Below are 72,089 nucleotides of genomic sequence, written 5' to 3' on the forward strand. Positions count from 1 at the left end.
TCTGTTCCTTTTTTGTGTTGGTCTTCACCTTTATATTAGCATGTTGTTCCTAATAAAATCAGTTGCGAGTTAGCGCCCGTGTTGTGCACCTTCTTTTTTCTCTGTCCTCGTCCGTCAGTGCGGTACTTAAATCATGATGAGTCCTGAACCTTGTGGCCTTTACTTCCTTCCCTCTCTTTTTGTCTTCACCCAATCGGAATTGATTGCTGTGGAAGTGCTTGGTGAAGGGATGAAACACGCGCGCGTTAGATTTATATCTTTCACTTGACGACTTACTGTTACTTGCATGAAAACTTGTAATATCTGGTAAAATTTTAACCTCTGCGTTAATGGCGCATAGCAACTCTTCGTTACATCAAAGGCTGCCGAGTTGAGTAAAACGTGTCTGAAATGAGAGCTTGAAACAAAGGCCCCATATCTCACCAGCGATGAAGAGCAATAGTTCAGTCTATTGCCAATGCACTGCAAAAGAGAAAAAAATGATCTCATAACTTGCGAGTTTTCCTTTGCAGTCAACGATGACATCAAGAGAATAGTCCAAAATGCAGCCTGCACGTGTATTGCAAGAAATATGGATGAAGTCCAGGGTTCGACGGAAACCCGTCTGGTCGGGAAAATTCATGGTGGGAATGGCAAGCACCGACCAAGAAATATGGATCCAAAGAAAGTTTATTCACAATTAACAATAGCTTCTTCTGTCCTAGCCACTTGTATGCGTTATAATTATTTATGAACTACAATAAACACTAAAAGAAGCTGAAGCCTTTAATATCGCATGGATATTTTGAAAGTTCTAGCTGTCGTGGTCGTATTTAGAAACAATGCGATGTGTCTATCTGTTCACAATATTGCCACGGCTGACGTCCATTTGCAGACTATTAAGAGAAAGCGGGAAATACGACGCTTACTTGCAGACAAGGTGCTGACTGGTCATCAATATGAGCGAAACGTTCATGAAACAAATGCGCTAAATATTGACTGGGCAATAGAGAAGAATCTCCACGAAAGTTAAACACATGTGATCATTCTTTTGTTTGAGGAAAAAATAGCGTGAATGTTTATCTGTTTATACAAAACCGGCTTGCCAGTCGCTTTTTAACAATATGCTGTGATAGTCTGAGTTTGCTGATGCTTTCTGAGTGGCTTGACCCTTCATTAAAAAGCTGTAATGGCCACTATTTTGCTTATGGATGTTATGTCAAGTTGTTTCTATTGTGAGCCTGCTTTATGTATTTTCGGTCTCTTTCTTTTTGTTCTATTTGTTTCCTTCATGACAGACTATTTTTGTTCCAAAGGCTGTTTCGATAACTGATGCTGTCTCTCCTAATCGAACAGCTGCATTCCGTGTACTTGCATTTCCTTTTTATTTTTCTTAGAAGATAAATGATTTAGCATTGTTTATGCTATCACTGATAACTCACAAATATATCAGTCGATTTTAAGAGCTTGAAACAAGCACGAATGAGAGATTACGGTAGCAGCTCGTCGTCTGCTTTATTGTCTAGCTTCGGCAAGTTCGTTGCAACAATAACTACAGGAAAAAATCACAATGATGAACAAAGTATTCGTCAATATGTAAGAACCTACCCGTCGCCTACCCCTAGAGAGTTGTATCGCTGAGTAAGAGCACAGTGAAATTTTAGAGCCTAATTGATGCGCGTGATGCCGCTGACTTGTTTACACTGCCTTGTTTACAAAATAAAATTGTCGATGTACATATATTGCGAAGTATCGAGAGACAGGGGTTCATTTAGCCGTCGCTACTTAAGCAGGAACACCGGTCACGACCTTCGTAAAACCCACATAGTTGGGGAAAGAACACGCACAAACTATGGAATGCAAGCAATAGACTTCCAAATTATGAAATTATGTAATGAGCACCCTGCAATAATTGAACTGGCACGATCGTGCACCAACTCTAAAAATTTCAAAATGAAAATTCGGGCCCTCTTCAACGCTTACGATAAATGCACTTTCTGCACGGTAGGGTGAGCTACAGTCTCTCATACTATTTGTTTGTGTATATTTTTGTGTATGTATATATGTTTTTTGTGTGCGTATTGGCATGATTTCCACTGATGCTACAATGATTTCTTTTGTTCCTTTTTTTATTTGTATGTATATATTTTTGTGTATGTATATATGTTTATGTGTGCGCATTGCAATGACTTCTATTGTTTCTATTGCTACTGTTACGCCCAGCGCGAGCAGGACCACGTCAGGGGCTAACCACCTCCTTTTGTCCTGACCGCGGGCAATGCTTTTGTATTGTTCGAAAAATCAATCAATAAATAAAAATAATAAGCACGCGCATGACATACGGCAGTGGTGAGCAATTCGCAGCAGCGGATATTTAACGTACGCAAATTTCGTGCCACGTTATAGTCACATATAAGAACCATTATATATGCGTGCCTGTAATACAGGGGACTTCAGACGCAAGAGTCGCGACCTATATTCAAGGCCCAGCTTCTGCATGAAGAATTTCTATCAGGCTACCGATGGTTGAAAAGGCGCCGAAAAAGAAGCTAAAAAGACATACTCCTCCTATGTCCAGAGTGTCATTCAAGGTGATGTTCGCGCACCCAGCTGCAAAATAATAAAAAAAACCGCTTGTTATGCTTGGCGTCACAACTCGTCGTTGTGACTTAATACTGGTGCGTGCGTATGTGTGGGTGCGCGCGTCCGTGCGCGTGTGTGAATATGTTATTTTCGTCACCGCAGTGCCATGGTAGGCGCATGGTCAAGCAAACATTTCGAGCATTTGCTAAATGATTCTACTCACTTTTTCACATTCAAATATTATAGATGTTTGAGCTCCTCGCTCAGTGACCTCATTACTGAGGTATATGATGTGGGCAGTACTGTAGGCGTCATGTTGTATAATAAACTCAGGAGTAATTCGTAGGTCTGTAATGACAAGTTTAAAAATGAAACCAGCAATACTCTCTGGAGGTTACCTAAACCACTAGGCATTGTTTCCGATTTTGTATTAGAGGTTCCTTTACAACTGCTAGTTTCTTTCACGACATTACACAGTGCACTTACATTAAGAACTACAATATTTGAAATGAAACGTCTACCATACTTACAAATGGAAGCTCCAGACGGTGTTGCTGTTAGTACCCCGCAAAGAATAGTCAGGCACAGCGCTGCCATAGCATAAAATTTCTAACCTGTATCGAAGCAGCTAGATCTTCAGCGATCAGGCAAGTCCTGATATGCTGCGTCTTGTATAATATATACGTGTACGTCAAGCAAACATACAGGGAACAATGTTTCCCTTGAGCGAGTGGTGGTGGTTGTATTGCTGTGAAGAGAGGAATGGTAATCCTCGTCTTCAGGCCAGCATCACCCATATATTTTTTTTCTTTCCGGTTCGAGTTTGCACGGCATAGAGCAAGCGCGCAAGGTAACAGTCAGCACGAACAGTATGCCGGGGATATACGTTCTGACATTAACTTGATAAGTGTTTCGTCGTGTCCGTTGAGGGCATGACCCTTTGCGCAATTCCAACGCTCTGCTACCGGAGCAGCTGGCTGAAAGTAGAATGGAAGAAGTGCGAAAGCAAAGCTGGCATAATATATTGTAACGAAAGCCCACGATACATGAAATGTCGGCGTCTGCTGAACCACAATCATATTTCAGACCTACGCTGGCCTGTATGATGATATGTAACGCGCACCTTCGGCTGTCGTGTAGTCTGTTTTCTAACAGCTGAAATGTCGCACTCTATGTGAATCACCCTCCTATCCGGGTTACACGCTAATGTAACTGAACATCATCGTCTCAACTTTCTGAACGTGACGGGCTTTTAGTTGAAATTTATGGTACTGTACCGTCAACTGTGTGTATCCGGGTTTGAGCATGGAGCCGCAAACTGGCGACTCGCTGTTAACTGTTGCGTGCTTGCTTCCCACGTCGATGAACTACGGAAAGGTTCTGAGTACACAGTCCCCAACATTTTCCTCGCGCGGCCGGTATAATGAGAGGTGTGAGATGGTGCAACATAGAAAGGACGACGATTGGGTAACAAACTCAAGCGGAAAGTCTTTAACCAAAACTGGAGAAAATACGTCGTCATATAAGCATGCTGAAATCGGTCGAGTCGCATTGGGCGCCTTTGGAGAGCATGCGTGCAGTAATTCCTGTACCAATTGCTTTTCCCCATAAGAGTCGGACTTTTTTCCCGCCACACGGAATCCTGACGACTTGTCGTTGGCGTTAATAGTGGTGGGAAGACGGGCACGGCAGTCTTTGCCTAACAGAAAAAGATGCTTCGATGAAACTACAAAAACACAAAGAAAAGTTCCTGCAGATGCGACGCAGGGTTGCTAAGTTTGCCTATTTGCGTCAATCTGGCTAGTTGTTGAGGTCGGCCGCGGCAGAAAAAGCGCCTTGGCTGCTTGTTTAGTTCTTGGCTACTTTCTTGTTCTTTCGATTTTAACCAAGTGATCAATATCTGGTGACATTGCAGCCGCTGCTGTTCGCGTAGCGATGTCAAAACCAGGCGGCGAAGGCGTGTTTTCAGATCTAAAAATTGAGTTTGGCGCTTGCATTACGCAAAGGTAAATAATTTTGGATACGTAGCGGGTACTCGGGGAAAACTGTTGTATGGTTGCTCAATCTGCAGACCGCTTATATTGCTGAATGCGACTTTAAACCATAATTGGATGCGAACAGGTGAATGGAAATCGCTCCACATCCAGGGTGCTCTGCATTCATTGATATTAGAAACATTGACATTAGACACAAAACATTGACATTAGATCCGCCGAACTAACTGCTTGTCCTTTTTAGTGTGAACTGTAACTGAGGAATATAAACTGCTTGCACTTCATTATCACTCAAAAAAATATTGCGAATATGACTACAATTTATGCTTCAAGCCCCGCAAGTGTGATTTTGAGCATACTCATGCCGCACTTATTTTTACCATAGCCACATGATTGCTACTTGTAGCCATTTCAAGAAAAGTCTCGCAAGACAAGTTAAGCGTATCATTTTTGCAACAGCGCAAGAAACTTCGTCATCCTGCACCAAATGATTGCTCAAGTCAAGAATTTAGGCTTCCATCTCAGCAGTTCTGATTGTGAAAGGTTAAGGCTATATTTTTTTATATTTTCATCATAATGCTTTTGTATTCATTCATTTAAATAAAGAAGAAAAGTCACAGTTTCGCCGCAACGGCGAAGCAGTGAATGCGATAACAACAAATTCGAATGTCACAGAGAGAACGGCAAGAAGCTCGATACTTGCAACGCGCTGCTCAAGCACAAGGAAGGACACTCGAAAAGAGCGCACAAGTACACACAGGACGAGCGCAAATTGTGTTACTTCGTGTTTGAGCAGCGCGCTACAACCAACGGCCTTAGACTTTTTTCTTTAAATGCCTGACCACACGTACGCGTTGCAGCGTGTAAACTGCGGAGCGTGGAGTGAACCTTCGAGATGATACTGCACACACTGAAGCACCTTCGAGCCCTGCGTGCCATTAGCGTTAAATGGTGTATATAAATAGCTCGCCGTTGTTATTCTAAACAGAAGTTGGCGCGTGGTTGAGTTGTTTAAAGCAGCGCGCTGCGGAACGAGGGGTTGCAGGTTTGAATCCCGGTGGTGCGCTTCGGATTTTGTTCTTCTGATTTATTTTCATTTGCGGCTTTTATTTATATATACATACATATACATATTTGGGACATGATGGCAACAGCGTCGGCGACGGCAAAACCAGCTGAGAGTGTCCCGATAATTTCTATCGCGATAAAATGTCACGGTCGTTCTCACACACGCGTGGCTAAATTTGGCTACTTTTGCTACCCTTTGTTAAAGTTGGCCACTTTGTGTCTAGTTTTGCTCATTTTTGGCTATTCTTATCTCTTCCACCTCGCAATCCTGATCCCACGCATTGTGAGAATCGAATACTTGTAAAAGAACAAGAGGGCAAGTTGGGCTAGTTGGTAGACGTTCATGCTTAAAAATTAGTTGGAAGAGCATCGAAGACGCGGACGTAAACCAGTCTGCGAGTAGCTGCTATGCTGTACTTTGAGCCAAGTATTCGAGGTGCAGCGACGCCTTTGTGTAATTTGAGTAGTTGTGTGCATACCGTGGGCTTACCAGGCATGTTGACTACAATGGTGTGCAAAGGGTAGCCGACACTGACGTTACAGCACAGACATCACTTTTATCGAAAGAAAGTATAGGCAACGTTCGTTGGCGTATTGCTGCAGGGACGAGCAACGCTAGATCATAAGCTTGTTGAGTCATAGGAGTGCGTATATAAACTTTATTACCCTTTTAAAAAGCGGATATACCACACTGCAACCACACTTGATGGTAGGCAGTTGTTGGTGTAAAACATTTATTCATGATCTGGGTACAGCGTGCTTGCTGACTAAGGATTGCTGCAACATGTTTCACTGTCACCTGCTACGTTAAAATCGCCAAATATAAGAAACGGTACTTCTTCCTCATGTTTAATCCGCGTAAGGAGTCATATAAAATCACCACCCAAACACTCCGCAAATAGTGTTACCAAATCTGAAACGTGCGGCTCCGGTGTTTATCGCTGGGTTAATGCCGACGACTCAGTAAACTCTTTCTCACTTATTGGTTGTGCCTGTCCAGAAATCTTAATTGCTGTTTGCGGTCCGTGTGTTCCCTTCTTCATTTTTAGTGGACCAATATTAAGTAGTGGGATTTGCCCAATTTCTGTAGCACATACGCGTCCGCAGTTTTCTGCGCACGTAGGACGGACGAATTTTGGTTTCGCCTAGCCATACGCAGCTTCGCTCTAAAAGCTTTCCATTGATCCTTTTCGCTGTCCTGGGTTGATATAGATTGTGATTCATACGTGGTTCATGCCCGCACACAATGGGCTGTAGTACGCGGTTATGCACCAAACGCGACTGTGGGAAAGAGTTTCATGATGTACACGACAGGCCTGGCATGTTATTAAATGCGAAGCATTTCTTAGCGAGCATAGATAGATAGATAGATAGATAGATAGATAGATAGATAGATAGATAGATAGATAGATAGATAGATAGATAGATAGATAGATAGATAGATAGATAGATAGATAGATAGATAGATAGATAGATAGATAGATAGATAGATAGATAGATAGATAGATAGATAGATAGATAGATAGATAGATAGATAGATAGATAGATAGATAGATAGATAGATAGATAGATAGATAGATAGATAGATAGATAGATAGATAGATAGATAGATAGATAGATAGATAGATAGAAACGGTCGAAATGCCCTTATATTCACCGCAAAGAAATGCTTTGTATTTAAATATATATTCGGCATGGTTTACCTCCTACAGTACTTACAATATACTACAACAGGCTTCTATTTCTCATTTGCTTCGGTCTGCCACATTTCGTAATTATAAGCTCCTGCATTCTTTTGCAAATTTTTACAAGGTTTGATTCATGGTGGACACCGTGCGACGCAGTCCTAGTGTTGGGACAAAGCGCAGGTCGAAGTTTCAGCGAGTACCTATATTAAATAGGCAACAAACGTCGTTGCGTTCTCTTTACTTCAAGCGGTTACATACGACAGAGAATAACGCAACGCATAGAGAAATCAAGGCATAAGTGTGGGCGTGAATTCACTTCCTCTAGAGCGTACGTTGATCACTGTCGCCCAATGTACCACTCCGATAGGTGGCGCCATTTGAGGACAGGACAACAAGCAGGAAGAAGGGAGGGCAGAAACGAAGAAATAAAAGCATGAGTTATGCAAGGTGTCAATAAGTATCACCAGACTTATGTATCTCATTCAATGCACGTGCGAAACTGAGGAAAGGTATGGTCAATTATAGTTACTCCAGGACTAGCTATATATCCCGCAGTGTTCCTCGTGGAGTCGTGCAGCAAGAACATGCGTCTCGTTTTTACGATGTTATAGATCCATGTTATAAACTGGATCTATAAGATATTTAGAAAGGCTAACAAAAGCATATATATGTATATGTAATGGCGCGTATATGTAATGCAAGAGCAGAAGTTTGGGGCATTCATTTTTCTTGTACTATTGCACATGTGGTCAGCGCGAACATATATAATTGACAGACTAATTCATACTCCTTTCGATAGATTTAAACTTGGACTTCCACCGTCTACCATCAGTAACGAGAATGCAAGCAGTGGGCAAAAAGAGCTCGTATGAAAATGCAGTGCGAGGAACTTTCTTACAGCCCTGTAACTTGGCAAACTCGAATAACTGGCAAAGACTAAACGCAGGAAAATATATTAGATCACCTGAACACATCATTGTAAAAACTACGCATACAAACTCAATTGTTCAACGGAGTAATCATTACGGGTTGCAACGGCTGGACAAAATACAGTCTAGACGATCCCAATACAGCTCGTGCGTCCGCTTTCGCGCACTACAGTGAGCCGCACGTGGCGGGATTTCCACGGCAGCCTCCCATCTGCGCTGCGCCGTAGTTGCCGGAACTCGGTGGCTACGGCGTCGAACAACGTGTCTTCAGAGCCACATTCTTGCGACGCTCGGAAAGCATCCAAACCGAGTTGCTTCAGTGCAACGCCTAGCAACTGGTTGGCCGCGACGAACAGCATCTGCGGAAGAAAAAGTGGCCGCAGTTGCGGTTGCTAAGCGCCGCAGTAACGATAAAACTATTCACGCAGTTTTTTAGTCAGTATGCTGAATTTGAGTACGGCAGTATATAGACAGACGGTTGGGCTGGTTGGTGTTGCTATATAACAAAGTCTAATTAGCGAAATAAAGATGAACAGAAAAAGGTGTCCTTTGTGTGTCGGTCTTCATTTACGCTAACTTGACTTCGTTATATTGCTGAATTTGAACGACCTGTTACCTAGGGAATAGCAGTGCACACTTCGAGTGTGAACAAGAAGCCAACAGATAATATTCAGCGGCAGAGTACCGTGACCCAGCGCTATCACCCACAACAGCCTATAAATCTTCAGACTTTGAACAAACGGCTTTCGATCGTGTGATATTCTCCTCGCAAGTATTTTTAAAGATAAGCTTTTGTTGTGATCCTGCACAGGTTTTCCTAACCGTGGCGACAAAAGCCCAGCAAGGTTTCGCAGCTGCTTTGCTGCGTTTTGCTCGGAAAAGTTGCAGCAGTTGAGGTTCCTCCCGTTTCCTCCTTCTCTCTAACGCAAGTAACTTCCAGGTACTCACTTCCAATATTCCGCTTACTTCCAGTTACTTCCCCTATAGCGTAGGTAAGAAATGCCTAGGAGACAAGTTCGGTCAGAAACGATCACGAGGTCGAAAAGACCCACAGAGGTACGTCTCGTCGTACGCCTCTGAGCGTTCGGTGAAAGACAAATGTGCGAAGGCACTTTGCTGCAGGTTCATTCCAACATGGTGCGTCGGATCTCCTGTATTCTTTTGCGCAGTTAATCCGGAAGCTAGAGTAGAAGAACACCTGCACATGTGTTACTGCGCCAAGTTTTGTGGCAACGTACTGCAACAGCGCACGCTGTTTCTTAGAAGGGATATTAAGCGAAGCGTATTTTTATTTTCACGTCTGCTCCTGATACATGCGCAGACGTGAAAATTAACTGCCATTTAACACTTTGGAATGTATTTGGTTTAATTTTGCAAGTGAATAATTAGCTTATGATGCCTACTTTCCCGCTTAAGTTTGCTACCGCTGTCCAGAATGTGGGACATTTTTTTTTTTTTCAGGGGCGATCTTGCAGCATATTTGCCCGCGCTTAGCCTCGGTTTATATAGCAGCATAACTTCACGCATAACTCTAGCAGCTCCATATACCATAAGCTCAATGGTGTGCATTAGCAATCAGCGAAAATAAGAAATCGAATTTTGAAGTGTAAGGTTCCAAGCAGTAACACTTGATATTAGTGGCACCACAGCGAGCTACACAACGTTTCTACAAGGAGTAAACGTTGACCATATCGGTTTGTTCATATGGTCTTTACGCCGCTCAAGAGCCTCTTTGTTACAGTTAAGGTAGTTGAGCGCGCCAATTATTCGGTATGCGCAATGGCTTTAGCGTAATACCGGGTTAGAAGACGACGGAAGTGACACCATGAGACGCTTCGTGTAATATACATGAAAACGGGCCTATAAGGTAATGACCTTATAGGACAGTTTTCATGTATGATCAATGTTCTTCTTTAAAATGCTAACATTTGAAAAAAAGCAGAGCATTCGCAATTATGCCACCGCTGATAGTTTGCACAAACTGTGAGTTAGAATACATTTTATTATCGCAATATAAGTTATTAGTTAGACCGGCTGATTTCTGTACCGCCAGACGACGACACAAATACGGGCGGTCATGTTTACGAGCGACCGAGTTGGTGCGGTTTACCGGGTTAAGGTACCGGTAACGCAGTAAATCTCAAACGCTAGGAACTTTGGGATCAATTATAGCCATTTAATTATACGGACAGTTAAGGTGGGTTCGCATGATCGACGCAATCGTGTTTTTGGGCTGTTGGCGCCACGCGCGTGACGCGCACATGGATAATTGGAAGGATTCCGGAAACCTACACTGGCAGTTAGTTGCAAAAAACTACGAATATATATGCACACGTCCCATCGCGTTCCACCCTACGGGCTCTGTTAGAGCAACGGCAGCACTCCGGCTTCCATAGTTGGCGTGAGAGTCGCACTTGCGCACGGTTGGGGCAAGGACCTTGTCAAGCTGCTAGATAGCAGCTTTTTGTTCTTGTCCATGTGTTCGTTATGTTGTTTACGCTGTAATGAATGCCAAATAAACTGATTGATTGATTGATTGATTGATTGATTGATTGATTGATTGATTGATTGATTGATTGATTGATTGATTGATTGATTGATTGATTGATTGATTGATTGATTGATTGATATTTCTGCCGTGTGCTATATACAGTAGGAATGTCACAGAACACACAGTGGTTTCATGCACACATCCATGAAAACATTAAGTTCAAATCCATACATTTAGCTTAGAGCCTACTCTCCCAAAACATGGTTGCCTGCAAAGCGCAATATATTAAATGTATCTCGAGCAATTTAAACATAGCGAACATTATTTTATGTATCGAGGCTCGAAGACGGTTCTACGGGTTTCTGAGGGGGGGCATGAGAACTCGCCTTGCAACGAATGCTTTCTCTCGTTTCCAGCACCATTAATCTTCGTTCTTTAGAATTCATGAAGCAATAATCGTCTTCTTGCCAGGCTTTCATCCACGATGTGTCGTTTAACGATTGGCACACCTGCGACAAGCGTGCATATTTCAAAATATGTCGAAAGATGCAGCCATGCTTCAATTCTTCTAGTACGCCTTATAGCCTGTGCTTAACAAGGAGCTACTGGTATAAACAACTCAAAACAGCTCAAAGCGTTAGGCGCAGTTAGACGAGATAAATAAGATCATAAAAATAATATAGAAAATAAGATATGATTATCCGGCGCGCCATAGTAGGCGGTGACTGTAATATTTTTGACAACCTGGTGTTCCTGAGGGTGCACCTAAACCTAAATTATTGCTTCCGGCCAAATTGAAAAATAGGCCCGATAGCCGGGAATCTAACTCGTGCCGTCGTGTTTAGCAGCGGAACCCTACGGCCGCTCGACAACAACGGTCGGTGCATATATTATCGCCGAAAGCACTGGCTATGTGAGTGTGATAAGAACCACCACAGTAAACGAATAGTCATATCTACACAGCTCACAACGCGCGATGTTTTGTCGCGGATGGCTATTATCGCGCTCATATATCAACGTTCACAGCATATGACAAAGTAACTTCTGCTACCTGGAGTGCCAGATATGTAACTTTCTCGCTTCATAGTAAACGCAGCGCTTTAATTGGCACAGCTGGTACAAAAAATATTGTGAATGTATACTGAAGGAAGCACTGGTACCTCGAAGAATGCCCTGACACCTGGTGAAGAGTGGTACTGAGTCGGCGCGGCGAGTCCCCTGCAGCCGATTCCTGCGGAGACGCTGGCAGCGTTGGGCAGCGGATCTCGCAGCTCGAACTCTCGCGACATGAATGGCATCACGGGCACCAGCCGAGACAACGTGCCCGTGCTGGCGTACAACATTCCGAGAGTGCTGTTCTGCAGGAATCGCCGGGTAGAATAATCTTATGACGTCAAGCTCTCCCGTTAAAGAATGCGTCGCGCGGACCGCATGCGACGTCAATGATGCGCTCTTGCGTATTTCACTCTAGCAGTGTAACGGTAGACCACGTAAATCCCTACTTTCAAGGACATGATATGGATGAGTGTCGTTGGGTGGTCCTATCATATAGATGGAGCGAAAATAGTAGCGACGGAGCAGTAACGCCTGTTAGTGTACATGGTGTAATATATTAAATAAAAGGCAACGCGAATCTTATTGCAAACACATCATATATTACTGCACTTGTTCCAGTAGCGTGTTATATAAGTACGCTGGGGAGGTGGTAGCACAGAGAAATAGAGAAAAGTGCTTGCAAAACTCGCACAATAACTTATGAGGAAGAAGAGCAAATATATATACAAGGGCACTGATTTGGACAAGATATAAACATGAATATGGGCTAATGGATGAAGGATGAATCTGTATGTCGGTAAATTCTTCACTGAATCGTGGTTTTTAGTCTAATATGAGCCTTCTTCCTCACTTTGTAGCAGCAACTGTTTGTTTAAATGTCCCGCTTTGTGATGTGTGCACAGCGAATTATGCGAAGTTGGTTCAAGTGGAGCCCAACAAGGATGGGCAAAGCCTTCTTCTCTAGATACTGCAGGCTTCACATAACTATAACTGTATTTCTCAGAAAGAGTAGCTGCGTAGAACACATACGGCTGATTTGCGCAGTGGCATTGCAGAACATTCTCACCCAGGAACTGTTTCCGTAAAGTGGAGAGTGGGCCGATGTAACATGGTCATTTCGTACGAGGTCTTGTGTGTTCAGCACCAAAAAGTCGACGGCACTGCGTGAAATAAAAGGGGTGTCAAGATGTCCTCGTAGTTGCGTGCATGCTTCTCAAACGTCGTTGCCGTGAAGGATACAGGTAAATCGATTACATTTCATTGGTTTCCGAAAAACTCGTGTTAGTGGTTTTAATGAAAGATACCACGCGCCGTTCGCGTTCTGGGCAGATTATTTATTGCTGTGTTATAAGTAGGTCGAAAAACACAGTACAGCATAGCTGAATGTCTAGCTCATGCACCAGAAGTCGCAGACGTGCGCGCGGTTTCCTCTAGAATAGCGTAGCACTTTCTGGCTGCGAAATGCAGATGACTGAAGTAGATCAAAGTACCCATCTTGCACCCCCATTGCCCTCTCTTGTACGCCTTTAGTTACCTGAGCGAGCTTCTATACTCTCGAGGCTAGGATATGCGCATAGGATGTAGCCTAATCTGAACATCAGATGTGTACGTGGCTGCAACATAAACTATGGTGTACGGAATAGCCCATACAGGAAGGACATTCTTTTCCATCATACGGTTTTCTCGTTTATAATAGAGGATGTAGACAAAGATGACAACTTGCTCTTAAAAAAAATTAATTATCGAATGCGCGCGCGCATTATTCGCTGTGGAAGGAAACGTATAGTTCCGCTCGCCTTTGTCACTTAGAATGGCTATATGGGTGGCCGAGGGGATGCTTAAGAAATTAGGCACTGTAAGAAAACTCGAACATTGTTGAACATTGACGAAAACTCAAAATATAATAAGGGAAGATGTCGAGAACGTTGACATTACGTTTGTAGCCATCAACAGCCGCTAAGACGACCCGAACGCTTTTTTACGCACAATACATTCGTTTTTATTGTGTGGATTTCATCCATGTACGTATTCAGTTTCCTAATTCTTCCTTTAAAGATCTCTTATGCTACATTTTTCATGACAGTAAGAATGTCAGGCAGGGCTAATGCTGAACATGATATTGTTTGAAGTAGCCAGCCAATCGAAAAAAAAAACACCCATGCGAACGAGAACATTTGTGAATGCAATCCTTGATTCTTTCCCGTTATTATCTCGCAAAAGCAACTTTCTGTAGTTAATTGCCGCCTCGGGCACATAGATGCTTTCTAAAGACCATGTGCGATTTGTAGGCGCACTAGATCACTGGGAGGTGGAGAAGGAAATAACTTCATTCAAAGCAGACTGAGAAGCCTGCGCCATCTACCGAAGAATTTGCGAAGTAATCACCCATCGTAATCATCTTGTGACCCTCTTCAGGTTCTTATAGCTTGTGAGCCGTAATTCTAACAGTCTCTTGTGTGTTTCCTATTGATCGAAGACATATATCAAGACCGAAGAAACGGTACATAGACGAAGGAGATCGAGAAGAATTTTTATCTTGCTCCTCGGCACTTTTACAAGGCCTCCGAGATTTCTGTTTCGAGCCCGCGTTTGCCATCTCCGGGTCCGAACGCATCTGCCTATTGTTCATCTCGCTGGTCAATAGATGGCGAAAGTAGCATAGTCTGTTGAGCAGCGTTTTCGAAATGCCAAGATTTTTCAACGACAAGTAATGCTCATCGGGTTCGCTGTTTTAAACAATAAATATCCACCTGATATGCAGAATATCCGAGCATTGGAATAAAAGAGAAATGCTATGCAAAGGCGGAACATGGCCGATCCTTCACAAGGCCTGAAAAGAATAGAAAGCGGCGGGCCGCAACCTGTACCGATTCTTTATATGAAAGAAGCATAAGAGTACGCAAGGTTCCCCATCCGGGGGGGGGGGGGGGGGGAGGTGAAGGGCATCGCAGGCCATCCCTCCCTCCCGTGCGCACGTCTGTGGAATGGAGAATAATGTGTTCTTTTTTTTTCGTTTTAGATACCTCCTTGGTCCACTGACAGGCCAAGATGTGTTATGCTGATTTCCTTACATGGTAATATGTCGCTAGCATCGTTGTATAGCGGCGCTGTTCCACTGAAATTCGCTACAGCGGAACTGAACATCTGCGAGTTCTCACAACCTCGAATACAATACTATATGGAGTAAGTAGCCTTGACGGCTGGGCGACCTTGTACGGGCTACTTTTCTACCAATGCCGCGCACTTCGATAGGAGATATTACTTACGTGGGCTGCTGCTGGAATGAAAATCGTGGAAAACCCCTCACGGTGTAATCCTGGTGTGTTTGCGCTTATATTTTAGTTGATGTCATAGGTGGCACGCACTGTTTTATTGCCAATCATAATCATCGTTTTTCGTTTGTTTGCTATTATGTCGATTCAGCACGCTTGCATGCCAGACATATTTCAGATAGTCAGGTTTTCTGCGTTTCTTTTCTTTTTTGTAGTAAGTGTAAATGCGAGGTAATCTCTGACAGACGTAGTCATCATAAACACATTTCTGTGACTTCTCATCTGCGTCGAGGCTTTCGGCCTAAACGACGAATCCGGACTTTTTCTACATAATGTAGCAGCAGAGTTACGACAGAACAAGCCTTCAGAATTTCGTAACTTTTTTCCGCGGTATGGCTTTTCTACACAGCCAGTGCAGCTTTTCATTTCACGAGAAGCGACGCAAGCGTCCACGAAAAATGCCCCTTAATGTAATTATGGCCGTATAGAATGTCAATTCTAATTCGATATGAAGCCTTGGTCTATATAAGAAGATTTTTATGAAAGCGTTAATGTAGTTTCCATTGCTTTTTTATAAGCAATGTCCGCGCAGTGCGTGAACTGTTCAATTATAGGTTGTGTTATATATGTAGTAACTAATAAGCAAACGAACGTCCACTTGACATGGCGGTCAGTATACGGTTCACTGTATAGGCAACCACTGTTTCATTACACGTGCATACAGCAAAGAATCTCAACATGAGTACTTAGTGTGAATATTTCTCAGCATCTAAATTTTGTATCTCCTGCTTTATCACTCACCTGTGTAGCTGCCGCAAGTCCACCTGATTTACAAAACTGGGCGTCGTGTAGACGTTGGCGCTCAAAATCCACAGTTCCGTTGCCAGCGCCATCTGCATTGACACAGCCTGTAACACCATGGAAGTTTCTTTCACGTATGTCGCATGCTAAGATATACAGGGTGTTCTGAAGGGGCCCTGCAACACTTTTCATGTAGCCATGGTATGGCTTCATGAAAGGAACTTATTGCCTCACGAATCGAACTCCGGAAAAAAAAATTGTAGAATCCGTCCTGTACGAGCGGGGTTGCAAAGATTTGTCGTTCGCTGTAATTGCTTTGTCTCTCCTCTCGCCCCGACGAAAGCGCTGGAAGCTAAGAAGAGGGGGATGGCATGGCGGAAGAAGGTACGTCACGCGCGCCTCCTGATGTTGAGCACATTTTCTTTCTTTTTTCTTCGAACGCGTGGCGTATTTCAGTACGATCGCGAGCGCGCGTGCGGTCGAGTGGCGGCCTCTCGTGGCGGCCCCAGTAACTACCGAGCGCGCCATGTTCAAATCAGCCCGTGGCGCGGAAACTGCCTGTGACGCCGTAAGCATCATTTTTTTGTTGAGAGAAGAGGAAGCGCTTTTTACCTGACTGCGAATTTATTGTAAATCCCAGGCCGCGTGCTGCGCTATAATGTTTGGCTCGCGTGTTTTCGGGCGCCTGGACAACCGATCCGCATCATTTGCTGACAATGCTGAAAAAGTGTTTCAGGGCCCCTTTAGAAATGTGTCCGAAAATCCTTAAAAATTATGGAAGTGCGATATTTGCTCGCTACGTTAGGCCAATACTTAATAGGTGGCGGCGGGCATCTTCAGATGACCGGAGACATTAACTATACAGCAGTAAATATACAAATTTTCATAATTACCTTTTTACCAAATGGAGATACACGGTCGGGTCAAATGGGAAGTTTGAAGTGGTTTCTGTGAATACCGCACTGCCGCTTTCAGATTTCCGAAAAGCGGCCGCTGCTAATTATTGCGAAGTGATGAAATCAGAGACGTTTTACCGGCGAAACCAAAACCGGGACACCAAAGAGCATGAAGCGCTACACCGTTTCGAGACGCCCAGAATGACGACACTGTTTCCCTCGAATAGCGGGTTTTTTATGCATTTCTTAATTTACGTGCGCCATGCTGTTTATCATGGCAAGCGCAGCTCCCAAACTTATGAAGCAGCGTATATTAATGGTTGATAACGGCGCTCGCTCATCCCAACCACGCAATGCGTGGGAAACAACGCAGTGTTTCCGGGCGTCTCCGAAGGCCTGGCACATGCGTTCTTCGGTACTCCGGTTTTTGTTGCGCCGGTGAAACCGCTCTGATTTCATTACTGCGTAAAAAGTACCAGCGGCCGCTTTTCGGAAATCTCAAAGTGCCAACGGCCGCATTCAGAGGAAGCACTTTAATCTCCCATTTGACCTAACCGCCTCTCTCCATTGGGTAAAAAGGTAATTATTTTAATTTCTGTAACTGCTGTATTTAGGGTTTCTATTATTCTGAAGATGTCCGCCGCCACATATAAAATATTGGCTGAGATAGCGGGCAAATATTGACTTCCTTAATTTCTGGGTATTTTCGGACACATTTCTTGAAAGTGCCTGTGCATTTGTACCTACTGAGTCGGCTATGGAATTCGATGTTAAGAGACAGAGGTCGCAATTTGATTTCAGACCGCATCTATATCATTTTTCTCACGCCGAATAGAAAACTGCTAATTTTCTGAGCATTGGATGTACTTTAAGTTATGCCTCCCACAGGTCAAGAGCTGCCTTCGCACACTGAACCCAAGGCAATTGTATTGGAAACGTTATATTCTCGCGTATTCTTGAAATGCGCAATTCACTTCAGAAATCACCAGATGGTACGTGGCGTGAATTTTAGATCAGCTGTATCATTCTACAAGCCTGTAAACATTTACGGAAAGCCTTTATTTTCTTTTAAGTTAGCATCTTCTCCGAGAATCAGCATCAAGTTCAATCGATGCTCTACGAGCCGTTCAGTATGACGCCGGCAGGTTTTTCACCTGACACTAAAGTAGCAACCACAGCAGTGACGACACGACATTATGTCCTGAATTGGTACCTGAGTTCTTAATATGGAATTCTCGCAAATTCGTTTGCTAGCTGTATAATTTTGATCGTAGTGCCATAATTTTCAACAACAATTTTTCAATGACGCTTTTGTGAATACATTCAATTTTTCCCTTCAAATTTTGAGCCTTTATGGCAAATCCAATGATTTCAGCAAATGGTTACTATTTATAGATCAACGTATCCGCAGCCACAGCCTAGAACGCAGTAAAATTTAGTGTAATGTTAACAAACGCGGAGATGTATGATTTCACACCTAAATTACTAACTGTACACATTCCCTCCACCTTATTTTGCTTGATTGCAAGTTTATTTTAGATATATCTTTTAAACAAGTTCAGCAACAGCTTAAAAAAACATTTTGGAGTTGTGTGGCGTACATAATGTTTGTTCGTTATTTATTACTACATGTATATATACATATCATTATACACGTTAGTTGATACGTGTAATACATTTCAGTATTGAACGCCAGCCAAATGAAGAAAGCTTTGTAGAATTGAGAACCAAGTAGAGAGGAATATTTTGTGCAGAGTAATAACTACAGCACTGCTACAAAGCAATATCACTCCGGCAGGTAAATGTTGTGGATTGTGGCTGCCGGATGATTTAAGCATTAATAATAATAACGCTATTTGTTGCTGTTTAACCTCCTAAAACCTCGATATGGTGATGAAAGCTGGCGTAGTGGAGAACTCCGGAAATTTCGACCACCTGGGGTTGTTTAACATGCACCTAAATTAAGAACACGGGCTTCAAGCATTGTCTCCTCCATCGAAAATGCGGCCGGCGCGGCTTGGCCGCGATTTGCGGGTCAGCAGTCGAGCACCATAACCACAAGACCTTCGTGGTGTGTGAGTTGATCTGTCCGAGTCAAAACAACACTTGATTAGAAGGTTGTTTAAACGCAACCCATTCTTACTGAATGTCTCGTATTGCTAAAGGAAAGGAGATGACTCTTAAGGGCTGCTAGTTCCCATTCGTATTGTTAAAGGAAGGGTGCCCCGCATAACATGTCAATAACGGTGTAAAATTTCACGCGGTTTACTTACCTGGACCAGAGCGTCAAACCCACGGGCAGCTGTGTCTTCGGGCATGTCGAGTTCCACACCATCGAAGCTGTGCTTTATCGCCCACTCGACCACAGTTTTGGCGAATTCTAGGGGACTTGAAGACGCCCCGGCGACGTCTTGCACCATCACGGATACTAACACGGGTAGACCAGGCCGCCTCAGGATCAGAAAATTTGCGAGCGAATCTGCATGCAGTCAAGCAGGAAAGGCATACATATGGACGTGGTTCTCGCGTAAACATGAAGCCCCAGTCACGCGAGTTGCACTGGTTGTTTCAGTATAACGTAGAATCCCGAGCAAGCCCCCCCCCCCCCCCCCACCTCCTTACGGTGAAAGATAATCGGACAAGATTTAGAGGGCGTGCCCTTGCCTGGTCACGGATCAAATTTCAAGATGGCTTGGACATTGGCGCATATGTCAAATCTCCCGAAAAGGGGAAGGGGGCGCTTGCTCGTGATTTTACGGTATATAAAGTGTGGTTGAAGTTGGCATGTTTGTATCAATGGGCAGATTTGTACGTGCTGAAAATGACGAATGAGTTCGCATTCACGTTGAAGTATATTTTGGTATCTGTATGCTGGTAGGACGGTCCAGTGCGATACCCCTGGTGTGTGTTAGTCGGCCTTACGAGCACATGTTGCTTCCAGTGTTTCATTGATGAAACACTGGAATTTCTTGGGACACATTTGAACGGTATCGATGCATGTACGTGAAACGTGTGCTGTCAGTTGCATCTATTTTTATTTATTTTACCGTTATTCTCAATATCAAAGCTCGTGCGATATAAGCTTTCCTCATATTTTCCACCGCTCCTACACCGCCAATGTTTTCGCAAATATGATTTCTCAATGAGCGGATGTTCTGAGTAATGGGCATGGGTATTTAAAGCACAACCTAGCTGGCCTTACGAGCGTCGACCGTGTACCTGCGACGTATCCAGGAAGCACGATGCCGCGGTAGCCGTACTCGACGCCCACAAAGACCGCGTGTGTGCACTTGTCGGTGTGAAAGTGCTGCGGCAGGTCGTAGACCCAGGCGCCGCGCGTAGTAGCGTTCGACCACGCCGGGTCGTAGTAGCAGCTCATCACGGGCCCAGGCACCGAACCTCGTGGGCGACGGAGCATGAAGACTGTTGTCATGCGTGAGGGTATGTGGTTTACGTGAGAATGATCTAATCACCTGCACCTAGGTTTTACTCTCATTTAGCGCCATATCTTACACGTAACGTGCAAGTTCACAGCTGTCTGAAAGCTCCGATGTATTAACTAGTTCGCCCGTGCACAAAAGTAGTGAGAGGTGTCTTAGAGGCAGGAAGGCATGATTTCATATTTCTCTTATGACATATCCACTGAGATACACATTGAGCTCCACGAACCATTCCTAGGTCGTTGACACCAAAATACACTGAACAAAAAAACAGTTCAAATGAAAGCGAAGTTGGGTAATACTAGAACTCCCTTGTCTTCGTGCAAGCAGATCTCGCCAAAACGCGTGATTCGCTCGGAGTGCGCGAAAACGCGCATTCCGAAGCATCGAAACACTTTCAAATTGACGACTTCGCCATCCAGCTGTGATCGTAGGCTCGATATTTGAGAGCCTACTACGCATGGAAGTATGCGTTGGAAGCTTCGATCCTATGTGATAACAGCGTTAATTCAGAAACTGTAATATTCGCTCTTTTAATTCACCCTGCGTGAGCGGAGAAGCTTAAGCGACTAGTATACCGGATGTATCTCTATACATGCCCCCGGCTGGTGCTGGAAAAACTGGATTGGTGAGTATAGATATAGGTGGCCTGTTTCACTTGCCGACTGCTGTCGGTAGCACGTGCGAAAGACAGCGTTTTGCAGCCAAAACGGTAGGTGTAGCTGTAGCAATGTTGGTACACATCCTGACTTCAGCGTACAGGTAGGCAATCGAGCTGCACCGCTGCATATATAGGTATAACTTTGTTTAAGACAGAATCGTGGTTTTATTAGGCGGGCTGTCAGACACATATCTAATTTGATGATGAAGTTAGATATTTGAAGGTCCCAGATGCCTGTCGGAATCACTTCAGAACTCTATAATAAATTTAAAACTGTACGTTAAACGCGACTTTTTTTCGCGATTCAGTTAGGAAGCCCGATGAAAATGCATTCCTTACCTTTGGCTGAGCGCTCTGACGCATCATCTGCAGAAAACGAATCGCGAAAAGCTTATTTGTGATGTGGACATGACTGGTAAATTACTGACTACGCGACATCTAGATCGTGATGGGGCCTCATTCAACAACTGTGGAGAGAAATGGGTCATTCATGACGCATTTAGTGCTGAGTTATGCAAACGACTTTTGGCTAAGTCACTGCTAGAACAGGATATAAAATGCGTTTGTGGAAATCGACTGGGCACTCTCAGTTTCAGCCTCGTCACTGGCGCATACACTTTGCTTGAGAACTTGATCACCCGTATAGCTTGGACGCCTTGCATGCGAATCTATAGTGTTTATCGAACCAGTTCATCTGAACTTGGTTTCGTACTTACGCAAATCAAGTAGTCCTGGACAAGATAAATTTCGATAAAATTATTTATCCGATGGCATTGTTGCGCTGGGGAACGAGACATCAAGCAGTGATAGGAATACATGCTTATGAAGCCCTCCTAAAACTCACCAAGAAAAGCAACAAGGAAAAGCTACGGTAGCATTTATGTTGTTATGAATGTCATTGTTGCTGCGAAAGTAATCACAAATAGATTTGCGGGTGCGGGAGTGGAAAGCTACGCCTGGCCAAACTCTCGAGGACCCAGTCAGTCACATTAAGAATGCTGCAAACGGGTACTTACCCGTCGCCTTTAGTGTACAGCAAATTTATTGACAGCATAAAGCCGCACTGCCCTCATTGCGATGAGAGACGATGCACGTTAGCCCACATGCTCTGGCAATGAACGGCGCTGCGCGATTGCTAGAATCTCAGCACAGAGGACGCCTGGAGGACGGCAATCACCAGCTCGGACCGGGAGGTCCAAATCCGGGCTGTCCAGAGGGCCCGCAATTTGGCGGAGGGGCTCGCTCTTCCTGTCCCCACGTGGGCGCGGCCCGCAGCCGACCCTCCCTCTTGAGGGGAATCGGCTCCTCAGGACAATTTATAAATAAAGTTCATTGACTGACTGACTGATCACAAATAGATTGTTGAACTAACAAGCGCATAACTTGTTTATTTAATTATTGTGGCTTTTAGTGTTAATGTTGTCGTGCCCATGAGAGAAATCGGCGGACTGTGTAAAATACATACATGTACTACATATTCACAGTGCCCACATGTTGAAAAATGACATCAAAAGTTTTAGAATAATGACTGGTATGCGCCATTTCTCGAGATAAAGGCGTCATGTCACCACGAATCTGTCCTCTAAAAGCAATACGGGATCTGATGTAAGTGCTCGAGTTGAAATTACGCCGACATGACACGAACTACAGAGGGCGGAAACGGAAGTATGTGCATTGCTTAGCCCTGAATTGTCGCGTTTTAGTCCGCGAGCACTGTACGCTTTTAGGCGTTCTTTACATCAGCAATTACAATATCTACGACACATCGTGTCCTTGCTGTGGTAGTAAGTGAGCTAAGGAAAGTTTTATTTCAGTGCCTCCCGATGCGAGGCGTGGAATGAGGTTTGATTCATTGCCACGTGTGATTGACGTCATCATCGCGAGATAATGAGAGTCACACATGGCAAGCATATGTGGCGCAAGGACGTCTCGCAGTATAGTCTAGATATTGCAGTCCCGTCATGTGTCCAGCCATTCGTCGGGGGATCGTAGTCCAGCCCTCTTATTTACCGCATGAGATCGCGCTCTTTCCAGAAACTTTTGGCTTCGCGTCAAGAAAAAGCACTTGCTCACCACTCTGCAGACGTGGGTTTGATTCCTGAAAATCTTTGCTTTTATTTTTTACTCATGTGGGCGGAGTTGTTAATTTCAAGGGACACGGCCAGCCAAGGCAAAATGGGTAGTGGTATATCAAAGGGAATGTTCTCGCATTTATACACTCAAGAGAAAATGTCTCCCAGCAGTGTCTTCCTGAGCCTTTTATACCGACGCACTGTAACGGGACAATATGTTGAGGCTGTTGACGAAAACACCTGAGAAAATATGTACCAGGGGCTATCCTTAGCTAGTCTACAAAATCCTCTGACCAATAGGAATCGCATACCAGACGAAAGTTGAGAATACCGTCAGTAACATGGGTCATTGAAAGATGAAAACGGACATGAGTGTAAGAGATAAAAAACTGTAAGCTGGAACCGAGTGTAAGCCTGGCAATGCGCACTATATGTCAGTTGACGGAATGAAATTGGCTTGAGGCAAGTTATGCGAAATCGCGTTGCTTTCCTGCATCCGCTGTTTTTAAGTGCGAAGAAATCGGTAGCAACACAACAGTCTAATAATCTGCAAATTCAGGTTAAACAGCAGCAGCCGGCAGCAGCCAGCCGAGGTTAGCGAAACCTGGGGAGGTTCACAAAGAAAGTTTCGCCTTAAAATTGTGACATAGCTGTTTATTCCCTGTCATCAGCAGTACCCGTACAACCGATGGCTTGTTTGTATAGGCGAAGGAATGAAAATTTGCACACAGGGATTCAGGCATAGTGGATGTACTTACCTCCATGACCAAAGACGAAGTAAGCAACTGAGCAGAGGAGAATGAACAGTGCCAGAGCAGTGGCGACGAAACAGGCGAATGACCATTCATTCTGTACTTGATACGCCCTGCACATACACAACGCAGCTAAATCAATACGCCCTCTTACGTCTCTTAAATCGCAGTTCATATGTATTAAAAATTCTGTCCATTGGCTCAAATACAAAGGTGTTGGACAGAAAGGGTGGGTTGGGGGTGGGAGAGTTCAAAATAATGTCTCGTTTATCTTTATTGCAAAGCAGTCTATGGGATCATCAATTCAGCGTCAAGCGTAGTCCCGTGATCTCTGAACATGTTATTCAAGTTTTCTCAGGTTTTCCGAAGTGCTTTTCAGAACTTTCTTTTTCTACAAATTGAGAGAAGTAGTGGTCGCAAAGTATAGATCCTATAATGTCTATATACAAGCGGGAAGCTATTAGGACGAATACCATAATTAAGTGATGGTAATGAGTGTCCGTCTCCAATCAGCGTATACGTCCACTGTGTACTCACCGGTTAACACAATCAACTCAATAAATCAGACCTATCTATGCGTACTTTGTAGGGCGTTAGCAAGGTACGTTTGCTGAGTTGGCCTCGCATTTAGCAAAGCTGCAAACAAGGCTATATCGTTTACGTGCATTCGTGTCAGTTCTTCGCTAAGTCGACACTGAAAGTAGGTACCCAACACCAATGAAGAGAAATAACCGAGGACGATTGCGCTCATCATCCTCGTCATTTGTATTCCATACTGCCGTGTACTTACGTTCAGTGTTTACTCAGCGCAAAGCTAATGTGAATCAGCCTCTCACCATTAAAGCGTATCTCCGTATTGCTCGGCCTCCTCGAAGAGCAATACGTCGTAAAATACGTGAAACTGCTCAATTCAGCGCTGAATGCAGATATGCTTTATTTCGTATTCTTCCAAGATATGATATAAATCATGAAAAAAAAACATCACTTGATTGGCATACGTGTTGGCCCCATACCTGTCGACAATTTCCTGGATAGGTGATGAGGCTGGAGCGCCAGAATGCAATGGTGACTGGATCCTTGCCTCGCTGGAAGACGTAGCATCGCCACTGTTGTCAAAAAGAACACAAAATTTGTGCACTCGTGTTTAAACCAATGTTGTCTGCGGCCAGATGAGAAATATGTTTTGTCTGATTTCAATGTAAAAAGGAACCCACTACGCTAGCGTCACGTACACAAGCAGCCGAACTCTGCATATTTGAGAAGCAGTAAATGTCGTCAACTATTTTCGGAACGCATTCCTTCGGCTTGCCTGAAGATAGCCGCAATAAAGTTTTAATACGCGGCTCTATTTCGCAGTTCTGGCTTTGTTTATTTTGACGGTAAGTATATAAGTGTGCTATATCACAAGGCGCCGCAGTAAACAGACTTCGCACATCCTCAGAATAAATTTTAGCTAAGCGACACACAGCAAGGTTCTGTAACAGGCCAAAAGAACGTGGCTTTACAGATAATTCAACTGAATTACAAGAATATCCTGTTCACCTCACCTTCTACTCGACGTTGTATGCATTGAGTAGGGCAGCTTTCTTCTTCGTCGTTTTCTTCTCAAGATTGCAGTCAACAGTGGCACGCTCTTGCCGATGATGTTCTCAAGAAACATATAGCTCATTCAGCCATGCGACAGTGGGCGATTATTTTATAAATAACTCAAAAGTAGAGCCATAAGCGAACTTTTAACTCCGACAACAGGCAATTCGTATGGAAACGGGAAATATTCTAACCTGATAAGACTATAAGGAACAAAAAATAATATTCGACACAGAAAAAAGAAAAAAAGGCATGGAAATGTACCGGGGATGTTTTAGAATCTCCAAAATCCTGGATGATGGATAAAAGAAACATGCCGCTGAATAAACGATCCGAGGCTCCACGTGAGAGGAAAACCGTCGTCATCAAGTATAGTACGTTTACTTATTAAAAGCAGGTAAATAATAAAAAAATATGTACCTTTAGCGCAGCCGCTATCGCATGCAAGGAGCACTGGCTATTTGTCCCTAGGGCAACCTTGGTACGCGCGCATTCTAACCTAATGAATTTTTTCGACGAGCCAGTCGGCCGTGGTTTCGTTGTGCGGTGGGATGATGGTGGTGGCTTGGTTGTTTCTAAGCAAAATTTTGCCGGTAACTTTCGATAACTGGTCGTGCGCAGTCTGTTCTAGTGATACACGAAATATGGTTAGCTTGCATTAAACTTCTTTGAAACTCTATAATTAACAAATAATGGAGAATTCAAACTTACTAGATATGGCCGTGAATTCTATGGCAATAATCACTACTGTGAACGAATATGTGAAGTAATATAAGAAAAACTCTAGACGAAAAAAAGAATTATAGCGCAGACAATGCCAGTTGGCATCACCTACCTTCGTTTGGCTATTATCCCTTATAATAGCACCATGCAAAATGTTATGCGTTAAATATTTAGCTGAATACACTGAAGCCAAAATATTCCACACATTGTTTAAATTGTTCGTTCGCGCCTCTGGAGCCTTTTATTATCGATTTAAGAAAACAAAAAGAGCTGCGTAGTATGATTTCATTCTAAATAGCCATTTGAAAGAGTCGGCTGACGCTTACGTTTAGTAACAGGAATATATGAACCACATGATGCGTTTTACGGGTCCCACAACAATGTCCCCGGCCGAAGTCTATGTCTGCTTCTTTTCATGCATACAATTACAAACTGTTGCAGGGACGGCTGTTTAGGCTCTCGCATGAACGCCGACGTAAGAGACGCAACAACACTGCGCTCTTTGGGAAGAGAGTGCGCATAAATTTTACGTGAAAGAAGCGTCTAGGGCCGATGAATCCAGCAAGAGTCGTCGATAGTTGTCGACCAAGAAGGTTGCCGGGGACCGGAGCACAGATAAGGTGTTGCACAAAAATGGTCAAGAACGTGGGTTCGATTCCCGTGTCGCCATCCGCGTTTTGACGGGGCCCAAACGGGACAACAGCCTCTATACTTAAGATTAAAGAAACGTTAAAGAACTCCACATGGTAAAAAAATTCCCGAATTTCTTAACTACGGCGTGCCTGGTAATCATATCATGGCTTTGGCAGGTACAATTCAGTTCAAGGCAATGCAGAGGTGTGTTGCTTGCTTGGTTATTATGTTTAAGGGATCTCACTGAGCAGAAAGAAAACATATTCTACGCACACAATCACTGGAAGTCACACTCATCCTACGGTAGCTGCGTGGCTTTTCGTTACGACAAACACAACGGTGCTGTGTTCTGCAGCTGATTAGGAGGCATAGCTAAGCGCCACAGGAGAGAGAGTAGGAGGCTCAAAGAAGAGATAGAACAGATAGGAGATTTCAATCAACGTTCGAAGACCAATCAACGAAGGCCGCGGTCGCCTCACTGTCCACCCAGGCGTATGCGGCAACTATTGTAGTGTCGTAGAGAAGACGAAGAAGAAGAACCACTGGGTAGGGCTCTGGCTTATCACAACAACAACAACATCCCAATATGTTATATGCAAAAGTGGCATGTTTATGTAAGAGGAAGGTGACAAATAACAAAATATAACCAGGGGAGGGTTTTTAATTGCTGTCTTTTATTGTCGGGGTTATGGGGCATGAAGACCAGCTGACGTATGCGTTACCCTGTGCCAGGGCGCTACGCGTCTTCTCACTCGCTTGACATGCTTCACTTCTCGTTGGACACCTCACCATATACCGACCATCTTGTGAAATATCAGTGAAGCCTCATCAGAGAGTTCGAACCCTGACATGAATTTTGAAAATGAAATTTTTTTACTTTCCCTCTCTCTCAACAGTGTTGTGAGGTAGAAGCACCTGCGTGCGTGCCATTGACCGTTGTGAACTCCCCTAAGGCGTCTATTGCAGTTACAACTGCAAAGTATCTAAAAGGATCTGTAAAACAATACGTACACCTTCGTAGCTGTGGAGTTTGTTATGTGGCTGATGCTGAAAATGATGAGGATGAATTATAGTTGAGCTCTCGGCAATGGGTCGGCAGCTTTCAAACACCCACTCGCTACGAAATTCACATGGCGCGACACCAGGAGCAAATCTAAGCCTCTTCCATGCAATGTTACATCTGTTAATGCGACTCCTTGCTCGACGTGACTCTATAGGGTCTCTTTCAGAAGCAGTTTCAAGCTCTACTGTGGCTGTGTGGTAAAAGGCGCGACTGCCACGAAGAATGCTCAGGTTTGATTCCCGCTCAAGCCCCGGTTTTAATTCCTTGCATCCATCGAGACTTCTCGCTCACAGACAACGTTACCGACGCCGACACCGCATTTTCTGCGACACTGTCTCTTTATCGCGTTAGAACATCCCGCATGCGCTGTTCGCAGAATCTTGGGATGCAGACGAACTTCCGACAAGTGGTAGCAAGGCGTGTGTGCGGAGCTACTTAATGACAACCGCGACCAAGCATTCAAACCTAAGTGACGTAAGCTTGCCTTCCCCTATCTTCTCGCCAAGCGTCCCGCACGGAAGTACGTCTTCTTAAGAAGACAGTGCTGCATCTGTGCATTTTCTTCCTTGTGGTGTGTCCTTCGTCCGCGAACTTCTTAATCTGCCCACCTCGCGCGCTAGCCTTCACTTGAATCTAGTTGTTGCTCTTTGTGAGCCATGGTTATCTTGGTTTCGCGGTACATCCCCTGCCCATGTACATTTCTTCTTGATTTCGACAGATATGTCCTTAAAATCTTAGTCATTGGCACTGAGGTTGATGCACTCTAAAGCTACGCAACGCCCATCGCGCCATAGTAGAGACAAGACAAGGTAGATAATAACCACCTATACAACCAGTCCTGGGCATTTTGCACGCACAGCGCAATAGAATGTTTTGTAGGAGTCATTTGCCAGCATCGTTGAGTCCTGAGGATTTTACCTTACAGCACGCCTATAAAAAGGAATGCAAGTTGTGTGGAACGCAATTTCGAACCATCGCTGTTTGTAAGTACAGCGCGATTCTAGATATAGAAATTCAATGATAACAGTGATGACGTTACTGCGGAAGCAAATTTCTTACGCATATTACACCTTTATAAAGGTAGCTACAGAAAGCGTAAAGGTAAAAGCTGCTAAATGGTACATTCACAATTCGTTCGGATGATTATCTTGGTCCATACTCACAGATTGTTAAGATCGTATCATTAAAAAAGCAACTCACGATACCTTACATACTTGCTCGAAAAAAGTGCCGGCAAATTAGGAGAACGTTCTTTTTGTTTTTATTTGGCAAATTAAGTTACTTGCGCTATGGCTATGTAAAACGTGAATCTTAAAATTCAAGAAATAGAAAACTATTGGACGGCTGTTATTGCGGAGACCGTAGGTTTGAATAATCAGGTTGCGTTCACTTAATGCAGTGCCTTAACAGCCTTCATAAAAATGGCAAATCAAAAGATAGGGTACAAACCGCGCCTTGCCACAATCTCATAGAAACAGCACCGATAGGCTTATCGAAAGACAACTCAAAATGAATTATGTCGGCGACCACTGTACAAAACACGAATATTAAGCGTAATCGAATCGTTCGCTCTAATACCAATGTATATGTTTCTATAAGCGGCTCAACAGGAACTGAAATTGACACAAATTTCTTATACTGCAGCATTAATAAAGATGCAGCAGCTATTTTTCTCCAGTAAAAATAAAATAATTGCAGTTGTTGAACTAGCAAAGCAAGAATATGGTGCTCGCAGAAGGGCTGGTTAGTCGTGTTCAATCTGGTCCAGCGTACGGCCTTCAGTTTCAGGGATCAGGTATATAGCTGTCGTGGCGACGGCTGCCACTGTCAGGCTTAACGCCAGCAGCGGTCCCTTCTGCTGGAAAGCGGTGAGCACGTCGATGTCGAAGTACAGCAGCAGGAACGCCAAGAGCCAGCGCGACGACCACACGATGGAGGAGCCCAGCAAGCGAATCCTCGAAGGCATGAGCTCGCCGGTCAGCAACGTCGGCAGGTGGCATACGCCCGTCGAGTACGCCACCACGAGCATTACGATCGAGATCGCGGCCCCCCAGCTCGTCTTGCCAGATTGTTCAGTCACGGACCAGTGGCTGCACGAGTTACAAAGTGGGAATCATTTTCACCTACGTTACTGGGTTACACGGTCTGGACTGTCGCATATGAGCTTTTCGCAAACGATAACATGTAGTGGCAAGCTAATAGTGACTATAATTTCTTGATTTCATTTCATATCTGCCAGAATTTATTCTATATTTATCTGGCCCACTGAAATTAAGTCTCGTTGGATTCTCTATAAGTTTTTTTTTACTTGACGGAAACGCATAAAACCTCGGCACTTCTGCATTTTTATGTTGAAGGCGTTCTTGAATAGGAGAGTGAGAATCTCTACCGTGCAATAATTGTTTTTTAGGCAAACGAATACATGGGTTTTCCTGTAGCAATGTTGCGGCGCTGCAGGGAAACGTCCAAGTAAAATAAATCAATTTAGGCATTTACAAGAGAAGCGTTGAAGTTTTCTTGTGGCAGTTAGAGAATTTGCCAACGTAGTGACACTCCTTCAATGTTATTCTGTTCAGAAGATGTGAGCCCTCACTCACATGTCATCTGGTAGAGATGCTATCAATGTCTGTCTCTGCATATGGCGTTATCACAACCCCGCATGTTCAGAAGGTATTTATAATTATGGCACATCCGGTTTGTCCTCCTCAAGCACTCTAGAGCACTCTGGCGACGTAGCAGACCTTAGGTTTTTTTTTTTCAGAGCACTAAGTTCGAGCTCCGAACAACGAGACACGCCCTCACTTTCGCCCTCGGGGCGTCATCGGGATCTGGTGTTAAGTGGTTTGTGCAGCTTCCGTCGTTGGCGTGGTGAAGAAGTCGGCTGCACATACTGCATCAGTTCACCGACACCTGTGTGTCTTGTTTGTTTGCAACAGACGTTTTGCCAAAAATGGCTTTGTCGGCCACCAATTGACTGCTCGTGAGACTCGGTCACGCTTTCTCAGGATCGCACGGAAAATGAGCTCTGCATCATTATCAATCCTAGTCGGAGCTTGGTAGCGATAACCGAATGTACCACTAAGATAGTGCAAGTTTTAGACAAAAGCCACGGTAATCTCTTGCATATCGATGAAGTCAGGCTCACGTGAAAGTTAGGTGGTCCAGCGGCCGGAAAATGAAAAGAGTAACTGCAACCAGGAAGGCCGACGTTCCGAGCTGAGTGCGACGATTTACGAGGTGCGTTAGGGTTGCGGCCAAGGTGGCGCAGGCGAGGTGAGAGAAAACCAGCACAAAGGCCAGGAACTGCGGCGATACTTCAACCACCACGTTGCTCATCACTTGAACAGCGCGCAGCAGACACATTTGGGCGCCTGAGATGTTCTGAAGGAGGTACAGCAATAGGCATGTCGACATCACTCTGTCGATGAGAAAGAAATAGGAGACACAGAATCAGAGAAATATGACTGGCTAAGTGTGGATTCCTATTGGTGCAGCGTTGGCGTATTTGAAAATCTCGTAAAACGCTGCAGTACGAATATAACACCATTAAGGCGGTGATGGTTGTGTCATTTATCGTCTACGCGCTCTGATATTACCCGTTGTGAAATAAGCATTATGCAAGGTGGCATCGCAATGTGCATTTTTCAACGCGCTTAAAATGTGCAATTAATATCGTTAGAGGAACGCACACACGTCTTGTCCAATGTAGTTTCACATTGAGAAGCGCCATGGAGTAACAAGTGAACATTGACATATCATCGAGCGTCAAAACCTATAAAAGCTTCGTAAATTCTGATATATATGGCGTTGGTAAACGCCTCAAATGGCGCTTGGTTATGGCGACTAAAAAAAGAGGAAACTTCATCATGTTAAGCAGCCGAGTGCTCTCGATACCTCTCATGGGCCATGGTGGGGAAAAATACTAAGATATAATTAATGATACGTGCGTCTAGTCGATACAGCGCTCTTATTCGAATTGCAACAATGCGGAACCCGCTCTTGATCCCAGCCTGAGAAAGCGCTTCTGAGCCGAAGGTGCAACCAATCGCTAGAGCAATCAGAGAACGGAAAAGGGATTACGTCAACGTACATTCTGCAGCAAAACGAACAAGGTACTAAAAAAGTTGGCAGTTGGGTGAGTTGGTAGTGAGTCATCGTTCCCTGCAAAACACTAGACATGGAAGAAGAGCAGACTGAAGCGACACAAGCAGAAACTCACAACTGGCTTATCTGAACCAGTTGTGACTTAAGTGTCGTTCTTGGTTCTAATGAACCGGTTCCGAATTTGCGCTCGTGTCGTTTCAGTCTCCTCTTCGTCCGTGTGTAGTGTTGCGCTGTGAACGTCGAGCTAGGTACGTAGGCGCCAAAGAATCCCCCCGTGTAGCCGAGCGGCTCGCGTCACAACAACAAAGGAAGCAACAGAAGCAACATGACCGGAGCTCAGCGAGATCACCATCACTACCCGAGGTCAAAGGCGTAAGGGCCTCAAAGCGCTGGTACCTGTAGCGCGGTGCGTTAAAAAAAAATGAGCGGAATACATTCAGAGCACTCGATTTCGACCAGCCGAAGGACCATACCATGGCACATGCAGAGGTTCTCTACCTTGTGTTACTGGGCCACAGGCGGCTGGAAGTGGCGGCTGGCTTCTGCTCCTCAGCTGCTTTTCCCTTGTGGTCGCGGAAATCGGGTGGAGGGTCGACACCGTACAGACGCATCAAGGCCGTGTCGGCGTCCAGTGAAAGGTGCTTGGACATCAGCCACCGGGGATTCTCGATCACATAGCGCTGCAAAGCCAGCATGGGTACCGAGGCCATCGCGCAACCGACCGCCTGCTGCTGCCACGCGAAGCCTGCCATGGCGTACGCACACAGCATGCCCGCACTTGTCGCCACCTACATGCCGCGAAACGTCGTAAGTACTCTCAGAGCAGATTGTTTGATAAGTTTCATAGCGTATTTTCTAACTTTATATGTAGGGGACAGCAGCTCTTGAGATGGTGTTCATTCAATATTCGTGTTTAATGGCCGAATGGCATTAAAAGCGATTCATTCCGAATCCGTTTTCATGGCTGCACTTGTGTGTCATTGGAACAATATATTATCCTGGTTGTATTTCGTTTTGAACACATCGCAAAAGTGTAATTTCCCGAGCACGATGTTACTTCCGCACTGAAAACTTTGTTTAAATGTGGACACTTTATTTTGCATCCACTCTACTGGTAGGACGCGAATTTCGACGGTTCTAGGTTCACATCCCACCAGCGGGAATGATGATGTTTCAATATTTTTCGTCCACTTTAATTCATTCCGATTTACGTCGTAATTAGTACACTACAGTTAAATACAACAACTAATGTCCCATATGTTTTCAGTGGCCTAATTGTCTGTTGGATTCAATTTATTGTATCCACTCTGAGTAACACAGCGCGTAATACTCGTCCTAGACAATATTTGGGCAGTTTGTCACTTTATAAAGTGATTGGTCAACACTGCGTTCTAGTGCTTCTCAACAAAGTAGGAACCCTGTTGAAACATTATAAATTATGCTAATGGCAAGGAGAAAAGCCCTCTACAGGAGGTGGGAGGGAGAAAAAATCGTGCGTTGGCTACATCGCCAAAGGGCAGTCTCACCTATCAAAAATAAAAAGTGCCTCACGAGTGGCCGATGATTTATTTATCATCTTCGCAAAAAGAGCTCATCAACCTGCACGCAACTGCAAAATCTGACTGTTTAATCCTAGGAACACCATGCAAAGTAATTCAGTATTAGTACGCGGCTCAAAGGGTAGACATTCACCTAGAGTTGGCTCATTACAGGTGGCATAAGAACAGTGCGAAAAACCGTACATGTGTTGCTGTTCTCTCTCATCTGAATTTCGCCCTGTTCTTGGAACCTTTGGAAAATATGTCTACGATATAGAATGGAGGATTGCACCATCTATTATTATGGTGGATCACGGTGCTGGATATGGTGGCATATGGTGCATGCTGTAGGATGCTGGCGTATGAGGCACGCTGGAGAATAACGGAGTGCAAAACGGCTCTACCGTGTCAGACCATTTGTGCCTACCTGCCACATGTAAATATGAGTATAAAAAAAAAAACAAGCTGTACACATAAAACGTGCCACCGTTAGATCCCCTGCACAGTACTTTACCACTACGCCACGCCGAAACACGTTTGGCCCTCTGTAAAATGGCTAGTCAACACAAGCACATCGTTCGGCTTCAGTTTCGCATGTCCCATACTCAAGACAGACGCGATCTTCACGTCCTACTAAAATTTGCATATTTATGAAACACAGAATGCTGCCGCCAATGAATGGCATGCCGGTAAGGGCAAGAGCGCTCACTTTCTTTGACAATTCATAACTTAACTAAAAAAAAAACATCCCATGTGAACCGAGGAGCAGATGCAGTTTACCGGCTCTTACCATCTAGTTTAATAGCCATTCTTTGTTCTTTCAAAAGATCGGCATGATCAAAGTCTTTATGTTTACTCTAACCACTTTCGTTAAATACGCGCCTGCAATTGAATGACTATTACGTTCTTTTCTGGCGTAACCGACGCTACACATCGCAGTTGCGCCAGTGCACTGGTTTGTAGCTTTATCGATAGCTGCAACTACATAACAGCCTATTCACTATTATTTGCACCACATCCACTATTATTTCCATCTTATGGACCAACGACACCGGCATCCAACAGCCCAGAATTTTCTATAGGGTGCGCGTAATGGTGAGCAGGGTATCATGTCACTGCCTTCCATCATAGGTGATACTGCATTTACTTTTTCTTTTTTGGTTTGGTAGCTCAGGATAAAATGCGGTATACGTTACTGTATAAAACTAAATTAGTCGTCGTGGCATAAAATCTTTGAAGCAAGATCTTTTTACCCTTTAATATACACTTTCGTAGTGCAGTGGGCCACCGTAATATGCAGATGCTGCGATAAGACAACGCACGAAAAAACTGAAGCTCGCAAAATAGACTAGGAGCTTCGTGCGTCAATACATCGCCTATTGTGTTTTCAGATAAAAAAAACACATGAGTATCAATCTCTAAATGAAGGACGAGCCATCGTTCTGGACGATAGACACGTGGTGAGGCGCCAGGTTTTTTTGTGCGCGTGTCAAATTCTTCTCTTTTATTTTTGTCATGCATAACTGTAATGTATATAAGACTGATATTCATAGTGCCTGGGCATAAATAGGCAAGCTACGCGCACCTGTCTGTTCTGGTTGTTTTTTGCGCAGTGTGCATGGCGCTCTGAGAATGGACAATGCACCCTTAACAAGCCTACCGGCAAACGTAACTAAACTTGGCAATACTTAAATTTTTTTTGTCCATCTCTTGAGTCTCTCTCATATTTTTGTTATGAAACAAACCTCAACGAGTCCTCCGTAGAGCGTTCTCTTGGCTGGAGGAGCGACGTCGGTGACGTAAAGGCAGACGCAGTTGGTGATGACGCCCACGCAGATGCCGATCGCCACCCGGCTGACGACCATCATGCTGACCTTGTTGGCCAACATCAAAGACACCCAGAAGCTAGTTAGGCCGCCCGAACACAGCAACAGGGTCCTTCGGTGGCCCGCAAGGTGCAGCAGAATGCCTTCATTGCCGACAAGTACAGACAAACCAACAAGAAAAAAGTAATATAGTCGCGCCACAAATCGCTGGGCAGATGATGCACAACACGTAAAAGGCAGACATTTTCCTAGAGCTGTGTGCAGGCTATTTGCGTTTCTAGAAAAGGAAAGTCAGGCAGAAAACGTATATCCATAATTGGCAAAGTATGTACGCATAGCGTTGGATACATTAAAGACATGTTAACTGCCAGTGCATAGCTCTTCGTTACACCATAGCGGCAAGCATATGATGCTGAATACTGCACTAGATACTAGTTTAACGCTTTCGGGTCTTCGAGGCCATGGGTGAATGTTAGATTCAGGGAACCTCCTGCCCTTCAGTAGGCCTTAGATCCATATTACAAGCACCCGCTGGATGTCGGGTTGGTCTGTTAGTGGAACACGAATCGCCTCACTACGACGCGATTCAACGTAACTGTCGCACCTACATCGGCGGGCGTCCACTCCTGCGATAGCGCATATACGAACGTTATAAAACGCATACAGTACCGCAACACCTCGCACCGTAACAACTGATCCTCTAAGTCAGGGGTCTCGAACACGCGGCCCGCCGGCCTCATGCAGCATGCGGACCTCTCCCTAGCGGCTGCTGCCCGCATATGACTGACCTTCAATCCCAATATACATTTTCCTAATTTCTTTAGCAGTATTGTGTATGAGCTACACACACGTGACTGTCTCAAGCAGATTTGCGTGTGGCCACCCGATGCAGCCACCATGTGTAACATAACCGTGGGAACAAAACCTCTTAGTTCGAATAAGCCGGTCCTGATTTCAGACATGCTGGAGATCAGGATCCATAAGAGTCTCCAAACGTGACAGGGAGTCCCCTTCAGAAATGACCTCATCCATGAAGTATCAGAAATGCCCTTTCAAATGGCAACGTTAGCCGACATTTCTTTCAAACATCTACATTGTGTTTCACGCTTAGCGTCAGGATATGTCGCCATCACTATATGGTGAACCAGCATAACGCTAGCGCCATTGCGCATTCAGGAAGACCGGACACGATGTAAATATACGCTAGCGCGTTATACCGGGCACGATATAACTATAATGCTAGAACTTGCATACCTGAGATAAGGGCGCCGACGCTGGCACCCAGGAAGAGGCTGTCGGGGATCCAGCGGTTGTCGGGTGGCTCGGATGGTGCGTCGCGCCGGAAGCGTCGCTCGATGGAAGGCATGGCGGCTGAGCCGTAACCTAGCGCCATGCCTGCGGCCAGTGCGCCTGAGCAAGCCATCAGCAAGGCACGCACATGGTGACCACAGGCCTGAAGCTGTCCACTTGGCTGAACGGTGTAGCGCCCTTCTGCCGGATGCTTCAGCTTTCGCAGCGCATGCATGGCCGTGTTGAAAGGTGGCGACGACAGCACATCCATGGAATGGCTCATCTGAACAGACCCCAGCGCGTGCTGCCGTGGCACCAGCGAGGTGCGACTCGTATTCGATGGCCTGCAATTAAGCAACAAAAAAACAAACAAATCGTTATCTATTTTTATGTTTCCTCGAAATCTACACTAACAATGCATTCTTCCGGAAGTTATGTGCGCTAACTTCCTGATGATACGATAATTATTGTAGCAGAAAAATAAAGATCAAAGCATATAGGCGTGTTTACCGTGCGGGAAGTAGGGTCCTGGCTCTCCCACTTTGAGGAAGTCTGGGAGGCTTACTGCGGCCGCAAGATGAATAACTTTCTACTCAAAGTATCGATAGCCTAAAAAAGAAGGTCCCTTAGAGACAATAGAGTACAGAATCCTGCAGCTGCAGCGTCCTCCAAGGCATACTTCATGCCACGCAAGCAACACAGATCGTATGGAAGACCTTTTTGCGTTCAGATGGGAAGTCTATGAGATCATAATCTGAGAGATTGCTCTCATGAAAGTGACAAATTCAGTAAGCACTTACCCATTTGATTTCTAAGGCAGTCCAGTTTTAGCAAACAGCGCCTTGAAATTCTCCATCTCTCTTCCGCGTGCACTTCTTAAGAGCGCGAGACTGCTTGATGATTGCGATGAGGATCACCGATAATGGCGCATACCCACGACGCTGAATGCTGAAAAGGATGCTGGTAGAAAAATATAAAGGAGGCGATGGAGATTTCGCGTAAAAATCAGAAATAAAAGACAAAGCTTTTTTAGAAACTAACTCATAATATTATTCACTCGCTTTAACGATTTTCTCATAACATGGTTCGCACAATCCACATGAATGTCTGCGAATGCTGGACGTCAATCAGAAAGAAACAACTGTAACATCAGGCACGTAGGCAAGGGGGGGGGGGAGGCAGGGGGGCACGTGCCCCCCTAAGTTCGTCCAGCCTTCTATATTCCTGGGTAGCTTTTTTTTGTCTTTTAACCAAGGAAAGACTTTCTTTCGAACAATGAGGCCTTGGGACCCCCCCCCCCCTTCCCCCGAAAAAAAAATAAATCCTGGCTACGCGCCTGTGTAACATAGGCCATTACCTTTAGAAATTCGGCAAGCACATGTTATTACCGACGTAAATACTCACGAGGGGTGTCGATCACATGAAATACTTTTTGGAGAAGAGTAAAGCTGTGCAATTACCGTCAGATCGGCATCACCATGTCGTAATCGGCAATTTATCGTTCTCCTAGTTGCCTCTGTCCGTACTACACAAAGTAATATCAACTACTTTGATAGTTTCACGTCTCAGAAGAATGACATTATTCTTATATGATATATGAAGATATGAGTTAATTGATACCGAAATAATTTCGCGCACTTGGGATTACTTAACCTGCACATGAAGTGCATGCCCGTAATGTGGCCGCCGTTGCCAGGAATCAATCTGGCAGCCTCGTGCGTTGGAGCGCAAAGCGATGACTTCTGTACGCCATCACGGCAGGTGCTGTGCTAACAACATGGGGAAAGCCACGTTTATTACGGAAACTTCACAACACGGGTAAAGACCGCGCAAAGAGCAATGGGACGAAATTGACGATGGTAGTTAAAACGAACGAAGTAAGGCTGTCGCGTTACGACAGTGTGATGACGACGTCTGTGTGACTCGGTGACATGGGAAGATGGTGTCGATGAATCTTGACTGACGGAGACAGTATATGTCGACGACAATGGGACGACTAGGACGTGGTCACCATGATGCTATGGCCATACGCACGATGGCGACTGTTTGACGACGACTCGTTGATGCCTACTGAATGGCGTTGACCTAATTGTGACGAGGGTGTCATGCTATGAGGACAACGTGATGTTTATATCGAATGAACGAATTCGTATGTTACGACGGCGACTTAGTACGGTCGATGGCTTGATTATGAAGATGGCTATATGGCGTTCGCATGACCGTGCCGGTGATATGACGACAACGGATCGATGGTGAGGGCACCATGACGACGGAACATTCGGATAAAAATCACAGCGCAGAAATGGAATTGAGACGGTGTAGACAAGGATGGCATGAGAGTAGACGCATAACATAAGTTCAATTAATGCGTTGAAATGGCAGCTACAGAGTGGCGGCAAAAGCACGGTTGATGAGGAATGAAAATACCCGATAGCACACGGGCCATACAGCACTACGGACCTCTTACCGAATGTGGAATAGGGTTGCAATAACTGAAGGTAGTTTTATCAAATGTGAAGCATTTCTTAGCGAACCAGAGGCACTTGGATCTTATCTGTACTCCTACGTTTTTGTGCTCTCATGGTGGCTTCGTGAACTATGTATATAACAAACCTGGCACATGACATGGTATAATGTACCACGGACATGAATAACAGGTCAGTAAATGAATATGTTGACAAGCATGTCATCTAGTCATGAAATGTATGACAAGCTGGCATCGCGAAGTCATGTTGGTAGTTAGTTAGACGGTGGAAACGAATGTAGTACGTGCGTTACTCTGCCCTAAATTGTCGCTTATCAATCCTTGAACACTTTGCTGTATTTAGCCGCATAATAGCAGCTCGGGTTGGTCAACTGTGTGCTAATGTTATGCAATCGTGCGTAATCTTGCCTAAGTTTCTTGTGTGGGATAATGCTTGCTAGTAGTGGCTAACGGTGGGCTCGCTCCAGATAACGTTGACTGACTCTCAGTTTGTTGTGCTGGTGATCGTTAAGGTCGGCTTACTGTTGGATTGCAGTCGACGTTATTGGCTGACTGTCATTTAGCAAATATCCACTGACGTCCAGTGGCTACTCTTGGTTGAGTGATGGCAAGTGCTGAATAATGCTTCCTGGTCGTTGTATATGAACTTATGCCTTTAAAAGACGGTGTTGCTTTTTAAGCATATTTCAGTAAAAACTACTCGGACACGCTTGAATAACCGTTCAAAGAAATGTTGAGGTGCACAGAATGTTCCAGTACGGGGCGCTGTTTTATGGGGCCTAAAGCGAAGGGACTTGTTGCCCGGATGATGACGATTATTTGCTAAAGACTGCGGCTTAGCTTCTTCGTAAAGTGTCAATCCTGTCTAGGCTCCAAATTATCGTCATTCTTATTGCGTTCGTAAACATAGCTTGTATTCGGAGCATTGGTGAATGCATGTTGCTTTTTTCCGTTTGGTGCAGCGACCTGATTCGTAAATTTTATAGTTCATTTCAACAATAACCGTTTACAACGGAAACCCTTTTACATTATCGCGCAGATTCGACTGGCTAATGGGAATTATTTTCATGGAAAAGCTGAAGGTTCGCAAAAGGTAAGCTTGTTTTGCTAGGTTTAAGCTTCACATACAATTGGTGTCAGCTGGTACTGCTTCTTGGGAAAGCCGCGGCTACAGCGCTTATTAATGGTGCCTAATGAAGGAGATATGATGTCCCAGTTGGGTAAATAAACGATGGACAGTCTTAAAAAATGAAGCCGAAGGCTGGTATAAGAGCCATGCTTGAAAATTTCCACTCTTAATTTCGTCGGTATAAATCACACACGCACACACACAAAAAGATAAAAATGAATCGGAGTCTACACACGACACTGTTTCCAGTGGTGGCCTCTTTGTGCACCTGCGCACACGTCTGTCTCATACGACGTTGAGGAACTGGCGGACCAAAGGGAAGCATGGATGCAGGTCTACTGTGGCGTACCGTTTTTATAGTAAACCTTGCCCTTAAAGCAGGGGTATGCGGTAAATTCGAATTGTGCGGGAAAAGTCCAGGTAAGCGCAACTTCTTTCTTCGAAGAAAATTCTTTCTCTGACTATTAACACGTCATAGTTACGAAGGAGAAAGCGCAGCGCAGAACATTTTTAATGCAGACAACTCATTCCTACAATAGAATATTTCGCTGTCTTGTTTCTCTAATGGATAAAATAATAATTACTTTGCAGTGACCTTAGGTACTTCAGCTATCAGTTGTCCAAGCATTAAATAAGCGATATTTTTCTAGATTACGTTCAGGTTTAGGAGGCCAAGGATGAGCAAGGAATGCATAGTGTATATGTCTTGTTTTCTTTTTAAAGAAATATGTAATCGCTGAAGTAAAGCACGAAAAGTGAAGTACAAATTGGCATAAGGGATATCATACCTCACGCCTTCGCGTTACGCAGGCGATGCTTTTATAAATGGAGTTGCTACAGTACCTTCCTCCCATCTACTTTGTTGGGTATAAAGGTGTGCTAGATAGAGTAATTAAGACAGATCTAGCGCCACAACTTACAGACATAGCGGTGTGAATGTGGCGCATCTTGTGTGCTGCAGGTGTCACGCGGCGACTGGTAAATATAACTGGTCAATAATCCCCTGTGTGCCGCCTAACAGATTCCCGGAGTTGGCCAATATCCACATCTTGCGGTGAATGAGATGGGAGGAAAACAGAAAGACCAATTTTTGTTAGGTACATTCACAACCAACCTACATAACATGAGCAGCGGCCAAAAAACAAGATAAATTGTGTGCCTTTATTGTACTTCATGTGAAGGTAGTACGAGGATCGATCCTCAGGCCTCCTGCAGATAAACCGGCAACACCGAGGCAGTCGACACCGGCCTAGTGCAACTACACTCGCATACAACTTTATCAGCCTGCGACATTTCCTCCTCAAACGAGGATTCATACAAGCATGCATCAATGGGTGCACAATCTAGACTGATATCGTGAGCCCTGGCGGCCGGTGACCATGACTTCGGAGAACATAGCCGAATGCATGGAACACAACTATTTGTATTACGCGCGGAGGCAACACGGCAGCCGCGCTTCGGTCATCTGGGCGGGGCCCTCTCCGGACTTCGTAAATTGTATCCGACTATAGTGCAGCATATTGCTTTTTTAGCGCAAAAAACGACACCACAAGAAAGAAGACGGAACACAGCGCTGTGTTCCGTCTTCTTTCTTGTGGTGTCGTTTTTTTTGCGCTAAAAAAGCAATATGGATTCTCACCAACTAGCCCGCCAACGCATTCTGTTGAACTATATAGTGCAGCACACGGCGCAGAGGCGGCATGGCGCAGGCCAGTGTGGTATGAAAGGCCAAGTTGTGAACGTGTCCATCAACGTTCAAATCACTGTGCAGTCTACCGCGACACATCGATGACGACACCGCCATCGAGGTTAGGAGTAGACTTCACTGCAACGCACAATTATGAGAAGCAAGCCTACGAAGACCAAGCTCACTCCCATCCCTTAAATTACGCTTCACTTATAAAGACAAATGCACCGCTGGGAAACAATTTTTCTAGAGGCAATACAAGCAGCCTCTGTGAAAATATACCTCGTGAATACCTGGCGGCCAATTTGGCAGGCGCCAGTGTCCGCGTTTAGCATATGCAACCACATTACATGTGGAGCTGCCTTCGTCGAGGCAGCGTTGGCTCCAATTGCTTCCTTGACGAAGACGAGTCCAATTTTCGAAACGTTGGCCTCAGCGACACTCCCCGTTCAACGATTTTTCATCATATTAGGAAAGATAGTCATGCAAGTTCCATATTCGGTGAATAGAAGGATATGACGACCGAAGGATCAGGATGCCTGTTTGCAGCTGAGCGTCCGAGAGTATCACGTCTATGTCATAAACAAAATTGAAGCAGAATAGATTTTCAGCTTGATATATACCTGATTTCTCACCTTCAGCAGTACGTTGCACAGCAAAGGAAATAATCACGCTCGTACTCTACAATCTTTAAGCAGACTAGAGTATTGCGAGAGCAAAGCCGTTGACGTAACTACTGGAGTCCACGCGTGCTACTTCTAATGTAAATTTCCAAGTGAAATTTTTAACACGAAGTGTTTTAGGCCGGCGTCCACCAGTACATCCGTTACAGATATGATGTTGATAAATGGACGCCAATGGTGAGAAAGAAAAAAAAACATGAAAAAGATCCGGCGCTGCGAATCGAACCCACATCGCTGCGGCCGCGACGGTAAGCGCCCGATTGCTAAACAAATAAGCTACCTTGGCAGAGGTTCGACACTTCACGAAACGCGCTCATAGCTTTCACAAATTATTTTTCTTGCACGGTGCTCTCTGTTGGCAGTGTAGGTGGCGGGGCAGGAGCGGAGCGCGCTGGCGGCGCCGCCGTCTGTGAAGAGATGAAAAGAAGTTATGCACGATCGACACTTACTAGCGCTTACTCCGATTCTTCGATGTGGGCGACAAATCAAGGACGAGGGAAAGAAGACACACACACTGGCGCTTGTCGTCCTTGTCTTTTCCGCGCCCACATCGAAGAACCATGACAGACCAACAAGCCCGCATCGCTAGCCCTCGTCGCTTACTACGAGATTGCGCGTGATATCGGAGGTCATGGTTAAAGCGTCTCGATACCAGCTAGGGACACTGGCCGCGCTGGCATCGCCGAGGCACCCGTAGACGCTGTTACGTTCTTTGCCTTTCGCTTCGTGTTAGCGTGCGCCGGCTCATCGGAGTAGTGCAGCTTTCACATGCACCCACGGAATTCCTCCGCCGCCGACTACTTCGATTGCTAGAGCAGCGACTAATAAAACTGCTGCAATACGCGTTGCAGAAAGGACACGAATTTTTGACAGGGCGAATGTCGTGCCTTGGTGGAGCGAGACAGAGGCCAGCGGGACAAACGCGTTTGCGGCTCAAGCTACGAACTTTATGAATGAGGCGTCAACATGGGTGCATCCACATCAAACGGTGCTATAGCTGCCGAACACGAATAGACATTGTACAACCTCTCATATCGCTAAACAATAACCACTACTCTGGGAAGACACGTTTCACTTTCTTGTTATACCGATTGCTATGACGGAGGGATCAGCCATGTCTTTTTTACCAGGTATCCTGACGGGCATCGAAAGGCGCTGCTCTTGCCAGCAAATATATCCAAAAGTGCGGGAAAAGCATTATCTTGAACTATCCGTGGACCACGCCCAAGATGATAAAGGTGCGCTTGAACGTCTATTTTTTAACAAATCCACAGAACGCCATGGTAACAGCTGCTCTGACTTTTTTTCCATAGAATAGATAAAATTAGGTATTTCATGGGAATGTATCGAAAAGAAGCGATAAATGCAGAATTGGTTTATATACATATGGGTTTCCTTGAGAACATCTCGTTTCATTGGTTCCAAAGAGGTCGTTGCACGAAATTGGTTCGAACGGCGGTTCGAACCAACTGTAAACGTTGCAGTTGATTCGCTTTATACACATTTTGCTTTCAGTAGCATTTAAAGGGCGTTCTTCTTTTTGCATCTTTTGCCCGTTTGAAGGTGAACATCCTACCGCATCTATTTCATCCATTTTCGTGGTTTGAGGTTCTAATACCTCCACTCATAGAAAACGCGCCGATGCATATAGTATAGAGCAGGATGATTCCGCTTCGGGGCGCATTCTTTCTCAGATGAGGCGAGCGACATACTAAGTATGCCAAGCTTTATAAGACTCAATGCGGTTTCACCTACGATGCCGCTAGAAATGTCTCGGCTAATGACCCTGTTCTCAACACAAAATACAGTAGCTTAGGCTACGAACACTTGCCTACATATGTCACTGCAAGAAATGAACGAAGTAAGGGGACTAGATGAAGAACCCGTTTTTCTACGTGCAGACGACAGATATGAGACCAAGGAAATATAAGGGGCGGTTATTTGTATGTTTAATTTTAGTGTTTTAAATATCTGATTCAATTTAAAGGATTTCAAGCAAACAAAAAAAATTCGAGTAGCTTGCACTATTAATGCAAGACTGGAGCAAACAGCGTAGTTGGCGGCCTTGCTCGTTCCTCTTCATTTTTCTCGTTTTTAGGGGCGAAACTTCTTAAGGCGGCACCCTTCGTCCCTCGTAATCGTCGTCATCGTAGTAGTCCGTAACAAGTCTTACGCCTTGACCTCCAAGGTGGTGCCGGTGGGAGATTTCTCCTGTGCTTTTTGAACAATAAAAATTCGCAGCGTGCGCGTTAACTAAAAGCCGAATTCTTCTGTCTCTCATTCCCCCTAGCAGCCAGTCATGTTCCAGTAGGAAACGTTAGTAGAAGTAGAAGTGTAAGTGTTAGCTAAAGCCGACTTCTTCTGTCTCTCATTCCCATTAGCAGCCTTGTTTACCTCCAAGGTAATGCCTGGTGAGATTTCTCCTGTGCGTGATTAAACAATAAAATTTTGTCAAAACGCCGTTGATTGATGAATAAACCAACGAAAGACCGCAGATGTTTTGTAAAAGCAGAACGAAAGAACGCCAGATGTTTTTCTTAAAGTGTAGTAGTAGTAGTTGTATGTATCCACCTCGCCCGATCGTCAACGGGCGTGGACCGGCAACGGCGCGAGGACCCTGCCGTACGAGAGTTAAATCACACTAACCCCCGTATTCAGAAACGCTCCTCGACTTCTTGCCACCCAGCCTTGGACAGCGCGTTCGAAACGCGTTTGCGCTGCCTTCGCACAGCCTAAACGCAGCGCGTTCCAAACGCGTTCAAGGCGGTGGCAAGTCAAGTTCAAGTGAAGGAGCGTTTCTGAATACGGGTGTAAAAGACATACTTTGCGGGCGATACACTCTAGTGAGCTTTCAACTTTTCGTCTTAATTTACATGATAAAGAAATTATTTCTACGAAACGCAAGGCACACCTTGAGCAATATATTTGTTTGGGACGCTAAATGGAACCATGAGCGATGCGAAGCCGGAGCACTTGCACGATCGCGTTCCGTTGGCTTTCGTTCTCGCGTCGTGGAACGCGCGTCCTGTCTTCCCTCTAGCCTTGCCTTAATTCGCACAGGGCGAGCGGGGAATGCGGTCGCTCTTGGCGCTCTTTCGCTCGGGAGCGGACTTCTTCCTTGCATTTCACCGATCACAAGTGATAATGAAGGGACCACGTAAACCAACAGTACATAAAAGTTTGATGTTTAATGTATACACGATGTTTCACACTCTTTATATTATGTACTGGGCGCATTTCACGGAAGAGTTTCACGGTTTACAGATGATTCCCTCCGTAGCTTCACCCTCATCATCATTCACCCCGTGGATATGCTGTGATTTTTTTCTTCCCCGCTTTGTCTCTTTCTGTCTGTTCTTTTTAATCTCTTTTTAGTCTTTTTTTTCGGTCTATTTGTTTCTTTCTCTCTCTACATATATATATATATTATATATATATAAACCATAGATATATATATATACTATATATATATATCTATATATATAGATATATATAAGATATATATATATGCTTGTCGCTATTTCCGCTCTTTCTGTCTCTTTTTTTCTTTCTCTCTTTCTCTCCCTCTTTTTTTCTTAGTCCTTTCTCTCTCTCATATATATTATATATATTATATATAATATATATATCTAATAATACTTCTTTATTTCCATCAACGATGGAGGAGACTGCGGCTAAAAGTTGCTTGAAACAAGCAACTTGACAGAGGCCCCAGCCACCTCTACAATGCAGGCAGCGATAGCACAGTTTCACAAAAGAAAAGAAAATCATATAGAACACAATATTCAGAATACAATATATCCAAAAAATTTTACAATTTCTTACAAAACAAAAAAAAAACAGCCACAACAGCAAAAAGAATGAAGAAAGCAATATTTTTCTCCTACTTACTATGTGAGCATGGATTGATGAAATGTTCGCGCAGTGTTCGTGCAGAAGTTATCTGCAAATCAATTTGTAATTTATGTGAAATTTTAAAAGGGTTGGTAGCGTGTATGATATTCGCTGCATAGAATAATTGCCCGCGGAGTGACCACCTTCCACTGTTCTATGTGACGAGTGCCATGATGTTTTTAGCAAGATTAGATAACTCATGGAAAATCTTTAAGTTTTCCTTTATTTCTCGTTTAAACGCTAGACTTAACTTATAATTGTAAAGGTTAAACACACGGATGATATTCCTTTCAAAAATAATCTGAGGTATGGGAATTATAGGGTACATTGAAAAGTGCTCGTAGAAACTTTTTCTGCAGTATATGAAGTCTTTCAAGATTGGTATATGTGGTCGTACCCCATACCAAAAAACAATAATAAAGGAAGAAAAAAGAGTGCATTGTAAACAAGAAGCTTTATTTTAAAGGTAAGATAAATCTGTGACGCGCCATCATACCGACCACACGAGATAACTTCCCTAAAACCGATTCGATGTGTACATCCCAAATCATATTTTGTGTGAAGGTAACGCCCAGTATTTTTACACTACTTACTATTTCGATTGTTTCATGTGCATAAAGGAGTGTGATGTGATCGCAGCTTATCTGCTTAGATTTCGGTCTGAAAATCACGGCGTTTGTCTTTTTTGTATTAATTTGCAGAACGTTTGCTGCTGACCATTCTTGGAGAGCCTTCAGGGCAGTGTTGGCGTTGCTCTGAAGGCTACCAAGTTCAGGTGACGAAAAAAATAGACTTGCGTCGTCAGCGTACATGACGTATTTCGCATCACTGTAGTATTTACCAGGTCATTTATGTAAACTATAAAAAGAAATGGGCCGAGAATACTGCCTCGAGGAACGCCTCTACTGATAGTTTTAAGTCTGAACGGCAATTTTCATTCTGAACGTATTGATAGCGATGATCAAGGTAAGACTTCAGGAGGTTTAAGCAGTGCCCGCGAATACCGTAAGTTTCAAGTTTTTCAAGTAATATGGAATGATGGATGCAATCAAATGCTTTAGTGAAATCAATGTAAAGGCCAAGCACAAGATTCTTGCTTTCAAATTGTGATAAAATGAATTCTTTTTGTTGTAGTAAGGCTAACTCAGTAGACAGGCGTTTCCTACTGACGTAGGAAACGCCTGTCTATATATATATATATATATATATATTATATATATATATATATACATAACAATCAAGTGCTAACAAAGGACCCGGAAGTAAAAGTTGAAAAAAAAATCAAGCACGTAGGAAAAATTGTTCAGTAAGGACTGACGTTTCGGCCGCGGGACCGGCCTTCGTCGGAGTGACTCCGACGAAGGCCGGTCCCGCGGCCGAAACGTCAGTCCTTTACTGAACAATTTTTCCTACGTGCTTGATTTTTTTCAACTATATATATATATATAATATAATATATATATATATATATTATATATTTATAATATATATATATATATATATATATATATATATAATATTATTCCTCTTCTGCCGGCTTATGTTTTTTTCTTTCTCTCTCCTTCTGTTTCATTGAAGGGTGGAAACTTGGGCATGTTGGTAGTACATAAGGAATGTAAGAACAGCGCAACCGACAAAGGCTGGCGAAGATAACACACAAAGCGCTGTCTGTGTGTGATTGTTAAAGGATAGCTATGTGTATGTTATCTTCGCTGGTCCTTGTATGTTAAGGCGAAAGCCTTAGATGCCTCTTCCAACGCGAAAATTGACCGTCGGCGTCCCGTGTTTGCTGCGTCGGGGACGAGTGATGCAAAAAAATCCTCACGTGATTACGTCATCACGACGTCACAAATCGTCACAATTTGCGACGTCATTATGGGCATCAATACGTCACTGTGACTTCTCGTGACGTAACCTTGCATGATTGCTATCACGTGACGTCATACCTTGATCGAAGGTCGTAGGACAACTAGGTATCCGCAGACGTTAGGAAGTCTACAGACAAACTAAAGCTCTCTACTGCCGGGATCGTATTTCGTAGTGGACGGATAACTGGTTCGAAGCTCCGACGGGCGTACGTGGGATTGGCATGCCTTGAGAACGCAGCGTTGGCCGATTTAAATACTAGTCAGTAAAGCGTACATCACGTCTCTTACATGTTACACATAACACGGTTACAGATCGCCAATGTTGTGATTTCACTGCTTCCTTCGTCACTTCTCAACCTCCTACTTTACAAATGATTGGAGGGAAATTTTTTAGTACGTCTAAGCTGCGGATGCTCCAAGCCTCACGAAAAACGCGCCTCAGTTGTACCATGACGACAAGAACAAAATCAGAGCTACCGGGGCGATTCGCGAAGTGAATCGAGCTTTTATGACTGATTTTTACATTCCTCCAGCTCTTTCTGTCGCCGCACTAGATAATCATCGTTTGATGATCGAGGAAACAAGCACGCACCGCTCAACACAGCAGAAGAAGCAGCAACGCTGACAACATGGCAGAAGCTGGCCAGTGACGTCAGTAGCTCTCGTGGTCGCCTTATAGTATTTGTTAATGAGTAGGCCGATTCGTCACGGGGCCACCGAGTGCTCTTCGAAATCAAAACTGCCTTCGATCGTAACATACGAGAATATAATTAAACATTCTTCTCGCGCTGGGGAAAATGAGTTTCGTTGCCGCTATTAACGAGTCAGTAGCTATTGAGTAAGAAAAAACAAGGTTCACAAATTTTCTGTCACTACTCCTCTAAAACGGGTCGAAAACCACTGTTTCGTTTGCCCCCTCAGAGCTTTCAGTGCGCAATAAAAATTTGCCATGGGGTCAAATGAAGAACATTTTACGGTTTGGCTTTGTTTCTGCCCTTCTTTCCACTCTTTCAGCTTTCGTAATTGATCCTTTACTAGAAATTTGATATAAGCCTGGGTATTTTAGAAATTCTGGCGCCAATATTTTTTTTTCTAGGTGTAGTTTACGTCTGCACGATAATCTGCCATGTTTTATACCATCACTTCAACTTAAAAAACGCTGCGTTTTTTTAGAAGCCATCATCAGTGAACGCGTATTCACTGGTAATGGCACTGTACACATAAGTTGTCTAGAGCGAGGTTGTCCCAAAGAACTTTCATTTCTGTTATGTGCTTTCCTGTTGGATGATTCTGTACCCAGTTACCACAATATGAATACTTATTATGTTTTGGCATACATTGCAGATAGGCGAAAAAGCTTGCTTGGAATGAATCTGTGCTACGCTCGTCATGAAGAGAAAAAACAAAAGGTGAAATATCCAAATTTCAACAAATGCTCATAGGCAAGTTTAATAGTTGTGTAAGGTGAATACCTACACTAGTTCATATTTTCTAGAATAATAGCGCGAAATATACTTATTATTCACATTTTATTCTATGATTTCTTTGTGAGGGCCTTTGGCTTATGTGAGCACTTCCGGATCACAATTATTTCACCTGTATTGTACTGTAGCGTCCAGTACATCTGCAACAGTAATTAAACGTCTGTCGTATGGTGTCAGCGTAAGATATGTCTATTTAAAGTAAGATTTCTTATAGCAGCGTAGATATACTTGTTGCACACTGGAAGTTGTAAGGCCAGAATCCACAGATTTGCTCTGTGTACATCACAAATATGTTCATTCCAATGTACCGCACATACTACCTCTCAAAACCCGCACACCCCCAAGAGTCAGCTTCAAGCGCATTTTTGTTAATACTACTGCTTTCAATTCATGCACTGTACCACGTGCGATCTCATACTGAATGGCCTTCCCGATGATGTCGTCTCCGAAGAGTTTTGTGAACATCTATGCACGCTCTTAACTTAATTTTCCTTTCTTTGTTTGCTGTTATGCGCTCGTATTCTATGCGTTATTTCGTTCAACCATGGTACAGTTGCGTTAGATTTTTCTTTTTTCCTTGTTTCCATTGTTCTACTTTGCTCAATATTAAAATGCCCTCTTACTCAATACCCGACAGGGCCTTGAAGGGTTTCTTAAATAAATAAATAAATAAATAATAAATAAATAAATAAATAAATAATAAATAAAATACTGTGGGATGAGTTCGCTCAATAGCCGTTAATAAAACATACTGCGTCATCAAAAGATATGGGCCATTTTTTAGCGCGGTGGCGAGTTCTAAGGCAGCTTCCTTGCTCTCTAACCACACGCTCTCAGTTACCGACCCAATTATGACGATTCCAATCATTTTACCATTCACGCAATGTATTTTTCAGAGTGCCCTTGCCTTCAGGACAGCGGTGCGGCAGTGCGCAGTGAAGACCTCAATGATGCTGTACACTATAAAGCCAGTGAGTGGGGTTTTTTGACAATTTCTGTGCACGTATTTTAGCTCTTCCTTTAAGTTGAGTTAGGACTTCCATATAGCTCCATTCGGGGTGTGCCACAAAATATATTTCTTTTTTGCATATAGCAGGAGGTAGCTGTGCACCTATTACAGACATGAACATTCATATTCATGCTTTCATAGGTTCGGGCTTCGTCTTCATCTCTAGGCCTTGGTCCAATGCGGCTTCACCTTTCACGCGAAGTTTGAACATGCCTATTCTGTCGTATGCGTGTTTAGAACCAAAGGTGAACGATATAGAGAGTACTGCGTACTCTAGTACGGAGAGCTGTACGAAGCCGTCCCTTAGCGGATCACCCGATGTAGAGCAGGAACAACGCTGGTGGTGATTAATTGTGACGCATGGTGTTTACACTGAGGACATAAAACTGCAATGATTTTTTTAAATTCTGCATATCTGCTTGCGTGATGCGTTCGTTAGCAACATATTCACTAACGAGAAATCTCTTAGCAATTCTTCTCCGAGAGAAACTAGTGCCGCCCAGAAACATCTCTGGCGTATTGTAGTGTTTAAAAGTGTCGCAGCAGAGCATTGCTATTCTAACTATTGCCACTTATTGATCCAATTACCTGTTGATTGTAACAGTAAAAAAAATTCACAAGCATATCCACGGGTGAATGATGAAGAGCTTGGGCGAAGCTCCTGAAGCAGTCATGGTTACACCGTGATATCATCAGTGGTTCACCTAGCAGTAATCAAAGCGATAGCCCAGTACATCATCAAAAGACGTGACAAACACTGTATATATTTATACAAGAAATTTTATTAATCGTAAGTTGTAGCTAGACGTGGCTTCCGTTCCCCTTCATTATAACGGCTTTATGGTCGGTGAAGTTAATGGATCGGTGATGGGTCGTAGTGGGATGTTTGCAAAGACGAAGTAGTGGGCAGATTGCAAAGGTGGCTTCCGTTCCCCCTTCATTATAACGGCTTTATGGGCGGTGAAGTAATGGCTCGGTGATTGGATCGTAGTGAGATGTTTGCAAAGACGAAGTAGTGGGCAGTTTGCAAAAGGTGGTTACGCCGGACAACGGAGACGTGACAAGGTTAGATTAAGAGGAGCTTCGCCCCTAAAAGTAAAGAAATAAAACTTACGGCGACCTAGAAAACGAAAAACGAATATATCCCAGTCAAATAGCGAGGCGGTTCTGCGTCAGACAATCACAGTAAGTATACAGGGTGTTTCGCGTAACTAGAACCAAATATCTACAAAAGTGGTTTACCGCGACCGAATGAAACCGATGGCGTATGGTTTACCTTCACGTGGGACTCATGGCAGCCAGAAGAGCGTCGCTAATTAAACGCAGACCTTGGGATAAGGTCGCCATCCCGCGGCATGTTAAAGAGTTATTGCATATGACGGCCAGACAAGAGGGAAACGCAACGCGCGTCGTGTCTCCTCTCTAGCCCGGCCGAGATTTTTCACGGGGCGAGTGTAAGTGGGGACCGCGGTGTTACAGCCAGGCGAGGCAGGTGCGCGTCGCAGAACCATTTTTAATATGAGTGAATGCTATGAATGAGGTCGAGGCTACGGCTAAGGTCGCCACATCGCGGTGTGTTAAGGCGTTGACAAAATTGCACTTTTTCTATTGGAAACACGCTGAATGGGACGGGCGCGTAGCAACGTCGCGTTGCAGGAGCTGATGGTGGAGTCCACGGTCATAATGCGTTACTTCCCTTTACCGCTCCCTGACGCCTACACCGCCCCCCGACCACGAGCAATGTGAGAGAAAGTGTGAGGTATGAAAGGCGCGTTTGTAAAGCCTCCGAAGTGTACGACAGTGGCGCATAGCGTGATGCGCAGCTCTCCTCCTCCCTCTCTCCAACAGCTCAGTGGATGCGCAACTCTCCTCCTTCCCTCTCTCCAACAGCTGCGTTTTACTCTCTCCACTTCTCTCCGTCCACCTGCTTGCGCTTCTCCTGCGTTCTCGCTTCTGCTCTCGTGGCGCATGCGCTACTCTCCTCCTCTAGTTTCCTCTCCTTCAAGCGTAAATATAAAGCGGGTAGAGCGCTGTGCGAGTTCAGTGCAGAGCTTGCTTCGGTTGACTCCGCTTGACTCCGTTGATGCTTCCGATGAAGTGTGATGGTTCGATGAAGTGTGATGGAAGCAACAGTCCTGTCAGTTAGTTTGTTGGCGCAAGCAAGCGTCAGCATCAGCCCACAAACAGCAACGCTACGCCCATCTCCTCTCCACTTTGCCTCTACCCTCCCCTCTCCACTCCTCCTCTGAAATGTGGGCTCGACATGCCGAAATTCTCTCCTGCGCAACGCCGCGATGAGCGCCAGCGCATGCGCGTCCCCTCCCCCTCTCTCTCGTCTCCTACGCTGCCCCCTCTCGCTCGCCTGTCGACCGCGTTCCCCACTCGCCTTGTCAGAAATAACGGCCAGGCTAGAGGGAAGACACGACGCGCGTAGCGTTCCTCTTCGCGTTCCACGACGCGAGGTCGGTAGCATGCCCAACGAACGCCAGCGGAACGCGATCGTGCAAGTGCTCCGGCTTCGCATCACCTCATGGTCCCGTTTAGCGGGAGATGGCGTAATTTTTTCTTCGTGTGCATTCTGATCTGATCTGATCGTGTGCACTATCTGATCGTGTGCATTTTTTACCTCATTTCCGTGACGGAAATACGTCACTGAAGTCTTGGCGGACCCCAGCATAAAACATTTTTCGTGTTAAAAATCCACGTGGCTGCGCCGCTCATGCGCTACTCTACTACAGCGCTCTCAAACGTGCTTAAACCGAGGCAACCGGAGCGCGGACTATCAGCCTATCGCTTAGGCACAATGGCGTTTCCTTGCCCTGTGCGGCCGTCAAAACAGCTGACGCATTGTGAAGCCGATGCGTACAGACGGGGCCGCTCATTTCGCCACAGTCCACGCGTGGGTTGTTCGAGAGCGCTGCAGTACGGTAGCCTCATCGCCTGCCCTAGCTATAGAACACTGGCGGAAAGATAAAAGAATTTGACTGTCGTTAGTATTATTCAGGTGGCTTCGTGGCAGCAGTATGAGCTTGAGAAGCGGAGTTCAGCCACCGTTTCTTGTTTGCCATGGTGTTGTTTCTGTCGCAGTATATTGTGGCTTAAGATACACGATACATTATTAAATATATCGGAAATAAAATTACAGATACTCGTCTTGGGAGACGTATTGCGATACAGGTACAATTTACTCCATGAATGTCTAAGATACTATCTGAGATACATGAATCTTCGATACTGCTCAGCAATGCTTCCTAGTGATTTGGCTTCCCATTTCATTCAGAAAAAAGAACAACCTCTCAACTATATCTTCATACGTACTTGACCACTATGGATGTACAGTTGACTGGCAAAGTACACACGCAATTGTATACGTTGAAAAATAAGCATTACACCTCAGTTTACTTCCCCTCCTGCGTATTATTAGCTTACATAACAATACGTTATTACTCTCAGAGGCAACAAATCACACTAGACAAGGATACAGTGGATGAATCGAGTCATCACGCGCCGAAACACTGAAACATGTGGCATTCTAATAGAAAGGTAAGGAGAGAAAAGAAAATCAACAGCAATTTTTGTTTTTTCGGTATTCTTCCACTTTACAGGAAATCTTTCTTTTCAAGGAGAACGAGTTCACTGATCTGATGCATAATTTCAATGTGAGCGAACCAGACATCTCTTCCTCCCTATTTCGGGAATATCTTGAATTGATGATAAGATGATGTGTTAACGCACGCGGGGATAAAGAACTCTGGATACCTGCTACAGAATTAACAAATCTTGATATTTGCGACCCACATTACCCAGTGTTACCTTAACATGTGTGTTAATTTCAGTAGTCCCGCAATACTATAAAAGCCACTTCTTTCATGTCACCAATACAACAACCTGTGTTTTATGAAACATCCTGGTATCTTCTAATCGCAGAAAGCTTTTTCAGTATCTAATCTCAGAAATCTGTCCACGTATAGTCTTTGGCCAAAGTACCAATCCATACTTCCCTACATAGCTAAATAAATTACATGTGGCGCGCCTACGACAAGCCTTTTACAGCCAGTCAAGCTATTTGCCCATTTGACGCACAAGGCTACAAGAAATAATTAGTTACTATATCACCCTTTCATTTATGACACTCGGAATTCTGCAAGCAGAAGAGACAGATGCAAGTGAACAAACTTTAGGTGCAGCTTATATGGTTACTACCGAAAAAGTGAGTGTTGGTTAGAAATTATTACCATTTTTCAATGTCCGTTATAGCCCAATATTTTTTTATTAGAATAAGGTGCCGTAGCAATGCGTTGCTTCAAAGCTAGGAACAGCAACATTTTGTATACGCACCTTGATGTATTGTTCCTTTTTTAAGAATGAATGCTGTGCAAACACACAGCCTGCCCAAATTCGACGGTATTTAGGATCTCAGCTATTTCATCTCTTGTAAATGCACAATAAGATGATACGAGTTCGCAATAGCACATTTCATATTGAATTCCATCTCCTGTAAATGCACATTAAGATGATACGAGTTCCCAATAGCACATTTTATTCAATTTCCATACGCGAGTACAATTTTACGCCGAAAGGTATGGCTAGTCACATCTTAATTCAAAGGCGCACGTAAAGAATTTTTTTTCGACACAATGGCATGCGCAAATTCGGGTGTAACTTGGAGCCCCGCTTGTATTGTTCCAATTTTCGTTTTGCTGGAAGCGCTCCTGAGAAGATGTGTCCATCAGGAAAAGGTGCCAAGCTACGAAGGGTGCATCAGACGGATGGGTGGTGGCGCGCCATTGAAGTGACCAATAGCGTCGGGCGAGAAATACTACACCGGTTGTGGGAATGGAGAGTACCCGTGTGCTTAGATTTAGGTGTACGAGAGGTCCATCTGCTCTGTGGCCTGGGTACTAAGGTTTAGATGCACGTTAAAGAACCCCAGGTGGCGTCACTCGTAATCATAGAGTGGTTTTGGGACGTTAAACCCCAACAACTAATATTAAAGCTGTAAAGGGGGTCAATTCAATTGGCAATGCACTTGTATCCGTAAAAGTATTCTTTCGTCGACTTGTCATTTGCATATTGATTTCTTGTTTTAATACAGCGCACTTTTCCATATTTTTATTCCAGGCGTGTCTTCTGGGTGACATGCTTCCATTGGAAGCTTCAGTAGTACAAGGAGCCATCCGCCATTTCTAAAGACTGTCACTTTGGTTCCGTCAAGCTAATAAAATTGATTCTTCTTGTTTTCCTAAATTTATAAAAGTAAAAAAATATCTCTTTTGAGCTTATATGTTATGTCGATGTGAAACTGAGAAATGCTACTAATCCATTTCGACAAGCTTATTTTTGTTTGCAGAAACAAATATGTCATAACCATTTGTTTGATTCTCGAATTATAGGGCACTGGCTTGAGAGCCAGATTGGGGTAAGAAAGACGACGGCCAGCTTGGACGAAGGCGGAGGTTTAGCATTCTTTATCAATAATAAAATTAGTTTAAAGGCCGAAATTTCGTACAAAGGTATGTCCCCAGAATGCGAAATTTTTGCCTTAGACATCACCTTGCCAGGATGCTAACCTTTCTCTCTAGTAAACGCTTACTTTCCTGTGGGCGTACAAGACACGCGAAGTTTAGATGTGGCAGTTCATTCATGGTGTAAAGAAAAAGTTCTGGTTGGAGATTTTAATTACCACCACACCTGTTGGGGTTTTAGAACAGATCAATGTGGCTAATGATTGTGGGACTGGGCTATAGACAACAATTTATCGTGCCTCAACGCTAGAACTCCCACATTTGTCCGAGATCGATCCCGCTCTGCCTTAGATTTGAATTTTGTAAGCTCGACAATCTCTAGCACTTCGTGGATAGCCCTGGACTGCGCCACCAATAGTGACCACCTGCCCATAATGTTTGATATTGATTACCCCATAATGCCATCATGTTTTGACGTACGAATTTTTATAAATCATTCGAAATTTAAAAATGACCTAAAAGCTGCTTTAGCATCTATCTCTGAAGACAGTGATGAAACTAAAGCTGTGAAATTAGGCGCAGTAATTAAAAGAGCATATAAAAAAGCAGAGTTTACTATTGAATTGGCCAAGAGGGCACCTTATAGTCCATGGTGGAATTCAGATTGCTCACGTGATCACAGACGACGACAGGCAGCTTGGAAGCAGCTAATTCATAATCAGTCCCCCAGAAATTGGTCAGACTACAAATTCATTGCTACTGGATTTAAACGCACTGTGGCCCAAGCTAAAGAAGAGTATGACAAAATACATTTCGATTTTCTTTCCAAACCTCAAAGTAAAAGAGCGTTATTTCGTTATATGAGATCTCGAAAAATCCTATCGTCTCCAGTAAATACTGATTATGAAAATCTATCGTCGGAAGAAATGACAAAATCTTTAGAGTCAATTGGTAAATGTCCAGAAAGTAGATTCTCTTCGACTGTCCAGAACAACTGGCAAAAATCTACCATAACAGCTAACTTTGAAAAACTGACACTGTCCGAAGTGTGAAACGTGATTAGATATTTACCTTCGTCTGCTCCTGGTCCTGATGGCATTACAGTGCCTATGCTTAAAATTTTATAGGAGTTATCACCTGGTGACGTCCTCAATTTGATAAACTATTCTTTAAAACACGCCTGGATACCGTATGACTGGAAAATAGCCAAGGTAATTCCTATACTAAAGAAAGCAAGGGATAGGTTTTAACATAGAACATATCAGACCCATCTCTCTAACGTTTAATATGATCAAGATTATAGAGAAGGTCCTAAATGACAGGATAAATATCTGGATGGCAGAAAAGTCAATATTAAAACCAAACCAAATCGGTTTTCGTAATGAGTCTTCAATTTGGTGTGCTCATGCTGATTTAGATAGTCGAATACGGCTTGCCCGAAAAAGAAGACATTACGCTGCTCTTGTCACACTTGACATAGCTAAAGCTTATGATAGCGTCGAGCACTCCACTTTACTGAATACACTACAGAGCTTAAAATTTCCACAATATATTATTGAATGGGTAGCAGAATTTTAAAAATCAAGAGAATTTTATTGAGTTAAGGATGGCTGCTGTTCATCTAAATTCAAACAGAAACGCGGAGTTCCTCAAGGGGCAGTCCTATGTCCGGTATTATTCAAGGTACTGATGAGCTCTATTCCAAATGACCAGGACGTCAATGTCTACATTTATGCAGACGATATCGCGTTTTTCGCGGCAGACAGTGATATTTACCCATTACATCCAAAATTGCAAAGGTATCTTAATACCATAGAAATTTGGCTGCAGTCGATTTCATTGTCGTTAAACATCAGTAAAAGTGCGCTCTTGGTGTCTCCCCTAGCAGATTTCAATTTACGTATTATATAAGCAGGAACCCATTCCACAAGTGGATTCTATCAAATATTTGGGCATGATTTATAATGAAAGACTTAATTGGAGTCCACACATAGAATATATAGCAGCAAAGGCACAACGAGCGTTAGGCTTATTGCGTAGGCTGAGTAACCGAAAATACAGGTTACGTAGAGACACCTTGCAAATGTTGTACAAAATGTACATGCGCCCAATATTGGAATTTGGGTGCATATTATTTTCGGGCGTCCCTGCTTACAAAACAAAACCTGTACTTTTATTGGAGCGTGAAGCGCTGCGATTGTGTCTGGGACTCCCAAAGTTTGTGGCCATTAATGTTATGTATCAAGAAGCACGACTTCCAAGGCTTCTTCGTCGATTCCGCATCTTAACGGTGCACACTTTTTTAAAATTTTACAGCTTACCGGCTACTGAATACGCCTTACTGAATACGCCTTTATCAGTGACCCCGACTCCTTCTTTTTTGCCCTTTGGCCCCGATTTCCTACACCCCAAATAATTTTTGTTCAAAAAGAACTGGACAGCATTAAGGTGGACATTAGAACGATAATTGAAACTAATGGCGCACATCGTAATATTACGATAGAATATGATGAAATTTCCCCCCAAAAATCCAAGTTCCAATCTCTCAGATTTTTGAATAACAGGTTAAAAGATTACTTGGTTCATGCAGGAACAAAAACATAATAGCCACAGATGCTTCTGTGAATAATCAAAAGGCAGGCGTAGGAATTGCTTCCGATTTGCTTGGCTGGTCATTCTCAGTGAGGCTGCCAGAGTTTACTCCTGTTTTTGAGGCTGAGCTCATGGCTATTATTTTGGCGCTTCGAAAACTGCCTTCAACCGAAAATAGTGCAATCATAATAACAGATTCTCTTTCCGTATGTACAGCACTTACAGCTTCAGAACATTCACGAGCCCTAATGACTTGGCGCACATTAGTACCGCCACAGCTGAAACTCCTGAAATTATTGTGGGTACCAGGTCACGGCGGGATACAATTAAATGAATTGGCCGATTCTTTAGCCCGGGCTTCCCTCGATGGACCAATAATTTCGGTACTCCCAAAAGTAGAATACATAGCAGTGATCAGATATAGAAAATTAGCAATTTGTACAGATATGATGGAAACTCTAACTAAATGGATAGAATATCAACGCCTTAAATTTTCATGCAAACCTAAGTGGAGTCAATCTAGAAAGTTTGAAGTTATTATTTCCAAATTTCGATGGCGTGTACCCCCATAAAACTTATATTTACACAGAGCTGGTTTGGCGATATCACCCCTTTGCCCATTTTGCAAAGAAATAGAATCTATTGAACATTATTTTATATCATGCCGCAACTATTCAATAATTAGGAAAAGACTTCTGGTTATTCCATTTTCGACGATTGCTTTAAGTTTAACTGCAGAAAATGTTCCAAATTTCGGTGCCTCTGTCTTGGGACATTGTCATAGAGAAATTTTTGATGCTGTGTGTAATTTCATTCTAGCAACTAAACGTCTTCCAACGTAACGTCTACTCAAGAAATACTGGAAAAATACTCACGACATAATTATAAAATGGCATTAAAAGTAAGTCATAGAGTCAAATTTGGTCGGGTCAGGTAAACTCAGCTGTCTGGTTGGCTCAAAATTGTAATTAATGTAATTATCCTCCATAGGCTATAATAACTTTTGTAATTTGATCGCTCTTTATCTTCGCGTTTTTTTCTACTTTAGTAATAGGGAGGTAAAAATGAATGTCATTATCATCCATAGGCTACAATAATTTTTCTTGGCCAATCCCCCAGAGTGGACGCTCAGATGCGCGCTCCCTTTCTTTGTGACAGCCTGACAGTCTGGCCTGGACCTTGGAAGAGTACAGATGTTTATGTTGTTTGCTGCCTCCGTGTCATCTCCGAATGCTCCGACCGACCACCCGCCTTCAGCCCACAATATATGTTGCAACACTTCCATATGTCACTATTTCTTCTTAGTTTATATTTATTGTCGTACCAATTATAGGCTGGAAATTTCCGAAACGCCTTTGACAACATTTGAAGCTTTTATTGCACAATATTGGCAAGTCAAGCTTTTCCGCTATAACAGTGTCCCTATCCCACCCTTTCCTTGGGACGTGTTCTATCATGAGTACAAAGATAAAAAGAAGAAGAAGAAGAAGAAGAAGAAAAACAGCGAATCAAGGTACTGTGTATGAAACGTTGGTCAGTTCTTTCCATCCTGTCGCCGTTTCACAATTGCGGGCAGAAGAATACCAGCACCACCTTTTCGAAAACTCGGCCTGGAATTAACAGAACCAGTCATTCTTCCACTCGATGCCTGTACTATGGAATACAGCTGCAGATATGTTTGCTTGGCTATTGTTGAATTTATCATAGAGACTAAAAAAATGCCGTTGTTTCATCAGGTTACGGTTTCGGTTTTGTACCACATAAGTTCGCCCTCAGGGGGCACTATTCGATCATTCCAGTTAGAGTTACTGTATATGCTGCCTTTAGGTAGCAGAGTTGCGCATCTGTTTTCCAAACGCCACTAGCAACCGTGCATTGCGGAGAAGCTGACGCTCGGGCCAACTTTTGTATTTCTCGACACCGCCGCGGCAGCTCACTCAATTAACACTAGTCATCGACAGACAATGCTTATCGCCGGCCTTCGACACGCCAGACATGTTTTTCGGCGACGCGGTAGGCATGTCGCCTGCAAAAATGGAGTGCGACTTCACCGCATAGCTGTGGTTGCTAGCCGGACCTATGCGCTACTCTGCTACCTAAAGGTAGCATATAGAGTGACTCTAATTCCAGTTAAAGTCACTGTAACGGGAAAAGTACCGCATGCGTTTTCTCTTCGCCAGCTCGCTGGTCCAGCTCGCTCTCTTCGCTAGTGTCTCCCGGCCGCCGACACACGGTGCTTTGTAGGGCGGTTGTTTTTATACCTTCAGAAAAGCGCGCAGGAACATTCCATATCGTTTTGACACTTCATCGCAAGCTTGTCGTGGCATCGAAGAATGCCTGGGTGCTGCGCTTTTGGGTGCAGCAACCGGTGGGAAACGGGCAAAGCCCTCTTTGCTATTCCCAGCGGTAAAAAGGATGCCAAGCGACGGGCCGTGTGGCTGCACAGAATACGGCAGGAAAAACTTCTTCCCACGACTGATACCCGACTTTCTGAGGTAAGCGTTTCATTGAGAATTGGCGAATGTTGTTTCGGTGAATATTTTCGTCTCTCGTGCACTAGTTCAGCATGTTTCGCGCGGTTGCCGCAGAAGGTTCATGCACAATAAAATTGCTGAGCAGCTCTTAATTAGGTTTCGCGTAAAATTTACGCCTTTGGGCTCACATATAACTTTCTGCGCGCCATGAAAATTGACTGCTACCGATTGGTATTGCGTGACGTGACTGTATGACAAACATATTAACAGGTGGTAACATAAAAGTAATGGCACGCATGTCATGTAAGGCACGATTTACATGCCATGCTCATGGTTCACTCGCGGCCGGTTCGTTGACTTGATATGTACCAAAATCGGTACTGCGGGACGTGGCTGTATGACGAACATAAATACCAGGCGGTAACATGAAACTAATGGCACGCATGTCATGCAAGGCATGATTTACATGTGACCACCTGTCACTAACGTTCGTCATAGAGAAATATCTCGTCATATCAATTTTGGTATACATGCACTTCATTAATCGACCGCGAGCGCCCCGAGACCATGTCATGTAAATCAAGTTTTACATGGCATGCCTGTCATGATTTGCACGTTATAACCAGTAACTTGTGTTCGTCATACACTCTTGTGTATGAATCAAGGCTTCGACGGACGCCCGTTTGGTCGGGAAGAATCAATAAATAAAAAGACGAAGACGCCGACCACAAGAGAATAAAAATGTAATGACGTTTCGGCACCCAGAACGAGAGCCTTGTGTATGATACATTTCAAGTTTGGTGTGTATCAAGCTAGCGAAGCGGCCGCGAGCGCACCATGAGCATGGCATGTAAATGATGCCGTACGTGGCATAGATGTCATTATTTTCATGTTATCACCTGTAATTTATATTCGTCGTACAGTCATGTTATGCCATACCAGATTTGGCAATCCCATTAACGAAACGTCCAGGAGAGCACGAAGTCGTGGGCGGCTAGATAGATAGATAGATAGATAGATAGATAGATAGATAGATAGATAGATAGATAGATAGATAGATAGATAGATAGATAGATAGATAGATAGATAGATAGATAGATAGATAGATAGATAGATAGATAGATAGATAGATAGATAGATAGATAGATAGATAGATAGATAGATAGATAGATAGATACGTTCAAAGTCGCAGAAGTTCGCTAAGAAATGCTTCACTTTTAATAAATGCCGAGCCGCCGAGCGCGTAAACGCCGCGCAGTTCGCATTGATTTATAGCGTTAGTATGCGTGCATGGAAGTGAAAACTGTGCAAATAAATATGTGCAAATAAAACAACAAGAAAACTTCATCCATTGCGAAAACGCCGACTGTTGCCGAAGGCGGGCAACCCATTCGTTGGCAAAATGCGCAACTCTCACAAGTAATAGTAACGTTCGGCGCGCTTCGTGCATTAATTCGGGAATGAAGAGCGCACATATTACCAGAAAGCTGCAGTCCACGCATTTTGTTTGCCGGAAATCGGGTCAAATCGCTCGCATTAAAGCGCTGTTGTGTGCGGCCTTTGGAACAAAGTTAGTGTGTCATGATGGAAACAAATAGAAAAAAAAAGAACTGACTGAAAATACATAAAGCAGACTCACAACCGCAGCAAATTGCTATAACATCTATAAGAGAAACAGTGGATGTTACAACGTTTTAATGAATCGTTAAGCCACTCAGAAAACATCAGCAAACTCACGCTATTACAGCATATTGCCAAAAAGCGACTGGCAAGCCGGTTTTTATAAACAGATAAAGATTCAGGTTATTTTTTTTCCTCAAACAGAATGATGACTGCATATGTTTTCACTTTCGTGGAGATTCTTCTTTTTTGTCCAGTTAATATTTAGCGCGTTTGTTTCGTGAACGTTTCGCTCATATTGATGACCAGTCCCTTGCCTCGAAGTAAGCGTCGCATTTCCCGCATTTTCTTGATCGCCCGCAAATGGGCGTCAGCCGTGGCAATATTGTAAACAGAGAGATACATCGCATCGTTTCTAAATGGGACTACGACAGCTAGATCTTTCAAAATATTCATGCGAGATTAAATGGTTCAGCTTGTTCTTAGTATTTATCTGTAGTTCATAAATAAGTGCACCGCATAGAAGTGGCTACGACAGAAGAATTTATTGTTAAGTGGGAATACATTTTCTTTGGATCCATATTTGTTGCGATACACGTGCAGCCTGCATTTTGGACTATTCTCTTGGTGTCATCGTTGACTGAAAAGGAATACTCCGAAGTTATGAGACAATTTTTTTCTCTTTTGCAGTGCATTGGCCATAGACTGAACTATTGCTCTTCATCGCTGGTGAGATATGGGGCCTATGTTTCATGCTCTAATTTCAGGCATGTTTTACTCAACTCGCCAGCCACTGATGTAACGAAGAGTTGCTATGCGCCATTACCGCAGAGGTTAAAATTTTGCCAGATGTTACAAATTTTCATGCAAGTAACAGTAAGTCGTCAAGAGAAAGTATAAGACTAACGCGCATGTGTTTCATCCCTATTTCTTCGATAACTTAGTCTACAGCAAGAGAGAGAGAGAGAGAGATAAACTTTATTTACAATAAAAAAATTTTTTTGGGGGGGGGAACCCTAGTCGAGGGCCCCACTGGCCTTGGCCGCCCGTTCAACCTGGTCGATCAGCGCTTGCTGATCGGCCAGGTCTGAGCTAGAAATTTCAATTGGGTGAAGACAAAGAGTGAAGGAAGGAAGAAAAGGCCACAAGGTTAACAGATTAACAAGACTTCGTTGAGTTGCCGCCCAACACGCAGAAACAGGAACGACGTGTTAAAAAGAAACAGTAACCATGAGTGGAGATCATTTGGCAAACCCTTACCAATAGTGCAACTTGCACATGGTTAAATAGTTTTATGCAAGCTATATCAGAAATTCCTCGTTTCGAGAATCAAATGCGCGCCGCACTCTTAGCATGGCTTGTATTTCTTGTTTATTTTTGAAGAATCCTTGTACAAACTCACAGCATCCCTTCGGCATTACTGTAAGACGACACCAAAATGAAAGCCACATTTATCATCACATTATTCATCATTACCTTCTACATCAGAATCTTCATCTTTTTGCTTCCTTCTCCTCATCTTCTTTCTTCATCTTCGTCTTCCCCTCCTATACCTCTAGAGTCGACTGTCGATTCTATTTATCTCACCCTCCCTGAAGTCACGTGGGCCACGTGATACTTTTTGTACCATATGTATTGTCGCTGGCGGAGGGCACGGCCTAACGGTCACATGCCGCTTATCAATAGCCATTTAAGGCTTTTTCTTTAGACTGGCACAGATCAACAGTAGCTTCAGTTAAACGAATAAAACAATTGCCTTGGCTACAGCAAGTTGATGCGCGAAATGAACGAACATCTTGCTCAAAATACCAAGCAGATTTAAGAGGACACCAGTCTGAATTACTTGTTCGAATTTCCTACAAATGATAAGACGCGGCGGGGTTGCATCTCAGGAAACACCTTCGTGATCGACATTTCGCACATTACCCTAGAGCAGGAAATCACAGGCTGATTCTTTTAGGGCGCAGCTCTTAGGCGCCCGTTCCTGCGTTGAGCGGTGTTGCCGTTGTCGTCGTTAGTGTGACCGATACAGCGAACGGGGACAAAAACATTACAGCATATCCACGTGGTGAATGATGATGAGTGGGGCGAAGCTCCGGAGAGAATCATCGGTAAACCGTGAATGTTCTGTGTAACGCTCCATCAATCATCATATGAAGAGTGAGAAACACTGTGTGTATATTACAACCATGAAACTTTCATTCTTCTTATTTAGATCATGCTTGGCTTGCGTTGTCCCTTCATTATCACGGCTTTATGGTCCATGAAGTGAAGGGACAGCGGTTCTTGTGCGGGTTGCAACTGGAAATTAGAAAACACCAGATCTATACACGCCCCTCGGATGGTCTTCTCGCCGCAGCCGTATAGCTTGTCGAGCAGCTTCGGCCTCGCGGGCTCGAACGGCGGGGTCTTCTCGGCGGAGCCGTGCAGCTTGTCGAGCAGCTTCGGCTTCGCGTGCTCGAACGGTGGAATCTGCTTCGCGGCGTCGACGTGCAGCTTCGGCCTCGCGGGCTCTCACCTCGGGATTCTGTCTGCGAGCGCGCGCTGCCGCCGCCTTCCGTGCCCTCCGTTCCGCAGCCTTGTCTTCCATCTGGCGACTCCGAGCTGAAGAGAAAGCGTGCCAAGAGGGAGCCTCATGGCGCGTTACTTCTGAAATGTTGTCTTCGGGTGTCGTTGAAAAGACGAGACGTAGTAAAGAAGAAAGAACGCCACACAGGCGAACACGCAAAAACGAGAGTGTCACTCGTCAACGTCGTCTTCTTCTACTGCATACCAGAACGCGCGCAGTAAAGAAGAAAGAATGCCACACAGGCGAGCACGCACGAGAGTCTCACTCGTCAACGTCGTCTTCTTCTTCTACTGCATACCAGAGCGCGCGCTTCTCACGAACTAGAGGTGGCTACTACAAACCTACAAACCTACAAACGGAGGATGGAAAGACCCACGGCATAAGGAGCTTCGCCCCTAAAAAAGAGCGAACGCGGAACGCAGCGAGCCGCTGTGTTAGCGTTTGCAACGCTTCGTGCCTGCTCGCGCTTCTTGTGACAGCGCAACGCACACCTCTCCCGCACGGCCACGAGAAAGTGGGTTTACCACGTTACGTTGACGCGAAAACCGGACATTCAATAGTCCCACTCGCGTCGCGCCCAAGGAGGTTAAACAAAATTGCTGGAGTGGCGATTATTGCGCAAGAGTGAAGCTGTGCCCACCAAAAGATGGCGGCTGCGCCCGCCATCTTAGTAGGGGCACGATAAACCATCAGCGGTTGGCGAAGGCGAGCGTTTTCCTCGCACGCCAGACGAGTTTACTATGACATCTTTTACGGGTCAGATACTGCTCCAAGTGTGTCTTTGTGTTACTCGTTTTCGAAAATAAGCCTCAAAGTCATGGTAAATTTTATTGGAGATCAATTGCCAGTACTCCTCTCGACGGACTACTTTTGTCGGCAACAACGATCTTTTATTTTATAATTAACGCAGTATTTACACTAACACATCAAAGCTGTTTGATCTCTGAGTAGGCACCACCAGAAAAGAGCACGTTTCTGAGCTCTTTAGTGGGCAAAAGCTGGCTTCAATTTCGCTGGCGAAGCGTTGCTAGAGCTTCCACTCCATAATTTTAAGTGCGAATGCACTTTATAAGCGACCCTGAATCCGCCGTCCCATAGCAACGGCGCGAGGAAAGGAGAGGAGCGTCTGTAGCAACGGCGCAGCGACGTCACACCCCACGTGACTGCACGCGCTCCGCCTCATCACCGCGGTTTGCGCGGGCGCGCGCAAAGCCTATTTTTTCTAGGTGGCTTTGGCGCGCGTCGGCTCCGCACCGCTCTTCTAGGTGGCATTGGGTGCAGTGCTTCGCCGCTCCTTCTCTCGCCGTTCGCTCTCTCTCCTCCCTGCGCCCCACTCTCCCGTCCGCTGGCTGGGCGCCTCTCGAAATGTGTGCTCGAGACGCCGCTGTGAAACGCCAACGGCGACCACAAGGCTGAGATTATGGCCGTCAGGTACAATGACAACACAAACAGGTGCTGATGAATGTGTAAATAAATGGTTACGGTACAAATCCTCGTCTCGTCATTAATTTACGCCATTAAAATTACTGCGCCGTGTACTCTCGGCGCAAGAAATGCATTCGCATTTCCTCACGATTCCCTTCGGGGAGGTGGGGGCATTTTTTTTTTTTAAACCTCCTTGGTCGCGTCGCGTCACCTTGACCCATGCGCATTTCCTTAACCTATCGGCAAATGAAAACACCTTAACAGTTGCGTTCAGAAATCGCATTAGGCAGTCCCCTAATCATCGGTGAATTTTTTCGACGAAGTGTTGAATATACCACTATGTGCATTTTTTTTTTCCTTTTTTACAGCTTCCTGTGACAAACCTGGTTACCGGCGTCACCACAATTATTAAGGTAGGAGCGACGGCGACATGCACTGCATTTATATTCAGTTAGAGCTACGTTTTGTTTGCATAAGTGGCTGTTCTCTGCTTAAAAAAGTTTGCATTTACTCCCCAGGTGACATAAACATATATATATATATATATATATATATATATATATATATATATATATATATATATATATATATATATATATATATATATATATATATATATATATATATGTGAAAATTACCATATGCTTTAATCTGCAAAGACAGTTGAACATGGCAGCGTTCTAGAGGAATTACTGTCCTCCTAGGTGGGGGCAACTGCTTCATAAAGCGAGTACAAGACGAATGCAGGGATTGGATATTTAGGTCCGAAAATAATAAGGCGCATACAGATACGTGAGAGGGAAGGAGGCTCTGCACATTGTGTGCTATTGTGATTTCTACGTTCTTACACTCAAAGTCTGTATGTGAAATAACGAAAAAAAGTTTTGTAACCATTTCAGTAGCATCGCCCCATGAGTTCATTTCTTCTTTTAACTATCTTTTTAACTAACTATCTAGAGCTATCTTTTAACACCATTCTAACAGGAAGTTTCGGTCTCTTGCAACAGCTACTTATATTTTGCATAATTACAGTCGTTCTTATCGCTTTTTATATAGATAAGGATGTTTGTAGAATAAATTGATATTGCCACTTAGCTGCCTTATTTAGTTCGTCTGAATAACTAACAAAACTCTTTCAGTGTTTCGTTGGGGGCCTCATTCAGTGCGGTTCAACCGATGGAATTGTGAATGCGCTCGGTCCTTTGCTTGAAATCATAGGTACTCGCCTTACAGGTAAATACTTCTTATTTGACTTCTTATTTTGCTTTGTTTTTGATATAATTGTACACGCTTCGCATTTCACGGTTGCATCCTGCAGCGCAAAACCGCGTTAATCCGGAGATAAGTGTAATAATTTGAAAACCTAACAGTGACAGCGAAGGTCCTAAGGCAAAGGCTCTTTTGGTCATACGCCATTCTCGTTGATGATGATGAATTAACTTTATTGATTGCCCTGCGAATTGGTGGGATGGGCCTGGATCCCGCCTAGGCTTCGGCCAAGGGTTGCTGGCCCTTGGCGGCTTCCTCGGCTCGCTGGACGGCCCAGAGTTGTTGCTCCAGGTCCGAGCTGAGCAACGCAGACTCCCAGCGCGCGCGGAGGCTGTCGCTGTTTAAGGCTGCATCACAGCTATTGTTTATTATGTCTGGACATCCCCATAGTATGTGCTCTAAGGTGGCTCTAGAGTCGCAATGCCTACACTTGTCTGTCGTGTATAAGTCTGGGTGTATTACATGCATGATAGCTGGACTCGGGTAGGATCGGGTTTGTAACTGCCGCCATTCGACAGACTGTTTCTTGCTTAATTTCGGGTGAGGCGGTGGGAATGTACGCCTCTGCAATCTATGGTGTACTGTAATTTCGTGAAATGTGGTCATTCTATCTTCCCACTCCCACTCATCGGTATTCCCTGAGACGGCACTAATCGATGCTCGGTCTGTAAGCCCTCGAGCCATGCGGTGCGCCGCCTCATTACTACCTTCTGATAGTGTGTGAGCGGGTGTCCATATCAGATGGACACTTTTTTCTTGATTATTACCGAGTTGTAGAATTTGAAGTGCCTCTGGGGAGATTCGGCCGTTTGCAAAGTTTCGTATCGCCGTCTGCGAATCACTGACGATCACGTCCGCTTGTGTTTGTGCTATGGCTAATGCGATAGCTATTTCCTCTGCGGTTTCTACGTGTGGCGTACTGACGGTAGCACTCGTCAAACATTTTCCCTCATAATTTATCACCACGGCTGTGTAGGCGCGCTTGTGTCTGTATCTAGCTGCATCTACGAATACGGTGTCTATGCTGTGACCAAATTTCTTTTGTATATCGCGTGCTCTGCTTTCCCGTCTGCCCTGATGGTGGGCGGGATGCATATTCTTGGGTATAGGAAGCACGGTTATCACGCCTCTAATATGTCTGGGCATATCTACTTTGACGCCATGTTGGGTGTGATAAGTAATACCAAGCCGATCTAATATTTGCCTGCCTGTTTTAGTTTTGGATAGGCGTTCGTATTGAGCGATGCGTTGTGCCTCGATTAGCTCATCCAGGTATTGTGAAGACCTAGCTGCAGTAGACTATCGTTGCTAGTGGTGATGGAGAGTCCAATTGCTTGCTTGTATATTTTCCTGATTAAACAATCTAATTTGTATCTTTCTGATGAGTGCCATCGTAAGTATGATGCTACGTAAACTATTCTGCTTATTACAAACGCTTGAACTAGTCTAAGCAGATTGCCTTCTTTCATTCCGCTATATTTGTTGGCGATGCGTTTAAGTAGCCGCATGATTTGAGACGTTACAGCGTCTAATTTGCGTATGGTCTCTCCATTATGGCCGTTACTTTCAATAATGAGTCCCAACACTCTGATTCTGTCCACCTTGGGTATAGGTTTACCATCCGCCGTAGTGAGGTGAATTTCCAGGTTGTTCTTTTCCTCGTAATAGCGTGGTTTTCGGCCGCGTCGTGATGGTTTATAAATGAGGAGCTCAGATTTCTCTGCATTCTCGTTGTCCATAAGATATTCAGGATACCTTCAAGGCTGAGATGAGAAGCCACACTAATAAAATTTCGTAAATGCACTTCATGCCGAGCTCCTATTTATAACTTTGTGGATGACTTTCTCTATTTAACGGCACTATATGGACGGTGGAAGCACCGCTAAAGGGTGTTAGAAGCTACAGCGGGAGATGTTGCCATGGGAAGCAAATTTTTTTTTTATGGGAGGCGTAAGCACATTTGTTGTTCATTATGAAAGACGTTTGAGTGTTGGGAACTAATAAAACAGTACAATCAGTTCAACACCAAGGACACTGCAACAACAGACAGGAGGTCTCGGTGTTCGGACAGACCGGAATTAATTACAGCCTAAGCCTTTGCCGCGGTCGACCGATCAAAATATCTATTTTTTCGTTTTTCGTAATAGTCTTCTTATGGAGATAATAAAATATGCTGAGCCAACGTGATTCCAAGTCTGCCCCTTAAAAGGACCCTGAAACGGGTTTTTGAAGTTTTGTCAGCGTTTAGGCAAGAACATCCCTAAATCATTCGCACCAGAAATTAAGCGACGCACCGTGTACAAAGGCCACTACGGACAATTATATATATACCCTCCTCCTCACCCTGCCTTCCACCCTCAACTCACAGACACGCTGGCATCGCCGGCGATTGCAGCGCTGTCATGAGCGCACTCGACGGTTTGAGCTTCGCCCAGTCATGGCCTCCGATATTACGCGCCGACAGGTTGCGCGCTATCTTTGAGGCCCAGTGTGCCCGGCAGCACGCCACTCGCGGAGTGGTTAATATTTGCTCTGACAGGTACCGCCACACTACCAGTCGACCTTATTTTATTCTCCTGTACGGCGACAGCCTGCAAAAGCATGCGGACAAACAAAAGGAATTCGAGAACGATCACCGATAAGCGTAAACTCTGGCAATGTGGTTGTGTCTTCAGGGGTGAAGTTACAGCCGCAGACATGTGGATCGTGGCGTTGAACGGATAGCGAGAGCGCGACGCTCATTGCAGCGACGAGCTGAAGGGATTCCGCTCGCCAGATGCCTCACGAACATTGCACGATGTCGCAGCTACAAGTCACCATTTGCTAGATATGTGGTACACAACACGGCTAGGGCAATTTGTTTTGTCCAAGAACATAAATCTCGAGATAAACACTGTCGCTGAGCCCACGTCAACACAGAGCACGTTGTAACACAGGCAGACGACACTGTTTGCCCACGGAAGGTTCAGTGACGCGGACTGGACATATCCAATCAGATCAGCCGCCTACGTGACGTCGCGTCTCCAGTGCAACACGCACTGGAAGTGGGCGGGGATCGCAGCTGAGCCGCTGTGATCGGTGGCGATTCGCAGCTTTAAAGCCTTGCAATAAATTACACAGTTTACGCACATAGCTTAAATTGGTCTGCAAGTGATCCTTACGACTTGCTCTACCGGCCCAATGTGTTCGTAGAAAATCGTCAAAACCGTTTCAGGGTCCCTTTAAAGTGAATCTGTTTAAAATGTCGGTAACTTGAGCTCCGTCGTTAGAAACTATGATCATCATGAACCGGCACGCGCTGTCTTCATGAACTAGCACAAGCTCTCTTCATTCTCTTTACTGTGAAGATGCTTAAGCTGTCGGTAACCTGTGCTCCGTCATCAATAATGTCACGTGGTCGTGATGTCGACGAAGACAGCAGTCAGCACGTCCGAGATGAAACTGTTTATTTGGCTGAACTTGTGGCCGGGAAACTGAAAGTCAGACTACAGCAATACAATAATAACGGCGAACAGAGCGTCGACCGTCGATCAACCGACAAGCGGTCAAGCGCGTCGGCTTTTATACAGGCGCTATCGAACTTTCCAGCAATATCGCTAGTAGCGGCGTTATCTCTCGACAAAGCTGGAACATTCGCGTGCGGCGCGCAATCCTAACAAAACGATCTACTACAATCGCGAAGCTTCTCGAACACTGCTTTGCGGACAGCGTCGAGCGTTGATAACCGTCCTTGCTGGTCAAACCCGAATACATCAAAATAAAACAAGAAGTGGGCGTGGCAATATGGCAATGCGGTGCAACACTTGACTGTGGAACCGGAGAAATTCTTCTACTAAGCACGTTGCCAACTTCCGCCATTGATGACTTTCCGACTCACCCAGCTGACGTGCTTTCAATTTCTAAAGATGTGTCGATCCCTGGTCGGACAGCAGTGTTTGTTCCCGTATGCTCTTCTCGCGCCCAGTTGGGACCCTGTAGCGGACTTGTAGA

At 44.3% G+C, this 72,089-nt stretch overlaps 1 protein-coding gene across 1 annotated transcript; it reads right to left on the reverse strand.

Annotated features, from left to right (window-relative positions):
* Window positions 1-29,432: 29,432 nt before the first annotated feature.
* Window positions 29,433-36,717, reverse strand: LOC125757863 (solute carrier family 2, facilitated glucose transporter member 8-like). Its single transcript, XM_049414097.1, has 5 exons — window positions 36,411-36,717; window positions 35,076-35,299; window positions 32,291-32,580; window positions 30,834-31,106; window positions 29,433-29,778 (listed from the first exon to the last, which is right to left on the reverse strand). The coding sequence occupies exons 1-5, from the start codon at window positions 36,715-36,717 to the stop codon at window positions 29,433-29,435; spliced, it is 1,440 nt and encodes a 479-aa protein (XP_049270054.1).
* Window positions 36,718-72,089: the final 35,372 nt, after the last annotated feature.

Source organism: Rhipicephalus sanguineus, chromosome 3 (genome assembly GCF_013339695.2).
Source record: "Rhipicephalus sanguineus isolate Rsan-2018 chromosome 3, BIME_Rsan_1.4, whole genome shotgun sequence".
NCBI classification, from domain to species: domain Eukaryota; kingdom Metazoa; phylum Arthropoda; class Arachnida; order Ixodida; family Ixodidae; genus Rhipicephalus; species Rhipicephalus sanguineus.

What these genes read in the sequence shown, in the direction of transcription:
- LOC125757863 (XM_049414097.1), bottom strand. Translation starts at nt 36,717, where the DNA reads ATGGATGTGCTGTCGTCGCCACCTTTCAACACGGCCATGCATGCGCTG. An exon ending in TCTACGGAGGACTCGTTGAG is followed by an intron (nt 32,581 to 35,075) that starts GTTTGTTTCATA and finishes CGCGGCATGTAG; the next exon opens with GTGGCGACAAGTGCGGGCAT. An exon ending in CTGTGGCCCAGTAACACAAG is followed by an intron (nt 31,107 to 32,290) that starts GTAGAGAACCTC and finishes TCTCATCGACAG; the next exon opens with AGTGATGTCGACATGCCTAT.